The sequence below is a fragment of the Seriola aureovittata genome, chromosome 14 (assembly GCF_021018895.1).
Source record: "Seriola aureovittata isolate HTS-2021-v1 ecotype China chromosome 14, ASM2101889v1, whole genome shotgun sequence".
Classification (NCBI taxonomy): Eukaryota; Metazoa; Chordata; class Actinopteri; order Carangiformes; family Carangidae; genus Seriola; species Seriola aureovittata.
In genome coordinates, this window is record NC_079377.1 from 16,224,853 (window position 1) to 16,296,941 (window position 72,089).

Sequence of the window (72,089 nt, forward strand, 5' to 3'; positions counted from 1 at the left end):
TGGGAAAAAGGTAAGATTAAAATAAAAATAAAAAAACACAGCTTTTTTTATTTTTTAGCTAAACTGTGATGACATGGAGTATCACAAAAACAAAAGCTCTGTTGAAGGTATGCAGAGATTAATGTGCTGATGTGCAGTGTGTGTGTGTGTGTGTGTGTGTGTGTGTGTCTGTTCACTTTCAGTATATGTGTGTGCATTACTGCCCGTGTGCGAGGAGACAACACTGATGAATTAGAGATAAATAATGAAGTAGCTTGGGGACTGATTTGTGATAGCAAGAGAGCCCATCAACAGAGAACACTAATACTTTTGAATGCTATGCCGTTTGATGTTGATCAAGTTCAACTCGGTTGACAGGACTGAGAAGACTGTGGGGAGCACAGGGACCGTACTAGAGAACCTACTCAGACAGGTGAAAGAGGAGAGGGACAATACCACTCAGACACACTCACGTACGCAGCCACTCACACATATAAACACACACCAAACCACCTACACACACACACACACACACACACACACGCACGCGCCGAGGAACCCTTATCCAGTGCACCAGTGAGTTATTTAAACATTTTAGCATTAAACAAGAAAAGGTTAACACATCACTTGTATACTCAAAGGTATTTTATTCTATTTCAGAAGCCACTTTTTGATAATTAACTGAGTGAAATTCTTAAGAAACACACATTAAATGGCATAGCACCCTGCCAATTTGTGTCTATAGACATTCATGACATGCCACTGTCCCTCTATTGCTTGGGGCATGGGTCATTTTGAAAGTGTCACCATTTAACCGGGGGGAGGGTTGGGTCTCCATACCTCCAGCATTAGCCCATGTGGGCAGAGTTCGGGTGTGTGGAGAGCGTGGCCTCATTATGAAGGAGATAAAGACCGTTAAGGCTGTTTGGTCTTGGGCTGGCTCCAGCCCCTATGGTGAAACACACCTGCTCCCCTCTTTAAAAAGCCCTGCTCCAGTTTAGCTCTTGGCCACGGACGAGTAATGACCTATCCAGGGGGCCGTAACGCCCGCTTCGTTTAGCCTGTCGTTAAGACCCAGAGTCAGCAGCATACTGCGGCACAGTACCGTGCCAAAACTCAGTACAGGGTGTCCTTGCCAAAGATCTAACATCAAGCCTACTCCGTTAGAATATGGATAACTAACTAGCTAACCACATTAATGAAATGGCAGAATAAATTTGGCAGCATTACTCTCCACTTGAAGAATTTCTTTTAGACATATTGTCAGTTGGGTTTGATACTTTGATAATTCAACTGAATCATCAACATGAATATAAATCAAAAAATAAGCCCTTGTATCTCAGCCAATAGGAGCACACTCAAGAATACAGTATCCACTTAGTAATTAGAGAACATAAAGTTGCAGCTTGACACTGCTTGGTTTCCCATTGTTGTCCTGTCTTTGTTGTTACACACACGCACACACTCACAGACATGCACAAACACACTCAATGAAGACACACACACACACATGCATGAACGTGCCCACACGCAACATGCATGTGCACATACAGAGGCACACACATGCATGCACACTCACACACACACACACACACACACAAAAACGCACTCACACACACAAACGCACTCACACACATATAAAGATTTCCCAGTTTCCCAGTTATGTTTTCATCAAAGCTTTTCTTTGGCACTACAGAGCAGCGTCAGTATGGTAATGTGTTGTGCTGCCTGGAAAGCTGTCAAAAAGCTCCCACCTTGGATGAGAGACCACGGTAATTCAACTGGGCTCCTGTCTTCTGTGTGTTCAGGTCTCCTCATTATTCCGCTTTGCAGGGTAATGGCGTCTTGCACTGTTTTATCTGTCAGCTCACAGCAAACTATAGTTTTTTAGCCCTGTATATTAGATGCTAACATCAAAGGCAGCTGTCTTGACACAGGAGAGAAAGAAAAAAATTGTTGCGTAAAAAAATGGAAACACTCCCGGTAGGCGAAAATTGAATCTCTTTACGTCTGGGGTGATGTGTGTATTGAGAATAGATTTGCTGGTTGGCGTCTATGTGTTTGTTCTCGAGTAAACAGCAAGGCTTGTTTGGGTGTAACTGTCAGGTATATGTGTGTGCCCCGTGTGAAAATGGGTTTGTTCGCAAAGTGGGAGTTAGAAAAAAAACAGCAACACAAATTCACTCTAGCTGTCTGATCAATGGGGATTTAAGTTACCAGTGACAACTGCGTAGCAGATGTCAAGAGACATAGACCCCTCGCATACCGTAGCAATGCTAGCCGCATATTCTATCAGCAGGTTTTGTGACTTGTCTCTTTTTACCCAGCTGAACACTTCTGAGAAGTGATTTGTACATGCACCAGTTAGATCATTTGAGAACACATTTTTGTTTGGTTGGAGTTTTATTCAAGTTTCAAGAAAAGTGTGGCTCCAAAACTAAAGTCTGGCACCATCCTGCCCCCGCCTGCACTCACCTCTATTCGGGCATGTGGAGTTTTTGCCCCCTTAGGTAGTGGCAGATTTGTATACAGTGTGTGTGTTTATTGCAAGTGTGTGTATGGTGAAGTAAGATCTGTGTTTATAGGAGTAGATGAGTGTGTGTGTGTGTGTGTGTGTGAGTGTGTGTGTGTTGGGGGGGTAGGGTTCTTCAGAAGACGCGAGAGCAAATTAAAACTCACCGCAGGAAATGAGCGCCCTTGGCACTCCTCTTCCCAAGCAGCTGCACACACCCCAACCATCATCTGCCATTTTGACACATCCACGGGGCGTAGCAGGCAGCGACAAGGGGGGAGCGAGGGGTGCCAACGCGACACCCACGGCTGCGAGCATCGCCGGGCCGCAGCCTCCAGCCAAACAGGTGTGTGACATCATGCCGCTGGTTCCTCTTCGGGGGCCCGGGGAGCAGGCTGGGGGACCAGAGCAGAGAGGGGGGTGGAGGAGGAAACAAAGGGAGGTTAGGTCTCTACCTGACAAGCTCATTGATAACGTTTGGGACATGAGCCCTGAAGTCGATGGCAAATTGCCTCTAATGTCTCCCGGAGATCACGGGCCAAAGTCAGGTGCTGGGCGCTAAATGGGCTCATTAGTTATGATTTTTTTTCCTTCTTTTTTTGGACTTTGCAAGGAGTTTTACACACACACAAACACACACATGCACACCCACACCATGTCAGAGATAGTTGAAGCCAGAGGGCTTTTACAAACTTGGGACGTCATCATAACTCAAGACAGGGTTATAGTTGAGCCCAAGTGTTGAGACCTTTTCCACTCAGCTCTTGTAGCACATACAAAGCAGGACAGTTCTGGTTTGGTGTTTGACTATTTCAAAAACTGAGACTCGCAGAGTTATCTCGGGAATACACAAGTCAAATCGAAATGATCTGAAATCAATTCAATGCAGACAATGAACATTGTGATTTTTTTTTGTTTTTTTTATTATTATTCATCAAATCTCGTAACCAGAATAAAAACTTAATAAAGAGACAACCAATAAAATCAGCACGTACCTATTTAGAATCCGTGGCACGTCTCCCACATACACCCCTCTTCACACTTCAGTCGAATCCCCCAGCGACAGATCCTGTAACAGAGGAGAGGGAGGCTGTGAGTAGCCTGGGGGGTTCCTAAAGGCACCCGTCTGGGACCTGCTTCATAATCAGTGGACAGAGAGGATAGTGGTGGTACGGCTTCCCAGAGCCACTCTCTCCCCCTGGCTGCCCGAACTCTGGTAAGCACCCCAGGGCTACCTGTTAAGGTGTTCCCCCTGGTCCAGTCTCTCTTCCTGGGCAAAAAACTTACATGCAGTCTGCTGTCTCCAGACTACAGTGAACATGATCCGGTTGCTGATTGGATGAAGGGGACAGGAATTGTGTGTGTGTATTGTTTATGTGCATTTGTACGCAAATTGATGTTGATGTACACATACTTATGCATGCAAGGGGCCCATTATGTATGCGGGAGCACAGCCACGTGTGTATGTGTTTGCTAATGCACACACATGTTGGTGTTCTCTGCATGTACAAATGTTGTGCATGGCTCCTTGTGTTGCTAAGAGGAGGTATATTATTGTTAGTTGTCAAGGAGACATTGCAATGGAGCTGGAATTACTCACCCACACGGACATAACTGTATGCCAAGTAACAGCCTGGACAATATAAGTCTCTCTGCAGACCTCTTTGGCCCTTATCAACAATAATGCTTGTTAATAATGTGAAATGGCTCTAATTAGTCTGCAGTGAAATTAACTGCTGTTGCCTAATAAGAAATGATCTCCCTGATAATACAGTTTTTAAAAAGACAGCAGCTCAGAGATAATAGACACTAAAGTTGAAATATGGCCACTGATGTGTGTGCTGTTGGACTTTTTGGATTTTTAGAAAAAAGCATATTATGACATGTTGTCTGGGATCTGTTTTATCTGTCTGAGTTTTTATTGTAGTTACTGTAGGTATATGTAACATTGGCTGTGTTTCTGTTTCCATAGTCAGGAACCATATTCCCTTGACTGCGCCTCGGGGTATATCTCCTCCTTTCCGCTGTTCTACAGCAGACCTCAACATCACCGCTGCTGCTGTAGATGCAGAAAACACTGTACTGGTAAGCAACCAGGGAGGCAGGTCTGGGGCTGCAGCCGTGGACTTTCTAATTCAGGCGCTGGCCAAGGGATCTGGAGAGACATAGATTTTAACAAACACACTGGCCATTTCCAAATCTGCCGTGTGTGCTCAGCCGTCCATGGTTCTCCAAGATATCTGGAGAAGAGGGAGGGTGGGCGGGAGGCTTCGGGGAGGTGGGGTGTACAAGGCGGAGAGAGCCAGGACTGTGCCGTCTCTCCAGTTTGGTTTGGTCCGAGCACAGAGCCAGCTGGCCTCATTAGGACTTGATGGGAGGCGGGCTGGCATGAGACGTGCACATGCATGCACACATCAACAAATGTAGTGTGAAGCGTGGCCTGATGCCCGTGAAAGACCCACACGAAAGTTTTTTTTTCTTCTTTTTTTTTCTTTTTTTTTTTTTATTGAGTGCACTGTGGCTTATGGGCAGAGGGAATGTATGATGTGGGAAAACATGATCATTAGTTTATGTCTCTCTTTAAGGTGCTGTCTTTACCTGGCTCACCTGAGCTACCTCAGTGCGCTTGAGTGCTTGTTTGAGGGAAGTGCGAAGCATGAACAGGGGCAATGAGGGTTGGGGATGGATGGAGTGGAGTACGTATAAAGGGACGAGAGGATATGATTCATGGTAGGGTGGGTTCATCACGAGAGACGGCCACTGACCTACAGTCTGAGGGCCGTTGGACCGGAACCAAGGCCTTGTTCCGACAGAGCGAGTGTAGCGTGAGCTGTGACGGATGGCGCCGGTCTGTTTGAGAGCCCCTGAGCAGGTGTGTGTCTCGCTCACATCTGCAGGCAAGCACAGTGAACCGAGACCAAATGGCAGACGCACGGGGCCCATCGGGTACCTGTGCACTGAGACACACTAATGATTATGGATGCAGGCCTATTAACGGTCACATCTGTAAGGGAGAACAACAACCAGCGCGCTGGGAGTGAGTCAGCAGTTTTAACTCCCCTCTGGAACATAGACATGCTGGTGTCAATGTTGAGATAAAAAACTCAAGTCAAAATGCTGCTATTCCCCCAGTTCAGGTCCACGAATGGACCTCAGCTCTCACCCAAAAAATCACAAGGCTCTCCGGCCTCCTTGAGTGAAGACTTTAGGAAGTTTACTTGTTGAACTTGAAAACTGACACATGCTTGAGCTGGATTTCAGGACAGAAAGTGAAGGACATTCTGAGTGGATTAAAAAAAAAAAAGAAAGAAAAAAAAAAAGAACTTGCTGTTACAGCTCAACACTAAATTATCTAATGAATTCATCAACTTAAAAACAGCGTTAAATATTAATTCTAAGAGTATAGGTAATAAATTAAATATAACTCATTGACTCATTATTTAAAAATGCATAATATGATTTGCATAGTTTTATCCTGATAGGAAATAATAATGGGTAGTTGTCTTGTAGCGTCTTTCATGACGGATGAAGCTTGCGTCTTTTTGTTCCCTCATCATCCCTCTCTCCTACTTGCTTCTCATTAAAGTTTTAACGGAGGCTGTTTTAATTGTCAATCCTTTGACAGGTTGATAAAAGCAACTTGACAATTAAGTTCATTGGCTCTGCTATGCATATTAATTAGGTCTTATTTGGGTTTCTATTGTTATTGGAAGGAGCACTCATGGTGTAGCAAAATGTCATCCATTAACTTCCCTCTTCTCAGAACTTAATGTAATTAAGCTTGCTATTGTATGACTACGAGAGGAGACTCTAGAGAGAGGAACTTTTAGTATTCATTGTATAAATGAGTAATGCCATTCCTGTGACACAGCAACAACGCTATTTCTCCAAAAATCAGCCATTCACAACTTTATTATCTGTAACAAGTGCTGCCTGCTCTTGTTTGGTTAACGGACAAAGGAAGCTTGCTTTCATGTCATTGTGTGTGCATGCACATGTGCATGAAGCGTGTGTGTGTGCGCGTGCGTGCATCTGGTTTGTCTATGAATGTGTGAAGCAGAGATGAAGCGAGAGGGCGTGCGTGTCAGAGGGGAAAACGAAGCAGGACATAAAGGGTGCAGAGCGGCTCAGCACTGGGAGGGAGGGAAAGAAAAAACGAAGGAGTGGTGGGGATGGGGTGTGGGGGGGGGGTGTTTCTAGCAGATTACCCAGTGCACCTTGCTCAACTCTGCAGGCCCACACACTCACATCAAAGTGGTACCCCCTATCTGCCCGAGGCTTAGTCGGCCCCTGTCCACCCCCCATGTCACTCCATACATCCTCCTGTTCATGTTGAATAATTGACAGTTCTGTTTTACATGCTCAGCATTTGCCAGGACATGGAAGTGTGACTCCAAACAGGGCATGACTCCGAGAGGTGCTGTGCGTTGGGTTGACTTCATTAGAATGTGCCCTACTAATGCTCCGCGCGCACCCTGAGCTGAATACCATCAAGCATAATCCATGGAGGAATTGTCTGTTGAAACAGAGAGGCGGTTGCGGTAATAAATACGCATTTTTGCTGTGGTTTTATCGACACTTAATCGTCCACATAGCTGAAAGAGTTTCCCTTCCCACATGTGAGTTGACAGCAGGTTTCATTTCCTAGCCAGGTTTATGAAGGGAGCAACAACTCCCTTCATTACAATGAGACTGTTTCGGCCCCTTCTTTCAAGATACTATGCGCTGTCTGGTGTGCACTTACATTCTGAATCTGCTGAACTTGTTGGATGTCACTCAAGACTGCCAGAATGGCCGTGCATAGCAAAGGACAATGACTGCCATGGGTATGTGAAGGGGGCTAGAGTGTTTGTGCCAGGGTGATCTCTGAAGTCAAATAAGCCATTATCAGTCTGTCAAGCCAGGTCTCATTTGAGGTCTCTTAATAACAGTTAAGCAGTTTGGTGAAGTCTCTATCAATGCACTGGTAATAGCTTTTTTTACAACTACTGTAGAGAAATTGGACAAAGAGCTGAAGTGATAAAGTCAGGCTGCAACAGGGTGGTGAGTTTCTCTAGTTTTAATCCGCTCTTGCATATGCACTGAAATGAGAGAAAATGCCAAAGCACATCTGCTGTTCTGTCTTTGCATCACATAGGTTATGGAGATTGAATCTTTACTGTAGTGTAGTATGGTATAGTCCTTAAAGCAAGGGAGGGAAAGGCCTGGCTGTTCATTTGATAGTTTACCTTGACCCCTGAAGTGTGTCGCTCGCACCCTGAGGGCTTGGGCTGGCAAAACCTTTCTCAGTCCCCCCTGGGAATGATAATCTCAACGTGGGCGTTTACCACGGACACCAGACACAACACCATTAGCCACAGCTCCGCTGCTGCTCATTAGGACCCCCGATCGATACAGGCGGCCACAGAAATCGCCAGTGCTGCGGAACCAGCTATCACTCTTCAGAGTTATTATCGTAAACAGCACTGGCCAAGATTTAGGGCAGTATCCCACTTTTCCTGTTTCTATTGGAGAGAGAGGGTTGGAAGAGCAATAACTGACTGACTGAGGCCCTTCTTTGAACATTATATTGTATCACTTGTGCTGAAACTTTGTGCTGTGTGGAGTCATCGCCTTGCAATAAAATTAGAAGCAGTCAGGAAGCATTACTGTGTGCTCTGCTCTGTTCTCTAGGGTTTGGTGTTATGACATGGTCGGAGCAGAAAAACACTGACACAGAGGAAGTTCACTCATTGCTGCGAAGATATGTGAGTGCTGATGTCTCCCTTATTGAGTGTCAAAAACAAAGTATGAGCAGGTTTAAACACAACTTCAAAATTTGCTGAGTTTGCAAAGCAACTCTGTAGACGTCATAAAATGTGTTACAGGAAAGGTAGTGTACAAACGTATAGGGTCAAAATGGGAGCAACTAAATGCAGAATGACCACACTGTTTTTAAAATGCTGCAGTGCACCATGGGACCTGTGTTTGATATCACCACGACGAGATAATTTAATTATTTTCCAATTCTTTCCCTCCGAAACATGAGGTGTGGAGACATTAGTCACAGGAAATTGTAGATGAAAAGACAAAAAAAAAAAAAAGGATAGTCCATTGGTTTCTGGCAGAGAGAGAGAATAATATTGAGGCAAAATTGTGAAAATAAGAAAAAGGGGAGATGTATTGATTTTTGGTGGAGCCAGAGAAAGAAAAGAGAGGGAATAAAGAAGTGCTCTTTGGCCGATGTGTCCAAATGATGTCTCAGGGGAGGTTCTTAATGGTGGGGGGAGGGGTGGAGGGGGGTTAAGGGGGTGAGGTGGGGTTGACGGGGGCAGGTGCCTACCCTGACTAAGGCATGGAACTGCCCTTAGGCTAGGGCTAATGGTATTGGCTGAGCTTACTTTAAGCAGCTCTTTCCTAATGGCCAACTATGAGTGTGCCACAGGATAGACAGGTATTGATTGGTTCAAATGCTCTTGAGTTGACAAGAACTGAAAGTCCCTCAAGCATATACAATCTTGCAGCAAATTATGTCACACGGAAAGGTGATTAAAAACAGAAGCTTGGGGCAGGCACACTCATTAAAAGTGTATATGATATTTCTCTTGTTGTCCTTGTGTTGCTCTTCTCTTCTTTGTGTTTACTCCTTTTACTTGCCAAAGCCTTTGTCTCTCTGGTGTTTGTTTGTTTTTTACAGTTTTCCTGAGTGAGAAATGTCTGTTTATATATTGTGAAATTCCACCAGCAACACAGTCTTCAAACCGTATTTTCCATAATAGAGATCCAGTGCATTGACGGTTGAACCGCCATTGCGTCAGTCAAAGAGGTGCGCATACTGTAGTTATGCACTTCATCAGTGGTGCAGAATTTTCATTTGAATGAAGTCAAATGGTCTGACATTCTTTAAAAAATGAATACAGGTGTGATGGTTATATTCTCTTAAAAAAAAAAAAAAAAAAAGCTGCAGCATGCGGGTATAGTATACAGAGAACAATGCCATATATTTGCTTTGTTGTCATGCCCCCCTTCCTCATACACACATACAAAAAATGCTGTGTACAAGATTTTCTCTTATTCACAAGGGGCGCTTTCTAGACTGCTTGAGGCATCTGCTTTGATTGCATAATTCCCAAGAGACGAACAACACAAAACAAAAATACTGACTGAATTCAGACTTATAATATACCGAACAAATAACATACCAGCCCCACTCTTCAAAACCATAGTTCTCTAAAGAAAAGGAATTGGAGAGTAAATTCAAAGTTGAAAGCTTAGCTCTTTCGCAGTGAATGCAGGGATGAGGGTGAAAGATGAAACAAACTTTTTCCTGGCTGAAAATGTGCAGCATTACTAAAACAAATAGGCCATAGCATGCACATTTACGTACACTTTAACTTAAGTGGTACATTTCAGAGATACTATAAACCATTTTTTAAGCCCTAAATGCCTAGGATATTTCAGGAATGACTGGTGAGGAAATGTTTTATTATGCAGAGTTAATACAGCAGGTCCCCCACGTCATCTGGTGCTTTGCCAAGTGTAGCATGACAGTTTCAAGCAAAGTAAACAGTGTTGAACAAATGAAAGTTAAATGAAATGACGGGTCCTTTTTCCTCAGGAAAACAAAAAAAAAAAAAAAAAAAAAAGATTTTCTGCATCCAAATGATACGGCTGCACTCAAAGCTCACAGTTTTCTTCTCTTTCGATTAAATGCTCTTTCTCTGGCTGTTTGTGCTTTACAGTGGAGTGTGCTACATCGCTACTTTCTTCTCTACAGGGGCCCCTGGGCTCCCCAAGCAATAGGAGTAAATTAGAGTGCACCTGTTCCAGCTCCAAGATAAGCCATCTCCAGAGGATTTCCTCTGAGTAAAATGAAGTGAGTGAAGAATAAACAGAATATCACAGCATTACTCCGCCAAGGTGAAGTTGCTGCTGCTCTGGGGACACGGTTCGTTTTGCACAACACCCAGCAAAATATCCTCTATAAACCTCTGGATGTAAGACTGTAGGAATGGTCTCTGCTCACAGCGGAGAGAATAGGCGCTGCACTTTTGTGCTCCAACCAAGGCAGTGAGTCTGCTTCTCGACTGTATCTACTCACAACCTTGACTTGAAATGCTGTTATTTGTGGTCTGGGTTTTGTGGTTTGTTTCCAACATGTTTTGACTCTGTGTCAACACATCTGCGATAGTCAAACATCAAAACCGCATACTTCCCCCTTTTTCCATTCCTGTACTGCTGCCAAATATTTCTGAAAGTATCTAATTAAGTCAACTAAGAAAATTGTCAGTACATCACTCTCCTCTTCCCATCAGCTTAGCCACATGAGTAACTCCTTGTATGTTTCTTAGAGGAAATAAAAGATGTAACCCCAGTGTGATGCCCAAAGACCACTGACCGTAGATGTCTAGAATGCAAAATTCACTCAGTTGGTTCACACATAAAAGGCATGGATAATTAGAGGAATAATGTAATTCATCATACGTTTGATAATCAGTCTGATTTGGTCTCCTATCTGCACCAGGGCATTCAAATAACCCCCCTACTATTAGCACCCCACTCTCCCTCACACCAGTAGTCTGTTTTACCCTCTCTTTGTTCCCCTACAACACATTATCATTATTGTAGCTAATTGCATGGTTTGCCTTGAAGTCGTGCTGGAGACTCGTGATCTGGGGTTGAAACGTGGACGGGGATCCAGTCTTCTCCACAGCTTGCTTTACACTGCTAATTGCCGTTACCACAGGATAAGGCGCGCTCCTCGCTGTGGCCAGCCGGACGAGGCTGGAACAAGCATGGTGTGGGTAGGGTGGGGGGATACTATCACACAAGGGTGGTAAGACGTGGGAGGGAGAGCCAAGGGTGGCATAACTGAGGTGGGATGGGTACACCAGATTGGGGAGGGAAAGGGTAGTGGTTGGGGGTAAGCGGGGGGGATGAAACCGGCGTTAGATGTAGGTCAGCGGGAGTGGAGTACCCTAAAGATTACAGTTGGTTAGTGCGACCCCTCTCTGACAGGATCTGAGCCCTTACTCCCAGCAGAGGTGGACCCTGGCATTTGGGGAACCCAGCTATTAGTGAGGCTAATAAAGCCTGGGCAGCAAGTTTTGAACCTCCGGTAGTCCAGAGACACTGTCCTGCCACAGGTCCAAAGGCTGGATCTTAGTTAATGTGGTCCTAAATGACTGAAGAGAGTCTTTAAATGATTGTTAGCGAGACAGTGGCGCTGGGATGTGGTGTAAAAGGCATCTATAGATACCAATTTTCATTTTACAGTCTCCTAATAACTGTGTTTTTATGAGCATATCTTTTTATTATCTTTGTTTATTAAAGAAGTGTAATGTGAGAGATGAGTTCATCTAACTCTGAAAATCTGAGATTTGTGTGAGCTCTGATAGTTTCTTAATTCAGCTGGGAACGTTAGTTTTACACCACAGTATCAACTTCCAACTTCAAAATGAGTCACAGCTCCCCGATGGGGTTTTAGAAGAGGAAATGGAATCACAGACATAACTAGTGACAAAGCCTCCATCACCTCATATAAGATCTCATTCCATCTGTGAGAACTTTGGGTCTACCCTAGAAAAATAATAAATATCCTCTTCTCATTGCTGCCGCTCGTTTTGTTCAAAAGGTGGTTTCAAGACCAAACAAAGGAAATGGTGTCATTAATGATATATATTATGAACTAGGGCCTCTTAGAACAGTTTCCTACAAATTCATGGATAAGGGGTTGATCTCTTTCCTAACAAAGGATCTCTAAAATACGAAGTGAAAAGCTACCCAAGATGAAGCTGGTAAAGAAACAAGCGAGGAAGAGCCTATTTCCACAACACAAACAGATTTCCTGGCCTTTAGCAGTCTCTTACTGGGATACTTTGAGACATATCCATCAAAACACAGCTGTATTCATTCATATTTCATACCTCCTCCTTCTCCCAGTGCTTTAACACTGTTCTTTGATCAAAGCAGAGAAGTCGGCTCACAACAGGAAGGTTCCCTGCCAGCCAAGAAGGAGAAGGAAGGCCAATTCGCTACTATACTGTACATGCGACCGTATAGCTTGATGTACTTCAACTTCACTCACAAAAAAAAAAAAAGGAAAAAAAAAATTAGAATAAAATAAATTAACGCCTTGCAAATGCAAAACTAAGAAGATCTGAGAAATGCATGACTTTCCACAGATGAAATGCTTTTATATGAATTTCAACATTTTATAGTGAGCTTGGTTTCAGGCCATGTGCAGCTCTACTGCAAAACTGTACAAAATACTTTTTTTGTTACAAACTCAAACTCCATCAGTCAGCGTGAAGAAAAATTAACAATTTTCCTTTTTTTTCTCTTTTTTTTTTTTTTTGCAGAGTTTGAGATGACTGATTGAAGTCTTTGTTGGATTCAGAGGAATAACAGTTTCTGCAACTTAAGTGATGGAATTGCTGAAAGACCGACAGCCAGGACTCAAAACACACAGCTCAAGAGTGTCACCATGTGGAGACGTGTGGACATGACAGAAGAGTAACTGAGCAGCGCCGCTCTACCTCAGAATGCAGCTCAGGAAGAGCAGTCATATTTTCATTTCTTCTACGACCCCTTCCTTAGTTTTATTTTTATTTTTTTATATATATATATTTCTTTTCCAATTAAATTTCATGTCAACTGCTTTACATTAAGCCCTCAGCCTCCCTCTTTACCTCACCTCCACCATATCAATTCCAAGACGTAGCTCTTCCAAAGACCCTTTTCAGTAAGGCTCTGGGAAAAAGTGTTTGAAGACCTCCCTGACATTTAGACTCTCTCTGAAGATGACTTTGCCTTCTACTATAGCCTGCGGGAACATAGTAAGACCCACACTAAACTTCAATTGATATGCAGTACCAGATTCCTCTAGGGGAAATTATCATTCTGTTCATAATAAGAGCCACAACAAGCACCTGGAAAATGACTTTATTATACACTCCGCTTCAATAAAAGTTTCCTATGACCCATTGGAAACACACACATGGCGCGCGCGGAGCATAATCGTGATGAAATGAAAACTATATTATGCATATGATAGAATGCTTATTTGATGGTGGGCTGTGCAAGGAAGCACATCTGCTCGGATGTGCTTGATTGGCAGGTGTGTTAATGCAGCGCTGTAGCCTTGGATGGAGGTGCTCTGAGACCCCTTTTTCCTGAAGCCATTATCCAAATATGTTCTGTTTTTCAAACAAATGAATGGCACAAAAATCAAAGTATCAAAAATGTATTGCCCTTCATAATGGAATTCCCTCTGAGCAAGGACAAGTAACAATGGGCCATTCTCAGCTTCCTGTCCTTTCCCTCTCTATATGCCAATGGATGTGACCTCCACAGCTTTAACAATGGGGCATCCAGCAGCATAAGCACTTGGCTTCTCGCCACCAGCCACTATGTGCAGTAAGGTTGCTTTCATCCTTGTTGTTATATTTAAGGATGACATCCTAGCCTGTCGGCCTCTACCATTGTCTTCGCCGTGATTATTTTCTACCGTTGTTTAGCCCCAGTTGTGGCTCTTTGATGAAAAGGTCGCCACTCAATTGGAAAACAGTCATTAAAATGCGGTGGGTACTATTCACCAGTGTTCATGGGGGAACCAACTCAACTGAGCTGGTTAATCAAAAGTTAATTATATAATTTTCATGCAGATGAGGGAAACATTCAAATGAATCCCAACTCTACAATCATTACAAAAAATAAATAAAGAAATAATTCTAAAATGCTATAAAATGTTCAGGGACCAGGAGGCTGTAAACAATATGAAGTTTAATTTGAGGTAAACAAAGTGAATATCCACCAGGGGGTCTGGGAAGGAGAAAGTGAGGTTAAATCAAATTTGGAAACATAGATACCAGCAGGTTTTGTTGTCCTGATATACGTGCAATTAGGCAGGTCCTTGATGAGGACACTGGGAGAGAGAAAGTTGGCTTTCATAGCAAATGCTCTGGGATTATTTAAAGGGAATTTATGGGATTTTATACTTTATCTGTAAACATTAATTATTCTCACACAAGTATACCAAATTGAATTAAAACCATATTTTAGGAAATGTTATAAAAGCATAATTGTCTTATATGAGCATGTTGCAAAATTATTGGAAACTCCATAAAGATAAGTTTAAACCCCCAGTAAATCAATTCAAGGAAGTCTCATGGTGATTTTCAAAAGAAAATGCACCGGACAACATCTTCTTCAGTAACTTTATCAAAGAAGGTAAAGTAGTCTATAGCACTTTTCAAAAAATTCTTTCCTCATCAAAGGAGATGATTGTGTTATGCAAATTACAACCATGAATATTAAACCAACGACGTGAAGTATCACAAATGAACAAGCATTGTTCTGGAAGTGCAATGGAATGTGGTTTAATTTCTCTTTAAATCTATGTGCTTTTATAATGTTCACCTTTTCCCAGTTGTGCCAGCGGGTTTGGGTTCATTGGTGTGCATTACAACCACGCTCTAACAATGCGGGGCCTCCCCAGTGTCAGCACAGTTCATGAATCCTGGCCCCTTATGCACCAGGCGATTAGTATGGTGCTCCGTCTGTGGGGCTTTGCCAGAAAATGAGTTCTCTTTAAAACATATGCCCCCTGCTGATTCTTTTCCTTTCCTGATATGAAATTCCAATTTTTATAATGAACACCAATTTCCTGTACAGAGAGAGAGAGAGAGAGAAGGGAGGGGGGTCGGGGGGGGGGGGGGTGTAAAAAAAAGTTCTGCACTTTGTCTGTTTTGGATGACTGCAGTTATCCTAAATTAGCGGAAAGCTGCTGTGGACATCACAAGCAGAAAATATTTAGATGAGTGTCTTTCATTTTGGGGGGCTAATCAACATTCAGGTACGAGCACAAAAATCAGCTGGTGTAATTTTCCACATCGCATATGCACATGACTGGTGTGGCAGAAAATGGAATTACCAAAACTGTAACAAATTCAATTAAGTCATTGATTTCTAATAAATTGGCTTAATCACCAGCTGTTGTCATGCTAAGATTGTTGTGTCACAAGTTTGTCATGCTTGTCGGTCGTGGCTGCTTTACAAAGGCAATTTAATCGATTTAAAGTCTTTAAAACAGTATTTTACACTTAAAAAGCCTCATTTTAGTTCTAATGACCGGATCTGGAGGAGGAGATGCCGCTTTCTGAAAATCAGATTGAACAAAAGATTTGATAATTTCATCAGATTTCAAAAACTTTATTACAATTTTACATGAATTTAAATGTTACAGACATATAATTAATATCCGTGCAATAAATGTGATGATTTGTTGAAGGCAGCATGAATGCTGCTGATGATGATGATGATGATGTAAATACAGTCTGTGTTTATTTCCTTTTTTTTTTTCGTAGCTCTTCAATTATTAGGGAACCTTTTCTTTCGGCTGAAATGACTGGAATCGTCATTAATCTGAGGAAATTAAATCTCAGTTAGCAGTTTGATCTGCCGCTTGAATATTTAATCCAACAAGTATTTAAATTTTAATTTATATATATATGATATCAAACAAGTCTGAGCAAATTAGCAATACATCTGCCAACATTCAAGAAAGATAGAATTAAGCATGCACACATTCATAGTGCAAAATGGGAAAAATAAAAACAGTCATTGAGCAGTTTGTATATTGTCATTGCTGCTTTGGAGCACAGTTGCACACAGTGGTGTAGTGTACATTAATATTGTACAATTGAAGTAGACATTGGTGATAAATTATGTATAATAAGCACTTACTACATTGTATGGTCTAAGTCTCTCTTGGGTTTGGGCACTCGCCTCTTCAGGAAGAGACACCACTCCTCCTGTACCCATCATCTAAATACAATAAAAGACATTGTAGAAGACAAAACCATGACTGATGTGAAAACTGAACCCAACATAACATTTACAGCATTGTTAAAAAAAAAAAAAAAAAAGCAGTCAGGCTAAATTGGCCAGTTTTATAGAGGTATTTCTGTTAAATATCGTTTTAAATTTCATAAAAGACGCCACATTTCCTGAAACTGTAGACTCATCCACATTAAAAAAGTAAAAAAAAAAAAAAAGAAAATAGAAAAAAAGAAATCACTTACCCTGATGGTTGCCTCCAGCTCTCCCACACTTCTCTTTCCACCTGGTAGCCATCCATAGGACCAGTGCTGGGACAGGGTGACCTGAACCACCAACGCCAACAACAACACCTGCACCGTCACTCTGCTGCCTGCCTCCATTAGAGCTGCAGAGGAGGCCAAGTTTGTAATAAAAACAATAATGTCACAGTCTCCTCACTCACACGGCTCCACGGCTCGCAGACCGGGGGTTATAAAGCATCACCCAACATTAGGAAACAACATTTCAGACAGTAATTAATAAGAAGAGTAATTCTAACTTAATGAACATTGAACAAACTTCACTGAGGACTGACTCACCTCTGTGTTTGCCTTGTTAGCATGTGGTGCATTAGCCGGAGGGGGGTTTTATAGGTGCCGGACAAACGCTGTCAGGATTATAATCCCCACAATGCAGGTGTGACACATTTACTGACTAATGGGACACAAAATACTACTAATGGAGCTGGCTAAGTGCTCAGACATACTTACATCACCATGAGGGTTCAAGCAGCATGAGATATATATATATATATATATATATAAAAAATAAATTAATTAAAAAAAAAAAATTATATATATATATATATATATATATATATATATATCTAAATATATAAAAAAAGAATTGAACGCATCTGTGTGGCAGTAGACAAAAAACACAACATGAAGATGAAATGTGACATTTCTCTTCATCTATAATTTATTGGTTCAGCTTTTAGCAAACAAATAGTAGTTCAAATCCATACAGATTCGAAAAGCAGAAACATCATTGAAACAAGATGCTTGTGCATTTATGTTACATCAGCTGCAAGGCCTCACTGTCATAACCCCCCGTCTCTTATTCTTTCCGCATGACAATACATTAAAAAGAAGTCAACAATGCTTACTGCATTAGTGATGATTAATGACCACAACAAGAATTTATGTACACTAAATAAACTAATAAAATGACCAGTGTGTCATATAGAAACCCATCTTATGACAGTATAATTATGGCAGTACAAACACAGTAGAAAGCTATTCACCCAAGCTTAAGACTTCCACGCTTACTGTTCTACAAAGAAGTCAGCAAAAATATACGCTTTGGACTTTGCAGCAATGTTGGGTTTTCCTTGTTTAAATATGAAACTAAGACTAACTATCATGATCTGTGCATGCAAGTTTCTTATTTTTGGCTGAGCACTCGCTCTTGATCTCAATGCTTTTCACTGTCCAGGACATTTTTCATCTCAGTCTGTAGGGATGAACAAGGTTCAGCTGCATCAATGATCAGCTATTTCATTTAAACCCAAATTTCTACACAGTTTTTCTTCTCATTTGCACACTAAACTAAAATTATGATACATTTATTATCCTTATATTATTCTGAGAAGTGTTTGTATAAACAATGAAATGATGATCCATACATGAGACCAACATTCAAAAAACAATACACTTTTAAAAATGTATCTATTATATCTAAATTAAACAAACATCTGGCTTATCTTTATTAAAATGGTGTCACTTGGTGACAAGTTTTTCATGATTAGAACTGTTTTCTAATCAATATGGCACTGCATGAGTAAAACATGCAAGTGTAAAGTTTGCTTTTTTATTTCTAAGCAGGATGTGAAACTTGGCTGCAAAACATCTGTAAGAATGATACATTTGGATTCACGTAATAATACATTATTTTCTGCCTGTTCCAATGTGGGCTAATTGCATTTTGCAGCGTCAGGCGCCAATCCACTAAGTAATATTGCCACAGGCAAAAAGGAAAGTTGGTGAAGTTTAATAAAATTGCAACAGGCAGCAGCTGTTAAGTTATTCACAGAACAGAGGTGAGGTAATTTGCAGCGTCTTACAGAACGAAATGTATCTTGAGTTTTATGTTTTTGTTTGAGCCACTAAAAGCAAATCATAAATATTATTCACACATGTCAGACAGAACATCCTTTAGCAAAAGCATTAATCATTTTATCCTACTTATCAAACGCACAATTTATCCTCCTCATAGCAATCAGGCATGTTGAGTGGGGCAGCAGAAAATACATAAAATACAAGAGTAATAGGTAAACCAAAGGCATTGTGGTCAGTAACAAAATAAAACAGAAATAAAAGAATGTATATTATACTCTACAAAACATTAGTGATGAATTTCAGGTAGCGAGTAATACTACATACTATAGTGTGTGTGTGTGTGTGTGTGTGTGTGTGTGTGTGTGTGTGTATATATATATATATATATGCCATATATATATTTTTACACATACATACACACACACACACAATAGTATGTGACTGGAATACAATTTTTGAATTACTGATTCTAACAATGTTGCATTTACGCAACATAAAACTATTAATTTCTATATTTTACATTATGATCAAACATTCCTGAAAGAGACCCCACAGATGTTTTCAATTATTTTACAGTAATGTTAAAACAATTTTTCTATCTGTGCAAAATGTAAAAAGAGCTTGCTTTAGAAAACAACATTCAGAAAAAAATTGCATAAGTTAATTTGACCAAAGTATACAGAACAGTATCTGACAGGTATTATTTAAAATTGGCATAGTCTGAGAAAATGTCAACAAAATCCTGAACCACTCTGTAGCAGAAGTCGTATTGCTCCTGGAAGGAAAGGCAAAAAGGAAAAGCGTTATTGTGCATATATGTGCAAAAACGGTTCCAAATAACACAAACATGAATAAGCTGACAGTTTCTGCACAGCGGGTTTGATATTATCTTGTTTTCCACCTACCACAGTCTGAACCATGTGTGGTCTCTGCATGCGTAAACTCTTGACTGTCTGAAAAACGTCCAGGAGCCCTTCGGCTTTCACCCTCTCCAGAATGTTACTGAGGGCAATGAAGGTACCGGTCCGACCTGCACCAGCACTGAAACATGAGGGACATGGCAAATCAGCAACCACATCACATAATTCACACGCTGGAGGGCCTTTGAAAATGGCCCGATTTGTTGCAGTACTGTGGCTGTGGAGGAACTACAGACAATTTAGAAATACATCTCAGAAGGCAATCAAGAAATTATGAAATTCTAAATATATTTCTGAATAATAATGCTGCAATGAAACTCTTGTGATCTCAGCAGCAACATCCTTTTTTCCATTTAGAGGAAAAAGTTTGCGCGAGAAAAGGTGACCTTTGTGTAATAGTGCTAATAATCATCCTCACTTAAAGAGAGGCTAATCCAAACGCTAACACTAATCAGTTTGGAAGCTCAGTGTTTGACTGAGTCAATGTTTACAATGATGGCGGGATGGAGAGAGAAAGACAGAGAGAGACAGGGAGCGAGAGCGATGTGCGAGTCGGAAAGAGAAGTGTGGAGAGACGTTGGGGATTGCAACGGGTTAGCCCCATTCCCGGGGGGCCAAGAAAAAGCTTTAAAAAGCCCCTCTTAGACAAGTGGTGATGAAGGAATAGAAGAGAGTGATGACACCATTTCCTGTCGTTAGCTCATCTTATCAGATTAATCATAGTGGGAGTCAGAGGAGATTTCACTTTGAGAGGTTTTAATTGACTGTGAATCAGTGGATTGGATCAATCCCATAGGGGCATGCTGCTTTAGAATCACTTCACCTGAAGCTAGGTTCTGATCAAAGCTTTCACAGCTAAGTCTTTATAAGGGATCACATAAGTGGTTTAAGCATAGAACACCAGGTCTACTGAGGCAAAATGTAGCATTTATTGTAACAGACATTCACAGGAAAGAAATATGTATCCGTAAAACTGAAATCACTCCTCGAGATTCCAGTGATCAGGTAATAAAAGCACAGTGAGAATGAAAGGGGTTGTGTATTAAAAGCATGAGTGGGTAAATACATAATGTAATATACTGTATATAATATCCGTCTGAAGCTGCACATCGTGCTGCAGAATTGTCAAACTTGAAGTTCCTCACCTGCAGTGCACAATTATGGGACGGTTTCCAGACTGCTGCTGCTGCCTCTGCACAGCGGCAATAATGTCAATCATTCCTCTTCCCTCGGCTGGTATTCCGATCTCAGGCCATCCGTGGAAGTGGAAGTGTCGGACGTGTTGTGACTGCTTTTCCTGGCGAGACGGTTGGAGAACTGTTATTTTCGTGCAGCCAAAAAATTGTGGATACAATTAAATTTCATAAAGACAGCACAAAGGAAACGGGGAGGTACATCGTGTTAATTTGAAATCTATATCTTAAATTTTATTTTTAAAACATCACGCACTGGTCTGTAGGTGAGCACCATGTCTTTCAGAGTGAAGGTTTCACACAGTGTATCGCCAGTCAGCTCCACAGTGTAATCTCCAAATGTAACACTGCCCTCTGATGGCCAATACTGGAAACACTTTTCCTGGTTGGAAGAGTCAGATGGAAATACAATTAGGATACACTTGAAAGATTTATGCCCTATTTTTGTTTTTATATTTTCAGTGTGCACCACAAAAACAATATAAAACAATTAAATACATACACAGACTGTCAGGAAAAAAAATGAAATGATGGAACGAAAAAGACTTGTTTAAATGTGCAACTCCACTTTTCAGCCTGCACTTTTGCAAGAGCACCATACTGTACCTGCTCCCTCTCTTTGAGTTCGGTGAGCATAACGATTGAATGGCACCTCCACTCCCACACCATCCTCCAGAAGTCCTCCACTGTGTGAGACAGGGGGCCCTGGGTTGCTATAAAATAGTCCTTCTGCCTGTAGCCCTGGAGGGCAGATCATCCGGTAAACAACACTTGAGAGTGCAGCAAACATAATATTTTGCATTGTTTGTAAAGGAAACAATGAGCTTTATATATACTTCTATGGGAAATCTATACAGGAGGTCATGAGGGAGTGCTTACATCAATAAAGGAGGCATTGATGTAGTCGGTGAACTCCTGTCCTCTTTTCACTGAGAGTATTACTCGGTTGAAATCATCTGCAAAAAGAAAGAAAAAGGAAAAATGAAACTTTCCACAAGTGATTCCTAATAAAATATAAGTTTGAAGCGGCTGATGGAGAAAAAAAAACAAAAAAAAAAACAGCTAAGTAAAACTTTAGCTGTGTTATTAAGGCTGGAGCCTTTATAAGTTTTCACTGTAAAAAGTTGTACCCAGGCTTTCCTTTCCCACTCAACTCCCAACTTTAAGTCAAGATACAAGCCCTATTTAAATGTCACTGATCACACAGAGATGGACTTATTAGCCCGATATCTGTGTATGGCATCTATAAAACCACCAGTAGTGTGATACTTTGATGTTACTCGGATGTGATGTATTATGAAACTGTTCGGTGTGTCAGAGTAGTCCTTACACGGAATGATCTGAAGCACACGGTTCTTCTTCATGTTCGCAGGGAGGTTCCCAGTTCTCATGTTCTCCTTCATTATGCGAACGTTGGTCAGCTTCTGTTGGGGGAAAACATGAGTTGATTGACAGGATCAAAAAAAAGAAAAAAAAAAAAAAAGTGGACTTTCATCAACAGTGCAGCGGTAATAAACGTGGTGATATTTAAGGCTGGTGATGGCTGCTGAAGGTGAAGAAAGACAATATTTTTGGGGAAAATGCAACAAGTAAAAAGACAGATGCTGGACAAAAATATTTCTTATTACTAGAAAAGAAAAAGAAGAAGAAGAGGCAACAGGGAATAATTCCTCTCAGTGTGTAGGGAAAGTGTGAGCAGCAAAAATGAGAAATTTTCACCAAGCTACAATAAATTCTATGTGGCAGATGGTGGTGCCATATAAAGTTTTAGTTGATACAAAGCATTGTTATTTATGTTACTACTGCCAAGAGCGGCACCCTGGGCAAGTTTTCCAGGAAAATATACCCATGCAGGGCGCAGGGTGATGGGGACGATTCATTACTGACTGAAATGTTTAAGAGTGAGCTTCTTTCTTCGTACCCTGAACTCCTCCTCCAGGCCCAGCCTGTCGTGGGGAGCCCTGGTGTTGTGAAGCCTCTGCAGATGGCCCTCTAGAGAACACACATCTAGCTCGGTGTCTCCATACAGATAATACTCCAGCAGAGCCTGGTAGATGAAGGAGTACTGCATCTGAGGAGGAAGACAGAGGAAGTGAAGGAGAGGAAGAAGCAGAAGAAGTTGCTTTAGTGCCAAAGTCTTTCCTACTATTTTCGAATCACAGACACGGTTGTTTTTTTTCCATGTCCTCGCTTGTTTATGCCACGACTAGAGCAAGTGAGTTGAGCTGTCAGCCCAAGGCACAACAGGTCGGAAGGGGTCAACACTTACATCTGTCTGGATGAGTTGACAGCGCTGTTCTCGTATTCTGCTCACAAAGCCGAAGACATCCACCCTCTGGTCCATGTGCATCATGTCGATCATGCTGTCAATGACAATGAACGTCCCAGTCCTCCCAACCCCAGCGCTGCGGAAGCACAGACAAGAAGAAGGCACAAGGTCTTTTCTCTGTAGCAAGCAGCCAAAGTGTCGCGTCAAAACAAAACGCGTCGAATAACAACTCTGTCAGATGTTGTGTTTACGAAGCGCAGAGAGCCTCCACAGCGAAAGAAGAACACCGTAGCAGACGGATTTTTTCTCACACAATAAAGAATAATGGACATGATATAATGATAGGAAAATGTTTTTGCAGCCTGGTTATGTATTGCCGTACTATCCCTAAATTCCGAACATAGACATCAATTGTGGACAGCCCCGAGCATGTGTAAAAGTGCTTCACCTCTGAAGCCCAAACAAACTCCTAATAGATTTACAAGAGTCGTTTGAGCGGACGGCTCCTCAGGGAGCACAGAGCTGGGATTCCACAGCGGGGTGTTGAACCCTCTTCAATGGGCCCCATTCAAGAACAACAGTCCCTCTCCCTGAGCACCTGTTGCAGCAGTTGCTACAATTGGCTGCAGATTTCTTTGGTGAGACTTTACACTGACTGGCCAGACTAACATACGCACATACCAGGAAAGCCATTACAGTTGTTAAAATATATTTGTTGATATATTTGCTGATGGTTTTATTCGTCTGCAATGAGCTCCACTCTGGTTTTTATACATTTTGCCTATAAAATTTAAAGTTAAACTGTTTACATATCATATTTTAGTTTACTCCCAAACTGGATATTTATAATCTGAAAGATGTCGTCTCCTCCTCAATAATGAATGGAAGCCAGTTTGCCCAGGAAAAGATTTTGCTGTCCGGCTCCTCTGCAGCATGTGTAGCATTTCTGAAATGAACTCAGGCTGGATTTATGGCTTCTTCTGGCATTATGTATTTATATTTTATACTATACTATTTTACCTGCAGTGCACAACAATGGGTCCAGCATAGGATGGATTAACAGCCTTGACCTTCTTGAGGAATTTCAGCATGCCTATGGGTGAGAATGGCACCCCGAAGTCTGGCCAGCTGGTGAAGTGGAGCTGGGTGACCAGTCGGGGAGCCCGAGGACCATCGCTGCCCTGCTGTGAAGCACAGACACGAAGTTTAGACATGTGCGTGCAATAATAAAATAGTCACTAAACTGACTGATCGTTTTAATGAAGCCAGTCTGGGAAAGTAGCTGAAAATTATCTGGAAAATGTGTATTTTTCTGTCATTTAGTTATTTTGTGAAAGAATCTAATCATTAAACATGTGTACTGCTTTGCCTCTGCCTCACTTCTCATATCTCAGGAATTGCTCTCTCAGGAGAACGTAATTTCATTCTCTTGAACACTTGGTTGCTCTGTGTTCAGAGAGCTGAATGTAAAAAAAAAAAAAAAAAAAAAAAAAAAAAAAAGCACCCAGTCCGTCGGCTTGTACTGCAGTGCTACAGCACAGTCACACTTTTTCAGAGAGGATATCTGCACTTCTCCGGCTTCAAATGGAGCGGGAACAAAGTGAATTTTGCTATCTGAAGGCTCCGCAGTACACTGAGATGGCACCCAACTCAGCAGTCAAAGAAAAGAAATACAGATACTGTATGTGTGTAAACTTCTAAAGATGAATTGATGTGAAGCACAGTACATTTGTACAGTGTTTACTGTATGTTAAATATACTAACATACTGATAATTTTATGTTGTTTATTACACATATCCTTTAATATTCTGCTTTCCATTTATTTATTTTTATTTTGTATCCTTTTACAATTTACTAAAATGTTCTAATTTCCCTATGGGGAACATTACTTTTTACACGATCTCTATGCAGCTTCGTTTCATGTTTAATTTTTAATAACACTATAGCCATTATCATTACAGATGTTTATAGCAATTAAGAGCTTTATTGAAAAAGCACACAATGATTTTCACAGCAGGTGTATGTCTAAATAAAAGCAGCATTTGCCATAATTTTTAGATTTATTTTAATTTTACTTACATACTGAACACAGAATTTTCTGATGGTGTAGTCCACCAGCACAGTGAAGTCCTCCATTGCCACCCTGACATTCCCGTACATCCAGCAGCCTTTTTCTGGCCAATACTGGTAACATTTGTCCTGGGGAGACAATCACAGCCATGAAAAGGTTATCCTTGTTAGTCTATCTGTGCCTGTAAAAATAAAAAACATCCAATTATTATTATTATTATTATTATTATTATTATTATTATTGTAACTTATATGTGAAATAGTTGTAAAGCTGTATCTGCTGTGTGTGTATTACATGTGTAGCGTATAGAAAAGTGTATCTGATGTGTGTATTTCACAGTCCAATTCAAAGGCAATCACAGGGACTTTGTGCGACTCTGTCAGTCAATAAGATCTTCACAGCGACGTTTCAACTCATTAACTAGATTCTCAGACTAATTATCATGAAGCCTCTTAGGATCTTATCAACAATTATTCCGTCATTGATCCCCAATGCCTCTATTCTGCCCTATCAAACATGCTGTTGAGCTCTCAATTGATCATCCCTTTGAGGCTGAATTTAATGCGTTGCTACGTAATCTGCTGGGTGACACTTTGTATAGATTCTCAGTTGGGGAAGGGGTCAAATAAATTATGCCCATGACTTTGGGTCATGAGAATACTAAAGGGTTTCACTAATGGTGCATTGGAACCATATAGATTGTACAGGTTCATTCTATAACACGCCCGACTCGGTAGCATTAGAAGAATGCAGTGCGGAGGGAGAATACTCTTAAACACACCTCTTTCCTTTCTTTGAGATTGGTCAGCATTACTATAGTTGCCGTTTTCTGTTCCCAAATCATCCGCCAGAAGTCAGTCACCGTCTCCAGCTTCGGGCCTGAAACAGAATAAAGAAAAATAATAAAAATGTTGCGCAAATGGTCATAATCTTGAATATTCGCATGTGCAAATATAACTAAAATGTACATTTACCTTGAGCTGCAATGAATTTGTTCTTCTCTTTATAACCCTGTGTGACCACACACTGTGTTAATGATCATTTGTGAAGAACCCAAACATCTGCATTTAAAGCTTAATCCTTATTCAGACTCACGTCTATGTAAGATGCGTTTATGTAGTCGGAACACAGATGTCCATCCAGATGACTCAACATCACTCTTGAATGATCATCTGTTGAAGAGAGAAGAGATAAAAAAAAAAAGAAAAGAAAAAGAAGATCAACAGACTGTTCATAAAAAGTTGGTTCTTATTTTTCATTTCGGCACACATCACCTTTCCTTTAGATTTAGAGATCAATAAAACTTCATGTCTAAAGGTTACATTAATATTGTCTGCTGCAGAATATAGATCCTCACTCACATGGTAAAATGTTTGGGTATCTGTTTTTCTCTCTGTTGTGCTCTCTGCTCGCCTCCTCAAAGGACCCATGGTGGTAGTAACACGGCAGCGACTATAAACACAGAACCCAATTCTCGTGAGATAAAAATAAAAACCATGGGTACACAGCCTACTAACATAACATTTTATGACTATTTTCTTATTCTATGCTTGCAGGACTAAGATCTTAGTCAGATACAGAATGTACCGCACAGTCCACCAAACAAACTCAGGCTTACATTGAACTCTTCTCTGAAGAGCTTGCCGTCGTCTGCGGAGCGTATCCGGTACTCCTCCTCCAGCGAGTCCAGGGGGATGGGGAAGTACCTCTTGGATGGTGAGGGAGATCTGGGGAGAAGGACCACTGTCTGCTCTCCTGTGTTTAAAGGGATATATGGCGGTCAGACTGCTAACGTTTCCCAATAGAGAACATTACAAGCTCTCATAGCACCTGCAAAAACAAGCCTGATGGCCATTAAGATTTCCTACTTCTGTGGGTACATGACAGGAATGATTTCTTGAGTCATAAACATAGTGCTGCTGCTGCTGCACGAAACTGTCTTAACTCAGAATTTGGCCTTTCCGTTTATTTATTTATTTTTTACTTGAAGTCAAAGTTTATATGGCTCCCTACGTGCTAGGAAAGCTGAGAGGCTTTCGAAAACCTTGCCAGCCACCTTGGACTCCAGATCATGAAACTTTCCTACACCATAAAAAGCGTAAATCTACAAATCAAATAAAAATGAAATAAAAAGTAAAAGACTGCATTACATTTTCATGCACTGGCGGTTATATTGAGCACAGCACAACAGTACCTTGTTCCTCCAAGAAGCCATTCGGAATCTTCTTATCCACCGAGGTAACTAGAGCTTTCCTGTGGTTTTTGAACCTAGAGAAGTAAAGAAGACGAAACCGTCAGAGAAGATAAAGGGCAGATATCTCTATTGAAAAATCAAAAAATGAGCTGAACCCGATCCCTATAACAGAGCTGTTAAGCACATACAGCAGGGCAAAGAACAAATACCAAAACCAATATCAACCATCTGAGAGAGCCAAAGCTGTTCCTCCTCATGTCGTTGCCAGAGAGAGGTCTGAGCTGGTTGGTCAGTGAATGACTGTTTGTGGCCTGACCTGACCTCGCTGTTTTTGCTTGCTGTCTTACTTGAGGTGCAGCTGTTTACCCATAAGCCACTGCTCACCGCCTGTTTCCAAACCACCCGCACCTCCTCCCCAATGCCCTAACCCGACACACACACACACACACACACGCTTAAGGGGAATGAGAGAGAGAAGGAGAAAAGAGAAAGCAGAGAGTCACTCAGGCAAGCGAGTAGAGTAAGTGGCTGTGTATGTTCATTCACCTCAGACAGTAGATCGTCAGCAGGACAATGACGATAAGGAGCAGGGATATGACCAGTGTTGAGGGCAGCACATGAGCACCCTGATGGGTGGGGTTTTCTGGACGAAAGACACATAGGATCATATTAGTTTTATTCAAGCATACATTCAAACAAACACATTTTAAGAATTGGGAAATGTACTCGTTAGCTTTCTCTGTGAGAGTTAGATGAGACGATTGATACCACTCTCATATCTGTCTGTTAAAGATGCAGCTACGACGATAACAACAAGAAGACATTTTGCTTTGCATAAAGACTTGAAGCACATGGAAACACAGCTTGGTCAACTGTGTTCAAAGGTTAAGAATCTATGTTTAACCTTTAAAGATTATTATTTCATAAGTTATTTCTCATTTGTTTAATCCATACAAAAACCTAAGTGTAAAAATGGCAGCTATAGTTTTAAAACCAAATACTGTGATGACTATAATAACATATTTCCCAAAATGTCTAAATATTCCTTCAAAGCAAGACCATAATTTTACTGAATGATGGACAATGTAGCCACATGTGACTGTTATATGATGTTAATAGTAGAATGTAGTGTACCGTAGCACAACTAGAGTCGTAAAGTAACAGATTTAGATTCAGAAAAAGCAATATCTGCCGAAAGTTTGTTTACATTAGCTATGATTAACTACTGTGACTGTGGTGACACCAGACAAAGTAAGGCTGTAGCAGCAAATCAACTGAGTGTGGTGAAATGTTTAAGAGTGTGATTTAACGCCAACACATTCTGCTTTTCATTTGTACAATCTGTTATTTCATCTTTCAGAAGTAACACAGTCTTGCTTTTACATCTGATCTGCTCATGCACAGTACAGTTGCTCAAGTCCTTGCAACAATTACCTGCAGTTTGGTTCTCATGAGATGAATTATTCACGGCAATAGAGATCCCAATCAGAAACAACACCATTGTCACTGTGAATAAAAAAGAAACAAAAAAAAACATGTCACTTCAACAGATGAAATGAAAAAGATGTAATTCTTCAAAAATTCCACTGGAAGGCGCCAAACCAATACAAAATGTATCTGCAGCCTGGTGGAGCGCACAGAGGCCAGAGAGGAGAGCCCAGCTTTGATGGGCCTTGTGTGATGTCTGTATGTCTCTCTGCTGAGCAGTTAAAGTCCTTATGGGATATCTGCTTGCAGCCTTGTCCTGTCAGGCTGACTTGAAAGAGTGGCAGCGTATCACATAACCTAATATTCAGACATCAAACCGGAGAGGAGGCTTTAACCCACAGGTGACACTAACCATATCCCCCTGCGGACCCTGTGGATTTGACAATAGAGTTGAGCTCAAGTAGTATTTGTTAGAAGCCATCTCATTTTGCTGTGATGCCTTTGATGTACAGCACTGACAGCGCCGCCTGCCAAAGACACGCACACTGATCCTCAATGGTGGTACCTGTTTTTAAACACAGTGTGGGCAATATACTTTTTTTTCTAGGGTAATAGCGATACTGATAAACAAGCTTAAAAAGAGTGTTGTGTAAAAATTAGCATATGTATATAGGTTATACTGTTGGCTTTATGAAGAAGACCAGATGGTGTTGTTTTCCGCACCTTCTTCCCTCCTCTCCCTCCAACACGCCGCCGTCTCTCTCTCTCTCTCTCTTTCTTTTTCCCTCCCTCTGCAGTGAACCATCATTTTTACTCTAAACCACATTCTCACTCTTCCCTTTTACTTCATTGCTGGGAGCTATTAGTGATTTATTTGGGGCAGAGCTCTGCAAGCGTCTTTCCAAAAGGAAAAGAATATGACAACTTCCTCTCAACTGTACCGGAATTAAATCGATTCTGACACATTATCCTTGTGTCTTATTATCTCCAAAATGTAGCAGCCAATTTCTCCAAACTCACATCCTTTTTCTCCCCCCGTCCTCCAAATGAGAGGGTAAGAAATCATAGAATAAATTGGGGAAACGGGGCAGATCTGCCTAAATGGCTTTGATGGAATAAATGAGAGAATCAAGAATTGAGTGTCCTAATTTATCCTCTGTTCTAAGTCCCCTTCTCATTATAGAGGCCACAAGACTGGATGGAATAATTCATTGTGTCAATTTAGTTCTTCTAGAAATGGGTCATCTAGGGGCCTAATTTGTGATGTTTGAGAGAATTCCTTGCACATAACCCTAGGGGGTTTCACATAACTACATCTCCCAAAGCTTTGTAGAAAATAGAGCTACATAATAATGCTCTAACAATGGGCTCAAAACAAAATTTATGTCAAAACTTATAAAGTACTATAAAGACAACAAATTAGGGGCTCTGTGTTTTGCACATTACACAGCCTGTCGCTGCAGTTATACACAGGACAATGAATTTGCACAATCAAATGCTCCTTTTATTTCATGTTTACAGTCCAATCTAACGCCTATTTTTCACCCAAATCATCATTAGACACACAAATCAACTAACTCCTTACACCCATTAAATCTCTGAGAATCATAGCAGCATGATAAATACACAACACACACACACACACTGCCTTTTCTCACTTAACACATATGCATAGTTACACATACATCCCACAGCCAAAGGCTATGTGTTGCATATGTGTCGCACTCTGTTGGAGGAGCCAATTCTCTCCCCAGTGTTAACAAGCTGACAGTGTCAGCACCTGTTCCCCACTCTACCCCACTGGGCAAGTCACATTCACTCACACAAGCCCATCCTTACAGCTCTATGCTGCAAGGCATGCTGTGCGTACGGGTCACTGCATATCTGTCATCTCCTGGCAGCTACAGTATATACAGTATACATCCAGGAGATGAAAAACAGAACTGAAATGTAAAAATGTCAGATGAGCAATCACTCCATGACTGCATTGAATAAAAAAAAAAAAGAAAGATAACTCAGATCTAGATTGAATGTTTCCCTGCGTTGCTAAAAAAAAAAAAAAGGAGGAGCAGGTAAAATGAAAAGTGTAATAGAATTGATTCCTATCTGTTGGTAAAGTCTTGCAGTGTGGCCCTCTGACCAACAGAGGGAATTGATGTGTACACTGAAAACAAGCAATAGGAGACATATTATTGTCTTGGAAGGCAGGACACTATACTACTGTATATACTTGAACCATTACCACTGTGGTCACTTATTATTTTTTTTTTTAACCTTTATTTATTCAGGGTAGTTTCACTGAGAAGCAAGCTCTCTTTTTCATGAACACCCTGATCATACATTTATTTATGGAGGTTGGATTTTATGCAATCAGTCAAAAGTGACAAAAAGGGCCACAGGCAACAGAGTTGTTGTGTTTCTGACAAAAGCATTTGTTAACAAATCCTTGGTGGTATTTGGCCCTGAAAATGTCTTTAGTGTCATCGTATATACAAGGCATCAAAAGGCCTTTAAAATAAACAAGATCTTTATATCTTCAGTTCAGCCTTCGAGGCCTTACAGAGAGATAAATCTGCCAAGTCCTGAACTGTTGTTTCTTCTTAAAATGTTGATTTCTATGATGATTTTGGTCTTTTTTTTTTTCTCAAGAGTCTGCATTTTCTACTTCATGAAACTTGTCATGATTCATTATGACACATTACTCATGCCGCTTACTATACACTATTTATATATCTTAATTAGCATATGACATCATCTGACCCTCATATGCTAGGGATTTGCAGAGACCTATTTTAAACAAGGAAAAGATGCTTTGGTATAATTGGTCTTGCCACCGCCACCAGCTATTGCATCATTCATTCCAGATCCCTGCTTTTCTGTGTGTTTAATGAAATACAAACAACAGCGTGCTCACTTCAACCTCCAGCACCTGCTTGACATAAATGTTCCCAGTGAATTAAATTATACTGCATCACTTGAGTTGGGAGGGCAGAAGCAAATCATCCCACCCATGAATGATGCAATGCTAACATTCAGAAGGCATAACATGCTGGTTGTACCTTGAGGGGAATGTTAATATTTTGGGCTCTAATATGTATTATTCAACATCGATCAGCTTTGCTTTTGTGTGTTGTGAACAGATTGATTTAATTGTGAATTAAATGTGAGACAACTATCAGAAACGGTCAGTGAAAAAAAAAAAAAAAACTCAATGAGATATACTATACAGCTCTAAAATCCCAAGACTCACAGCACACTAAAATGAATCTGTTCTGCTTCACTGTAACATCTCCCCTCACCTTGGCTCACATGTGAGCACCTGAAAACGAGCCTCAAAGAAAACTGACATCAAAGAAAAACCAACCACAGAAATGTGTCTTTACCTTGTGGCAAACCTGCACCCAGTTCACTCTACTTTATCATTAATTCAAACCAAAGGGTGGGGTGATGTATCATCCATTTCCAACCACAAACATAAAAATGTGGCAAGATGGTAGATGGAGGTAGATTTTCCGTTGGAAGAACCTAAACATCAGTTGTATTAAACAACACAAACACGTTTCCTATGCAAACATTGGTACACATTTTTAAATATTTAAAATAAAGCATAGGCCTCAGAACTCCCTGCTGACCTCCTTGACCTTAGTTAAACATCTCATAAATAATGAATTACGTGCAAAATTTGCTGAGTATGACATAATTGCAAGTAAAGCTTTAAAGCAAATTTCAGAGCTCTTAAAAGTCTTATTTGATGTTAATAGAGTTGCAGTTACCTCAAATTGATTCGTGTCATATTTTATCTCTGTTGATCTGCTCAAACATGTAATGTGCATCATTCATAAGACAGCATACTGGGATTTGAAAACTTCAATGGATCCATCTCTGTTACCACAATATGATACTGTGGATGGAGGATGCTGCTCACGATTATTAAGATGACGCTTCCATTTTTAACCTTGTAAACTAGGTATCTATATTTAACCCTTAAATACGATAATGAGGCAGCATCCGTTACTAATTGTACTAATTTGTCACAATTATGAGGTTTGTTGTGTGTGTCATGTTGGGAAATCAAGGAGCTAATCAGCTGTTTCTGTAATAAATATATTCAGCCTTAATTTCGTGCTCTTTGCTGCATTTTTCCTAACAGATTAAGCACTTGATTTGGAAAAGGCAGGCCAAGTACTCCACTGTAGAGCAGAGACACTGATGGACTCAAAATATTGGAGTAAATTTCACGCCTGTATCAGTGGACAATCCATTTCGTAGCCAGGAACCTGAATGTGGAAATGCACAGCAGTCCTTTTTTATAAATCTTTTTCTCAAAAAGACAGATGGAGAAAACATGGAAAAAGCAATGACAACATTTTAACACCTTTACAGACGCACTGCAATGAGGTGCTTATGAGAAGCAGCTGGCAACCATTACGGTTTTTATAGGTAGGACTTAAAATCTGTAAATTAGAGAAAAAAAAAAAAAAAAAAATCTCAAGAAGTTGAAAACAGCTAATCAAAGCTCATATGTATGCAGCATATTCCAGTATGCATTGGGCTGCATGAGGCTGGGTATACACCGTTAGCAGGTATAAATGTTGACCATGTTCACCATTTTAGTTCGGCATGTCTGGAATCAGCTCAATGGTTATATTAGATATGTAAGTCTCTCCCATGAACACTTTACTGAGTGATGCACAGTTTCACCACGATTCTCCCATTACATAGCCACCGGGATGTGACGTGTAGCATGTAAACAAATAGGAGCTTGGCTGACCTGACCCTGCTAAAAGCTTACTAGCAGCAATGGAAATCACCACTGATTTGAAAAATGCATGATTTATATGAATTATTCAGCATGTTGCCTAGGTGACAATGTATTTTCAAGCCTTCATGGATATTTGCCACATATAATGCTTATTGAAGTATGATCTGGAACAACAGGAGTAATGATGTTAAGTATGTGTGACTACAAATTTCTAAACATCAGTGAGACACAAAGATTACTGTGGATAGCACTCATACTGCAGGATAGCATTTTGTTTTATAATAAAGATGAAGAATTTCCTGTTTACAGGGGTACCTCAAACAATATAAATAGATATCAAATACAAATGTATCAAAAAGACAGTGAGATCCAATCATGTCTGTTTCTACACAGATCAATAAAACCTCAAAGACAGATCCACATTTTGTGCTTGGCACAGAATAGATGGCATGTCTTGTACACAGAAAGATAAAAAGCTTTTTTTTATTTTTTGCAAGGAGAGAAGGAACAAAGACAGAGCGAAAAAAAAAAAAAAAAAAAGAACACCAGAAACAGCCACCGCTTCCATTGTCAAATGCCAAGGAAAAAGGATGGAACGAGAGCACAAACACATGTCAGTAAAGTGTGGCAGCAGAGAGGAGAGGAGAGATGAGAGAGGAGATGAGATGAGAGGAGAGAGGAGGGGAGCTGGAGGAGATAAATGTCTAGATTCTGGGTTCAGAGATAACAGCTATAATGGAAGACATCCTTAGTACACAGAGGCAGTAAAAAGGATGAAGCTGTACTCTCTGGTAAGTCACTGCCATATCTTCAAATGCAGCTTGCTGTATTTCACATATGAGAGAGGCTTTGCAACAAGGCTGTCAGAGATTCTTTACAAAAACATTGTATTGCAACACTTCCTATCAAAAAAGGCATTATACCTAACGCTGGGAATGCTACTGTATCTGTGTCTCATCTTCTCAGCCGGGTTTACGCATCTCTGTTCATTGTCTGCTGCGGAGTTAAGGTCAGAAGAATCAAACTGAAGAAATAGTTTGAAATCCAATTAGTCTCATCTAGAAAGGAGACACTAATTATTGGATTATTCCCATTAATGGATTGAATTTCAATTGATTCCCTAAAGCAGAATGACCCTGGTCTGTGGTCAGATGGATTAATAGAGACTTACACTTCCAAGCAAAACCAGTTCGATCTGGTATCAGTTGACCCGTCAGTCCATAGCCTCCATGTGATCCCACTTCCGTTCTTAGTTGGATTTATTGGGGTTTTCTACCCTCGGTCTGTCTTCTCCTATTCACATCCTCCCTGAGGTATGGATGATAGCACTGGATGCAGAGATGGCTGAGGTTGGTGGCAGTGATTAAGGTGGTCTTGAGGTCTGTCAGAGCTTCAGATTGGGATGAAGGCACACGGGATCATACCAACCTGCAAAAATAAAGCAAAAAAACAATAGTTTAACCAAACCCAAAATCTCTTCTTTTATATTGTTAAGCACAAACAGAGGCAGATTTTTCCCTGACTCACTGTTTGAGAAAAAAAGAATGCATGAATAGACAACAAAAGACAAGTGGAACGAGTGGGTGTTTGCATCTGTTCACAGTATGTCTGAGAGAATGACACTGTATTTAATCAACTGGGTGAGTGCGTGTGTGGCTGCGCAGCCCAAAGTGTACAGTACATGCCCAATGTTTGTTTACTGCTTGGTTCGCTCCTCCGCAGCAACCTCTGTTGTAACTTACAGAAGCCAGTGTTGCAAAGCAAAAACATTAACAAGCTATTCATCTCCGACCATGCAAGACTAATTCGCCCCAAATTAGTCTTCCCGAACAGTGTTTGTAGTACACACGAGGAGTTTGCACACATTCGCTTCTTGCTTTCAACAAAATAATTAGAGGTAAGAATCACCTTCAAATCTAACGGCAGCATTCACGCGAGCGGTGTTCACAAGCATTGTTCCAATTAAAGTTACCACCACACACGGCCCTAAATCTGTCCATAAATGTGACTTTACAACAAACAGCCATCACATAAAACTACACTGGAATTAATTCCTCGCTATTTACACAAAGACATTACTGTGATGTTATTCTATCGCCTCGCTCGAGTCTGAGAGAAGAAAGCATGCCCCTTTCGCCCACTCACTCCCACTCTCCCAGAGTCCCACTGCCCACAGGTGTGAGCCACAAAGCCATATTGTTAACACTTGGCCGCTGCGACGCTGCTGAGCAGAGAGCAGAGGAGAGGAGGTGAGTTAGTCACTGGACCCAGCTGGATGAGCCCACTCAGACCGAGCTGGAAAATGAATGAAAACAAGGTACGGAAAACACCTCTTCTCAGGCTCTTACTGTAAGAGCAGGGCTCAACTTTTCCAAGTGTTGCAAAGTCTTTGGCATTTGAACATAAACATGTTTGCAACTGAAGGCAGCCCCTTTAATCTGAGAACTGTAAACGTGGTGAAAAGATCCTTTTATGACATCCTCCAGTGGTTTAGCATTGCACTTTTGAGAGACAAGTTTTATTTGTCTTTCAGTTGTTAGAAACCAAAGCCAGGGAAGGGTCAGACAAGATTTCGGTTTCACTTAAGGCAGCAAAATCGAGTTTCCTATTTCTGAAAAAGCTCATATCTATAGTTGATATCATGCCTGCTTTGTCACTGTAATCAGCTGATGTAGTTACCCACACACCACAATAAACCGGGATTTTAATACTGGTGAGTATCCTCCATTAGGCTTGATTGTGTAAGTCGTTGGGTGACGTCCAGTTGTGAATCTGTACGATAAATAACAGAGTACATCTGAGCTTTTCAGAGCATCATTGATGAAATGTGATGTTTGTATAAGCACTGCAACAACTAAGAAGATCACAGACCCAATAATAGAATGCAATTTTCATGAAATGTATTATTTACCCGCATTATCCATTTGTATAGAGTGATTTTGGTTCTTCAATAAGATGAATCTCAAATCTCTATTTTACAGGCTTTGCCTTCTAGTGGCCAGTCCAAGCCTGCAGTCATTCAGTTTACTGTTCACATGGCTTCAAGCAGCAGATTTTTTTAAGTTATTCTCCAGTGCATTTATTCTATGGATGTGGTAAATGTACAGATAATACAAGAAGGTCAAGCTAAAAATACATGCTGAGAAAAAACTGCCGCTATACTGCTCATGTGACCTTTGACCTGGCCTGCAAACAGAAATCTTGTTACTAAATCTGTCAATCAAAGATGAATCACAGTAACAAGGCAGAAACGGTGACATTAGCGGCGTTCTCTCGATCTGAGCGCGTCAGTTCCCAGGTGCACGCGCTGTGGCTCTTATTTAAAAGAGCAAAGTCGTGATGGGTTTAAGGAAAGTTTAGTTACCACGCAGTGGTAAAGATATAAATAAAAGATAAAATAGGTAATGTGCTATACAGAAGCAATAATACACATAGTAGGCTGGGCTTTTTGCAGTGATCATATATTATTATTGATGTTAAAAAGCTTGAGCTAAATGATAATGGGTATAAAAAATGTATAAAATATGTTAAGTTATTTATACTGTATTTCACTTGTCTAAAAGTCCTGTGGGAGACTTATGAAACCATCTTCATCTTTTCACACAAAGTATTGTTCTCCTTTCAGCCCTGCACATTCAGTCTGAAGAGGAAGGAGGCATGCTCACGGCATACGATTACTGCAGGCACAAGCACTTCCTTTCTGTGCCACTCTGCCCATTGACTAAGAGGGGAAACATGCAGATCATTAAAGTTTTATGGGAGTGCAGTCATCACCCAGCACTCTGTGGTTCAATCATTAATTCATACCAAAACAGGCAACACTGAGCAGCTACGCCCGGCTATGAAGTAACGTTATTACAGTAAAGAACTGAATATCACTTAAACATACTGTTACTGTTATCATTATTTTAACAGGGGTTTGCATTGTCAAAATATTTGAAATCTATGCGCAAATCTGGTGGCTGCTATTCACAAACCCCACATATTCAGTGAGTTCAATGAATCTAAAGATAGCTATTCATGCTATTCACATGCTGCCTTCCTGATACATAAATCCAATATTGATGGCTTCTACCCCAGAGGCTCACGTGGTTTCCTGAGAGGATGAATCCACAGTTTCCTATATAATGGGCTAAACAGGTCTTCAGAGAGCACAGATGCATGCAGTAGCCATTCACGAGGCTCGACGCAGACAGCAAGCTGAGACTGTACTCTGTCAGTCATGCTGGAAAGTTTTGTTTCACACTTGCGCACAAGTTGAGACTTTAGTGAGTGTCTGTATGTTTGTAAATCTGATTTAGTCTGTGAGGTTGCCTGCAGAGGTAACAAGAATTAACAAAAAAAAAACTGCTGTCTACAGCACAAGATAAAGACATACCAGGCTGAAAAGGTAAGACTGTTGTGTCTTTTAGTAAATATACTAAGGGACGTTTCTACCTCAGTGCTCACGTAAAGATCCGCCAGTTTGAGACTTTGTATAGATTCCTACTCACAGGAATCCTGAACCTTAACTGAATGGTCTGCTGAGCATGTCGGGGGCCTGAGCCTCAAACATCAATGCTTTCAAATGAGTGGCCAGTGCTGAGGGAAATAGCTGAGGAACATTTTTACGCCTTCATATCAGAGGATTGGAATAGTAATCTCCAGCCTCAAGCTTGAGGACTCTGAAAATGACACTTCTGGGGCACAGTATAGGTGAAACCAGGGACAAGAGATAATAAGCACTGCAATTACAGCTCCACCACCAGTTCTACTGGAGCTCAACCAAGGGTAAAAAGTTTGCTCCTTTCACCCAGAGCCCAGGATAAACTGTGAAAACACGCAAACAGAGCCAGTCAGAACCATTAAGCCTGACCCAACAAACTGCTGCTCTAGTTAATATGGTTCTGTTCAGTCTTGCTTTCTGCAGCTGCACCATGAGTGTCTCCTGAAACAGCCCTTTGTGTTTAAGTGCAGTAGCTCTCATTAAAACGAGCACTCACTTTCTTCCCTCATTAGCAGACAGAGTGATAATAACACGAGCACTTCCTCTTCAAGTCATGGTTTACTTATGAAGCACTGGCCTGGCAGAGCAGATTCTGTGTATTAATGAAATATGACACACAAGAGCCAGGCTGGAGTCGGAGGTTAAACGCAAGCAAGAAACTTATTTATTTTTTTTTTTTTTAAATATATAAACGGGGTCGTGACGGTGCAGTGGATGGTTCTTTATTAAAACATGTACATGTACTGCCTGAAGATTGAAATGAGCAGAGCACACTGGCCTATTTCCAGTTGCATATATAAGGAACCGTCATTTTCATCTTACACACTTTATTATAATCATGACTGCAGGGACAGTCAGAGTGCAGTCCAATCAAAAAAAAAAAAAAAAAAAAAAAATTGCAGTGCTTCATGATGTCAAGAGGTCTTTCTCATCTATTTGTTTCACCAAACAATTCACACCAGTGTGTGCACGCATGCAGACAGCCCACAGATGTGAATATAATCTGTATCTTTCGGCTCATACCTTCTCTTTCAATGACGATCAGTAGAAACGGTGACAAAAGTAAGACAGCTCAGATCAGCCCTAATGAAAATTTTATATGGCCAAATTAACCTCTGATTAGCCCACATAACTGAATGTACCAGCCATAATTAAAGTGTAATCGAGATAATAAAATGTTCAAATATAAATTAGATAGGATAAAAGACTTAAATATCTATGCATGAAGCATAAGCACTTTCAAAACAATGTCTATAAAACTCTTACTCCTATAATAATGATAATAATGATAATAATAATAATAATAATAATAATAATAATAATAATAATAGGGAGAAGTGTCATTAAGTTTTTTTAAATACAAAACTCAGATGGAAAAATGGATTCCAGTCCCCTCTCATGAAAACCTAGAAATTAAGATATTGCAGTTGAGAGAGCTTTATTGGCTTCACACTGACCTATACATGAAATGTCACACAGACCCGGATCTTAGTTGTAGGTTTTCTTCCACCTCCCCCACCACCTTTGCTCTTTCCCCTATTCTTCTTTCAGCCCAAGTGTTCAACACCAATTTCGTACCTGCAGTAGTGAATTAGGTTTTATGACCCGTCACCTGATAAAAGCCTCTGAATTATCCCTCCAGCAGATGGACATCCCTTTAAGCAAACAATATCAGAGAAGTCATGTTGACTCAACAGTGACTCGTGTCTTTCGACACAGGCTGTTGTCATATCAATGCCCAGATTTCACATTTCAAAGTTTATAGTTTCGCCATTCCTGTAACACTTAGTGACCAGTACTCGCAGTGATGCTAGAAGCGGTTAAAAACAGGCCACTGTGCCTAAATTTAAAATAATCAGCATCATTCACACCTTAGGATATTGAAAAGTCATCATCAGGAAATTAATCTTTGTATTAGCATGTGTCTAACTATAGCTCATGTATTCCCAAAGTGAAAAAGATGTGGGGCTGTGTCGCCCAATATTCAGACCACAGACGAGGAATCTGAGGTAACTCTAAAATTAACATCAGCCTTTTATTAGGCCATTTAATCAGGGAGGGAACTGAAGGTTACTTTATTGTGAATGAGGTTATAGTGAATGAGAGACATTTATAATTCATGTATGAACACATAACAGTTCCAGCAGTTTCCCACACTGCAACAATTATGACAGATTATCTCATCTCACGTCACGTTATTGTCACACGTTATTATCACACTAATGTCAGAGTCTGCACCGACCAATTACAGCAGTGAAAAATACATTTCTTTACATCTTCCTGTCTGTCTTTTTTATTCATTTGCTACAGATTGATTGCCACAATGAAAATGGTGCAAATATGTGAAACTGTGTGGAAAAGTCAACATTTTATTTTGAAAGCAAAATTAAACATGCCCTTCTACTAAAATAAAACAAACTGACACATCATCGTCATCTCAGGTGATGTCAGAAAACCTGGGTGCTAAACTTGGTTAGAGCATCCAGCATGGTTGTTGACTAGCAGCCTACAGGCCTGTCTACTACATGTATACTACGTGTACTCGCCCCCTTGCGTTTTCTGTCTAGACCATTGAGGATGCTGCAAACCCAAAGCCCCTCATCCCGATAACATCTGATCCGGATTAAAAAACCATCAATATCTCTGACTGAAAGCATTTACTGATGAAAAAGGAAATCACATGCGGCATCCTGGTGGTCGCAGGGCGTGTGGAATTGCTCCACTAACCCATATTTACTGTGGTCCATGTTGTCAGGAGTGGCAGCGTGGATGGAATACAAATGTCACGTCCAAATCCCTGTGGCCTGCATTCCCTCTCTTGAGATTTGTTGTAAGTAAAAAGCATTTTCTGCTTTTAGCGAAACGCACTGTGGGCTAATATTATAAGAGAGATGCATGAAGCCTAATGCATCACAGCTACACTGAGAGGTTTCAGACATGAGGCTGGAGCAAATGACCGACACAAACCAGTCGGTGTTTACACAAAAATACGCGGATGAAAAAAAAAAGTGGCCCGGCTGCTTTTTCGCTGCCGTTTTCATGAATCTTACCGTGGCAGACTCTGCGATGACCTCGCCTCACACGGCGCAGCGGCGGCTGATGATGTCGGCGTGTGTCTTTCCTGCGCGGCCCGACGCCTGCGTCGTCTTCTCCTATGTCCTGTGGAGGATAACGCAAAACACATGAAGTTGTCGAATCATCCGACCCGAGCAGAGGAATGCGTTTAGGTTCCCCTGATGCTCATGTTTCCGGCAGATCTCTCTGAGGATGCGCTTTCCCCTGCTGCCTGCTGCCTGCCCGCCTGCCTGAGCAGAGCCGTGTTATGGCAGCCAGAGAGGAGACTGGAGAACCCTCCCCCGGGCGCAGAGCGGTGTATCAGGTGGACACTCAGCATCCTTCACATTCCTGCATCACTGGACAGTAAAGGGCAAGCCTGTGCATTAAAGGGCTGAGTTAGTTCTTTTTTTTTTTTCTCCCCAATGATACTTTTTACGGTTGACATTTAAGCATGTGACGTTTGCTCAATACATTAAGAAAGGCTTTAAGCTGCAACATTCCTCTAGTGTTCCTCTGGAGGTTTACATTACGTATCCACATCGACCTTATCAAACTCTATTTTTCATGTTATATGCCACATACAAACTCGCATATATCTGACAAACACACTTGTTTCTGTTTTTCAGTTTTTTTTTCCTATCAGGCCCAGTCTGCTCACAGCTCTAGAGTAGGTAGATCATTTCATTTTAATTTGTAAAAAAAGACAGAAGAGGACACGAGATGCAGTTCAGAGTGATTTAGGTCAGTACATCATAAAATCAATGGGGACAACCTTTACACTTCAATAAGAACAGGCTAAAGGTTTTTAATATCTCTAAGTAGAGCCATCTGCTGGCAATGATGAACCTGTCGTGCTGCCTTCATGTGCTCACAAAAAATTGTAAATATGAGCAAACAGTGAAGAAAAGTTATTTCATGTTAGGACAAAAGAAATATAATGTTGGTAATTCAAAGAACAATTTATGTATTATGAAGCTCACTTGTAAGTGTCATGATATAGCCTATAAAATATATATATATATATATATATTAGTATTTTAATCATGAGTGAATATTATGAGTTATCCCCAATGTGCATATTGTACATGTCATTGTCCTGCGGCTGCTGCTCATTGCATTGTGTACAATCATGTTTTGTTAACATTAAATACTTGTGCACAGCAAGTGGCATTTGCATGTCTCAGTCATGAACCAGCAATATGAGCTCCCAGGGCATTTGTGTAAAAATCTCCTGTTCCCAGGAAGTGCAGCCACACAGGCAAAGGTCAACTCCGCACAGGCTGTTGAATATCACAAAACTATTTTTTTGTTTCCTTGGCCTTATTTATCAAAGTTAGAAAACATGATAAACACATGTACTGCTTTGTACAGTGTATGTGATTATCCTCTGTGGCTTTTATTGACTTTTCAAAGACATGAAAACAAATCATTTAGTATAAAACGGGCTGGTTTTGCTGACGTCTTGTGGAAGCTACACTGAGTTAATGGACCAATTTAAATCAGACAAAATAAATAGCCAATTAAATACATTCAAGAGGCGGCACCGATAATTTACAAATGGTAATATATCTATGTAATGTTTGAGTTGAGAGATCCATTCATTTAAGTTTGAAGTTATACAATTAATGAAAATAGATGTTTCAGACTGATGCACAAATTTGATGAAAGTCATGGGAGTAGGTGCTCATGAAATCATTCATGACATTTTTGATGAAATATTTTAAGAATTTCCTGACAACATTTGAAATAAACTAAAGTGCACAAAAGAGTGAATGAAATTCCTCCAGCATGTCATCCTTTGTAAACGGTTTGGTTGTCCATTTCCTTTACTGAAATTTTAAAATATGACACAAGTCAGTCATGATTTATAGTGTGATTAGTCAACTATGGTATGACATTATTTTTCACATTTTTTTTGTTTATCTAACTGGACTGCAGTCTGCTTTTAAATCAGGAGCAATCATGAGTCACAAATCAATGACAACGCTTATCCTACCAACACCTTTCACTGAAAAAATTTAATTCTGACTATTACATATATTATGCTCACATTACAACAACTTTCTAAAGTGGAAAAAGCCTCAGTGAAGGAGTTTGAATTTTCTTTTAAAGATGTTATTTGTACATTTCCTGTACCAGCAAAAAAGCAGTTTCTCACCAGGAGCAGGTGGTGGTGTTCGTCACTTGATAAGAGCTTCAGCCATTGTTGCACTGACAGGAAAGGGGGTTATAATACGGCTTCTGAGCAGCGCTACGTCTTCATGTCAGAGTGGAGGGTACAGTGAGTCGCTAGTGGAAAGTGACGAGACAGACCAGTGTTAGCTGATTAGCTGATTAGTGCTGACTTCAGTTGAAGAAAAGAGAGTCAAGAGTCAACATTTGCGTTGTTTTACACCACTAGAGAACTGTTGGCGAGTAAAGGAATGAAATTTGACCGTGAACTTGCAACGTTTCTTCTAGACTGGTTATGTAGCTATAGCAAAACTTACAAATAGCTCCTTTACGGTAGCCCACAGCCTGGCCCCAGTGTACTGACGTATTTTGTGGAGGACGATTGGCACAGACAAAAAGGCCCTATATAAAATTGAAAGCACAGCAGAGCCTTTCAAATGAAAGAGGCAATCATAACAACATGTTTGAGATTCTTTTGGGTACTGAGAGCACAGAATGAACAGAGCACTTCAAATGTGTCAGTTGAACAGAGTTATCATGGAAATCACTGTCATTCAGTGTGTGAATATTAGGATCTGGCACAGCACTCAGATGCCTTTGTATGAGTTAGCCAATATTTTGGGGTTATTGAACATATGATTCTAAAAGACACAACCTCACCATCACTGTCACAGACAGCTAGATTCCCTTATATGCAATGAAACAATCACATGCTTGTACAGTCAAAGATAATTAAGTATTTGCATTAGAACTGAAAGTACACTGCAGCCATAACATATAGTATGTCAGGTGGATGGAAAAAGTCTGAACATAACATCTGTTTAACAGCCTGCAAATGATTATAGCAGAATTTATAGTCCGTTTATTGCATCACTTCACCATTGGTTGTGAGCTACCAGCCAACACTAAGCCACATGTACCGGCATGTTTTCAGTAGAGTCCACTCATCTGTACTGTACCTGTGAAATCATTTAAAGTGAACATTTCTAGGACCTTGTTTTTGCGGGATGTTTCTGGTTTGCTACATATGCACAATTTGCTTTTGTGTTCCCCTCTCCTTTTGCAGCATGTATGCCACTGAAGCACACACCACGTTTCAGCTGGGGGCAGTGTTGCTCTATAAATAGTTCATAAACCTCTCTTCTGATGCTGAACCCTGCTTAGTGATTCATAAAGTTTCATGTGTGCATGTGCAACAATGACCCAATCACTTACCTAAATTACCTCATCATATAATTGAATTATTTTAGTTTCACTGCGTATTGAAGTCAACAGAGATCCGACCATCATGCGCCGTTCCAATTAACCAAACTGCGTTGTGAGTGAATCATGTGGATCGCTCGCCCAGCTGAAGTTAATTGCCACAGAAGAAACACTTAAGCCTGCCTCTTAAATACAGCGTCTTTGTTTGAGCATCTTTGTCCTTAGTGTAGCAGCAATCATTGTATTGTCATTGTTTGGAGGTTTGAATCATCATCATCAGTGCTTTGTGCAACATACAAACAACCAATTCCAAGTTAACAGGCACTGGTTTATCAATACGGCACCTGATTGCTTTGGCCCTCTGCCACTTGATGCATGTTTTTCATCCATCATCATCATCATAATAATATGACAACTTGCTGGTTTCACAATGAAAAAGCACAGAGGCTTTTAGTGAGGGGCATCATTTAGATGGACGATAAGGCAGTATATTGTAGGTACATTCACTTCCTCAAAGCTCAGGAGACCTTTAGGGAGGAAATGTTTTCCAGCTGCGTGTCAAATAGACTTGCCGTCTGTCCTGAAAAACAAACCAATCTGACCTTCATCACTTCGTTTTATCACATCTGAGAGAGGCGATTCTTCAAGTGCACTTTAGAATTTAATAAAGGCGTTTTCCTCTCATATTACATTACATACAATACGTTGCTTAATTACTTTGATTTGATTTATTGATGCTTGGCACAGAGGAGAAATATCCTGCCTGCGACCAATGACAAACCCACACTACACATCTTAAGCTGTGCCCTTGTACTCGAAGCATCTACAGCTTGGCACTAGCGGGTATATTGTTCCGAAATAGGCCATGATGACAAGTTGTTCACTAGTGACCGCTGACAGTGATATAAATTTTTCTTTCTGTCCTGCCTGTTGGCTCTAATGCCAGACCAAGAGAAAAGGCGCTGTTGTGAGCTTTATGACAAAATGCTTTATCCCCCATTAACCTTCACAGAGCGGGTATCAGGAGGGGATTTCAGGTGGAATAAAGCACCGGTGTCAATAGGCAGGTGTCACTGAGCTCAAAGGAGGCGACGGGGCTAGCATGAGCCGCCCTCTGTCCTTCATTTCTCCTCTTTCTTTTGGGGTCATTCCTTAGCCGGGCTCTGACAGCAACCACTGATAAGAAAATGATTAAGTATGGTGGACTCGACCACAATCCAATTCACGTTCTTGGTTGCTCTGCAGACTACAAAAAAGTTCAAAAGCTTTTTGATTACTCTTCATATAAGCCATACATGCGTAAGCTTGCCTGACTTGGAGCTTGAAATCCATTTACAGTACATTGTGTCACTGAATGTGCAACATGGAGGAGTGTGAATACTCACCCTGAATCAAAGTACTCAATGACACAATTCAGGCCAAACTCTTCACTGTATCTGGAATGGATCAGTGAGTTCCACCAATGCACATGTACACATACTGTATGTACAACGGCTGATATAATCCACAGGGATCAGCAATCAGCCTTGAAATTCCTCCCATGATGCATCTGGGCACCCATGAAAATGGAAATGGCAGTCGATGGGGACCAATCTGCCTCCTCATCAGGGCTCTTCATTAAAGTCAAGCACTGTCCATTAGCGCCTGTAATCCTCCTCACCCAGTGCCACACACGACCTTGAGGTGTAACAGTACACACTGTTTTAACAGCTCCTGAGTTCTCACAGAGGTATTGTAAATGTCAGAGGCACTTTTGTTGCTGGCTTTCATGGGGTGAAAAAGTTGTTTGGGAAACGGCATTTAAAGAGTTCTCTTAATGCCACAATTCCTCACAGAGTCGTCAGTTACATTACAGCCAATCATAACCAGTCATTTAACTTATCCCCAGGATGCTGTCACCGCACAGTGTGACTTTTTTTTTTTTTGCCGTCTACCACAGAATGTGATCATTCCTTGCTCACCATAGTAGCTGCTTAATTGAGCTGGATGCGCGTCAATGATTTCACTTAGAGGGGATCATCAAGATTCAGACAAGCACCTGGTCTTTTATGTGCCCGTAGAAGGCTGGCAGGAAAAACGATTACCGGCCTCATTTGTTCTCTATAGACAGTTGTGACCTTTCCAATTGGCACATCCTCTTACGAATATGACAGCTTTTCTTTCCCGAAACCAGGAGTGATCTTGCATTTAATATGCACATAAATTGCATTTTCACCTATTGGGGAGCTTGGAGCTAGAACATACTGTACAATCAGTGTGGCGGTGCTTTTTGACACGGGATGTGTCTGTTGTCAGTGGAAGTTTATGGTGGTCCCATTGTGCTCGCCTTCAAACTCCATTCTCACAGTTCAAAAGATTCCTTCTTATAAATGATTTCTATAGATTGCTGTGCATATGCTGAAACATGACCTAATTTAATGTCCAAATAAGTCATGTAATATTAACACTAGATTGAGTTTTTTTCATGAACAAAGATGCATGTAGAAGAATGAATAAACTGGACTTGCAAAGAGCTGTAATATTATGGATGACCAACATATTCGCCTTTATATGGCATTAAATATGTAATACGCCATGGAAACAGTGTGCAGAAGGAAAAATCTCTCTCTAAAGCCTCTAGAGACTTTCCACTTTAAAACCCAATGAGAACTATTGACCTGGAAGATATGATAGCTGGATGTTTAAACCGCAACATCAAGACCTGATCATAATCACATACTGTAAGAAATACAAGATATCAAGAAAAAACTACACACATCGGAAATACACAGCAAAACACAGCTTTTACAGTCCAGTAGAATCCCCAGTCTCTGTTCAATGTGGGTCGATTGTATCATAAAATGTTGTTTACATGAATGGATTACCTTTCAGTGGAACTGTTACAATCACCCATGTGAGACCAGCCTCATCCATACGGTTCATCAGGAAAGGGGAGAAGCCACCCTCCTCCAAGAAGACCAAGAAGCTGGCACAATCGTAGGAGATCCATCCTTGAGGCCTGACAGTCATATGGTCCAAGGATATCATCCTCATTGAACTGACTGTCTCGTGGGAGGATGGATGTGAAGAGGCCTTGAAGAGGAAAGCCACCAAGTACCAGGACCTGGTCCAACAATGCAGGAACAAAGGGTGGCAGGCCTGGCTATTTCCAGTCGAGGTTGGCTGCTGGGGTTTCTCTGCACAATATGTGTGGAAGATGCTCACAGCTCCGGGAATAGCAGGAAGTGAGAAGAAGACAGCCGCCTGCAGGTTGGGGGAGGTAGCGGAAGGAGCCTCTTGTTGGCTCTGGAACAGGTGAGAGGAGGTTGAGCAGGAAGCCAGGAGAAGATGAGCGGTGACTGCCGACCTGCCAGCTAGAGATTGTTGTGGTTCATTGTGGTAAAAAAAAAAAAAAAAAAGTGACTGAAGGTGTTAGTGTCTAGATGTATCCAATTTAAATGAATGTGGCTTGTGTAAACAATGTAAATAGTAGTTTGTCTTAAGGGTTCCAAACATTGTGGTTTGTGTATGCCATTGTGTTACTATAGTCATGTGTGCAAGTGTAAATGTCAGCAGTTCAGTAGCCTGATGGCTTGCAGGTAAAAGCTGTCTCCTGTACCGCATGGCAGATGGTAGGAGCGTGAAAAGTCTGTGGCTGGGATGGGTGGGGTCAGAGAGGATCTGCTGTGCCTTCCTCCTGCAGCGCTGGCTGTAGAGGTCCTGGATGGCTGGCAGTTCAGTCCTGGTGATGCATTGTGCTGATCTGACCACCCTCTTCAGAGCTTTACGGTCAAAGGCACAGCAGCTGCCGTACCAGCCCGTGATGCTTCCAGTCAGGGCGCTCTTGATGGTACACCTGTTGAAATTAAAGAGAGTCATGGAGTTCATGCCAAGCCTCCTCAGCTATCAGAGGAAGAAGAGCTGCTGTTTCAATACCTTCACCACCACACCCGTGAGGTGTGACCAGCTCAGATCTTCACCGATATTAATCACCAGAAATCTGAGGCAGTCTGTAGTACACCATAAGCTCCTTGCTCTTGATAACGTTGAGAAGGTGAGAGGATGTTCTCATGACACCACGACACCAGCGCTCTCACCTCTGCTTGATAGGCAGACTTGTTTCCGTCTGTGACGTGGCCAATGATGATGGTGTCATCAGCAAACTTGATGACAACGTTGGAGCTGTGTGAGGCTGTGCAGCGGTGGGTGAACAGGGAGGACAGCAGTGGGGTAAGCACCCATCCCTTGGGGGATGAGTGTCAAACCAATGCTCATGTGCACTCTCTGGGAAAGATCAGTGCAAAATGAACTGGCAGGACTATCAAAACAAAAGCTCAAATATCGAGTGGATTTGTAGCTGGTCTTCTCTACAGGAGCCACAGGATTTTAGGTAAAGGCTGTTTTTGTACTTCATAAGTGCTGCTTTTAATCCATTTTCTAGCGCATGTTGTCACACAATTCCTCTAAATTACACTCCTTTCATTTGTTCAAGCTTGTAGTCTTGATTTGTATTTAAAAAAAACTAATTTGAGAAACTGAAGAAATCGTGCAATAAAATTCAAATATTGTTAGGCTTTAATTAAAAATGTACAATTTTTCAAACCTCAATATTTGTCTTAACATAGTGAAAGGGGGAAAAGAAGGAAAAAAAAACAAACAAAAAAACAAAAACTATGAATGACAGTGCTACAGCCAGGAAAGTGTGATGTGATGTTGACCTACGGCACACGGCTGACAACTTGAATTACAAGCATGATGCAAAAGCAAAGAATGGGTGAATGCCTTCTCATTTTTGCACGACAAACAGGAAGAATTCATTTTGAGTGGGTTATATAGAGAGGGATTCATCTTCAGACTGCAAAGAGACCGAGAGAAAAGGCTGCAAGGAATACATTCCAGGTAATTCTCCCTCTCTCCCTATGGTAGTGTTAATGGTTTTTGTTGTTGCCTGTTTGTTGTTCAGCGCAGGTCGATCGGTGTCTGCTGCCTCACTGTCTGTGGAGGCCATCTCTTGTGATCAGATCGTACAGACTGTGTCTCAAATGCCCCCACACCCACCCACCCACACACACACACACACTCGTACACAAATACAGGAATGCCCACATATACACAGTACAAACAGAAAAGGGATTTCATGGACACACACGAGGACACCCACAAAAACATGCACACTATGTAAGCACACCCCTCTCTCGCCTTCTACATCGCTCACGCTTGTGCACCACTGCTTCTGGACCACTGCTTCTAGTTCAAGCCAAAGGCCTTTTAAGTCATTTTTATCCAGGGGCTCCTCTGCCCATCACTGCTTTCATATCTCCAACAGGACTGGAGCCCAGTCTAAACCTGGGTCTTAGTAATGATGACCACAGGCACAACAACCATCAGTAATGTGTCCGCTCCTCCCTTCAGGGAGCTGGAGAAGGATCTGCTGTCACTCTAGCAGGGGAAACATCTGTTCCCATTAAATTACTGTGGCCCTGCCATGCAAGTTATCTCTACTCCACTCCATTTTACCGCCTGAGTCCTGCGCCTGTCGACAAGGGGATAAAACAAGATTAGTTAAATGACTGGGAACTGGGGAAGTAGTAAGGGAGGGACAGAGGGGTAGAGGATGGAAAGAGAGGGAGACGTCTCTTCCCTTGTCGTCTGCTCTCTTACCAATTAGGAACTGGGGACTGTCCTCGAGTGAAGCGAAAGAGGGATATAATCACCTCATCCATCAGCTAGCTTGTCACCGCACGGCTTAAACCCATTACATGAGGAACACTGAGTGGCCCGCGAGAAGAAGCTCGTCCATACCGAAGATCTCTCTGCTTTTGAGATATCGCGATGACCCGGTGTATAGACGATGTTCGGACATTTTATTTACAAAGGCTGCGATATAGTTTGGGGTCACAACTTTGTGATTTACTTTCAAGCATGAATCTGTTTGGAGCATCAGCTAGACTGCAGATGCTGGTGTACTGTGGTGGGATTGGTGTTGAATGAATTCATCATGCGGTAGAAAAGATAATAAAAAATAAATAAATAAATAAATACTCGCAGCAGAACATATGGCACATAACCACAACCTGCAACATCTGGTGTTATGTGCTTGTAGATGAAAGAGCTGTGACTGTTTCACATCCAGTTTTGTTCTTTTTTTCTTTCAAAGGACACATAAATAAACAAAGTTCAGTATTTCATTTGGACAGTTTGTTAGGTCAGCATGAATTAAATATAGCAGAGAAAGGTTTGTGTGTGTGTGTGTGTGTGTGTGTGTGTGTATGGGGGTAAGTGCTCTCTTGACTCAAACCTTTGTGTCACATTTCACTTTAGTTTTGACTTTCTTCTCTGACGAGTAGGAAAAAAAAGCTGAAAAAGCTTGATGGTAATGCCTCTCAAACAAATGCTGCTTGAGGTGAAGCAGAGCAGATTCTTTTTTTTTTTTTTTTTTTATCTGCTTTTGTTATGTAAACCTCCATCCTGTTTCTTCACACAATATGCATTCATTTGGTATTCAACAAATACAGTTGTGAGTTAAATTAAAGGCTGCTGTAGGCTACTTATGTGACACAGCAGCTCAAAGCCCAAACATTTATACAGTCATAAAAGATCACCATGCTTTTCGCCACAGGAAAAGTGCCACTGTGTTTTAACACATTCTTAACAGGATGAAGCATGAGCATATGTGCAACTATCACCGAGCTTTATTTATATTTTAAAAGACGCATGAGATTTCTTCCTCATGCGGCTGGAAAAGTAAAGCACTTTTTTCTTTTTTTCCCCCCAATGTTATGCCGCAATAGTGAACCAGCCCAGTATTATACAAAATGACATGTTATTTAAATTATGACTTATGATGCTTTGACTTTTGATTTGCAGTGAGCTTCAGCTGTGTGTGTGCGCAGTTATTCCGGTGTAGCTTGGAGTGCAGGTGAGAGTTGTGTGTGTGGGGAGTGGATGGGGTGAGGAATTACAGGGGAAGCCATGTAAGGGATGGGGGTGGGGGTGGGATATCTGGAGGGTAAAAGCAGCAGGGGGAGAAGAGAAGTAATGAAGAATATTGGCTGAGAGAAAACCCTGCTGAGTGTCATGACAAAGTGAGGCAGCAAAGACATGGCTAAAAATAGAGATCCTCAAATAGAGGGACACAAACAAAATGAAAGCAATCAAGTGACTTTTGCAACGCCCCCCCCCACCAAACACACACACACACACACACACACAAGATGACATGTGTCCTTGATGAAGGAGAGGGAAACAGCACAGTCTGCAGCGAGTCAGAGCTTTGCACAAAGATCTGGAGTAAACTGATAAAAGGACAAGAGACAACAAATAGTCTTTACAGCATACTAATGAGTCATTATAGAATAACAATTAAGCTTTATAGAATACTAATAAGTCTTTATGTAATACTACACAGTGTAAAGGTAAGTGCAATGGTTTAAAGTTCTACATTTTGGGGAAATACTCTTACTTGATTTCTGCCAAAGAGTTGGATGAGGAAAGGGATGGCACTCTTATATCTGTCTGTAAATATAAAGTTACAGCCAGGAGCTACTTAGCTTAGCACAAAGAGTGGAGATAGGGGGATTTTGTAACTGCTGGACAGAGATAAGCTAGCTGTTTCCCCCCCTACCAGCACGTCTTAAGCTGACTAATTGAAACGTCTCACTGTTTTTAATCCATACAAAAACTGAAGTGTAAAATTGATAATTGCTACTTTTAAATATTGCTTGATATTTAATGTAGGTATCAATTCACTCATTGAACTCTAAGCGAGAAAGCAGATAAGCTATTTCCAAAAATGTTAAGGTATTTCTTTAAAGCTGCTGCTGTATCTACATTTTGACTTTCCTCTATCACCTGCTCACTTGTGCATGTAGAAAGACGAGCATCATACAGGTAAAATCTTTCCGGGTGAGCTGGAATTAACCTTTTCACTATAATAAATGTACCTTTTAATTATTCAGCAGGGCTCAGCGGGTGTCATGAAGCTCATGGTTAAAAAAAAAAAAAAAAAAGCAAGCAGCAGTGGCTATCATCTCTCACCCGGATAGTTTAATTCTTAGCGCTGCCTAAGTCTGATTAAAGCTCCGCAGCTCATTGCTATGCTTTTCAATACAATGACTGGGAGCTGTGATAAACAACTTTTTAATTGCAAATGCCTGAAGTGTGACCAGTGTCAGAAGTTTGCATTTTACATCAGCGCGCTGTTTTCATTGCAGCGCCGCTCACCTCGTTTAACAGATGGTGAAATGCATACCCAGGCTATTCGAAACACTAAATGCTGCTTTATTCATTCACTTACAAGATTCTCTTTGATTTATTTTTCATTTCTTTCACGTTTCTCCTCTTTCTTGTTTGACTACTTTATTTACTCCATGGATAACTTCGGGCAAACACTACATGGTTAAGAAATTTCCTATGTGGGCACCTTTTGGTGAATGTGAACGTAAGAATTAATCACTGAATATTCATTATGAAATCATTATTAGCATCTCCAACATGTAATACATCACAAACCATCTTTCTTCTGATAAGGACATAATTGTTTTTCAGGGTGTGTGCAGACACTAGTGGGCTTCAAGAGACGCTTCCTGTTCTCTCACAAAGTAACGATTGGTCCGTAGCGTTGGACGTGGATAATCAATGTGTAATTATTCTTTCAATGTGAAACAAAATGAATATGCAAAGAAAGACAAGGGGCTCAATCTTTCTATTGAGTTTTAATCACTCTGATGAAATACTATTTTGCACCCATTTCCGGGTGTTAATAAATCAATGTAATAAAAAGAGATAACAGAATCTCTCTCTCTCTGTCTTTCCTCACCCTGTCTCTGCCTCTCTCTTATAAATCTGCTGGCTGATGACTCCCTCCATCATTCACATCTGCTTTACAGTAAACTTTTACAAGCGAGATATCTTTGCTTGTAATGAGACAAATATAGATTTTACAGGTTTGCAGTGTGCATCTGGCAGAGCTTCTCTCCCTGCTGTGGTGAACAACTTTTTTTATTTTAATAATATGAATTTCACCTTGAAAAATGTTTTTGCTGCATCATCACTGCATCATAAACAACGATTACCCAGTTTGATGCAGTCTTATCATTCCACTTCATAAAAAATACAGAAAAAGTGAAGATGAAACATTGGGTGTCTTCATAACAAAGTAGCACCGGGGCTTTCAGCTCTCATCAATATTTATTCACAAACAAAACACTGCATCACTGTTGTGTAATACAGGCACATTATGGAATTGCCTTCACAGCAAACTAACAAATACCCCACAATGCAGTGTAAGAGATTTATCTCGCACACATGCATATGTAAGCATATACTTTAAAACACATGCAGACACAATAATACAGGAGCGGTCATGCACTTCCTCCACCTCAGTCGCTCTCATATTACAGGGATGCCACTGAGGAACACGGAGCGAGAGCATCCTAACCTATGCTGTGGCTAGTCTTTGTAAATTGTTCCCTTTAAATTATTCACCACTAACATATTTGTCAGCCAGATCCCCGGTATGCTGTAGAGGGTTTTAAAAAATTGAATAGAATTCATATCTAATTACACCGGAGTATGTGCTAAACTCCATAAAGTAACAATGAGGCAATGGCAAAGCATGACTCATATACAGGAAGTGTCAGCGGAGCTCTAACAGCAGAAGAGAATCCCGCTGCACATGTCAGCATCAGTCCCAGTCAGACACTGTGCTGTATGAAGAATGGTAAACAGTATGAGAGCATCCCATTGAATCTGCCTCCCACTCATATTCTCTCTGACACTCTACTGGTGGGAAAAAAGGGGGCGGGGGTCAGAGGCACACTGCCCTGGGTACTCAAGAGACCCCAGAGTTCAGGACTAACTCTAATGGTAGTTCTGGAGAGGAGGAGACTTTGACCTTTACTGATTTGTTTACACACAAACATGTCTATCATGATAAATGCTGCTGGTCATCTACCCTGTGAGAATTCCTTGGATCCAGCTCCAGATGTACCTCGAATAAATAAAAGGTCTCTTTTATAAGACGAGACACAAACACAAGCAGTCAGACATGTACATTTATATTTGCCCTGGCATGCACATGTAAACACACACACTATCACTGGAACAGAAACTGCGCAAATTCATTTGATATTTGTACAGGGCAGAGTTAAGATGAATGAATTAAACCAACTTGGAGTTAGGCTACATTTAAATTTTCCTCAAGGGACATTTTCCTCAGGACTTTAAATTTAAATGAAATGTTACTAAAGATGACATTGTTTCAGTTATAAGCCCCAGTGAATATTCAAGGTTGTAGAGCAGTCATTAAGTAACATTCAGTGTCTCTTGGTCTGATATAATCCCCAAATTAAAAACTTCAGTTCTTTGAGTTTGGGCCTTTTTTGTTTTTTCTTCACATTACAGCAACAAATTGTCAACACTTGCTTTGTTTACTACTTTCTTGTTACAGTGAAAAGCAATATACGTTGTTATTTCCCCGGTTGCTGAGGTCAACATTTTCAACCTGAGACACATTACATGATGGATTGGTCGCAGCCTTTAACTGGAACACAACAGTAATCAATGCAAATAATCAAACCAGCCTCCAAATAATCAACCAGCTCCATACAGCGCAAGGTAAAATCTTCATCACAAAACACATACAAATTTACAGAATTATGCAGAAATATGCAGATTTCTAAAGTCTTTTAACATGCCAAAAATAGTCATCAGCAATGCAAAATATAACACAAACTCCAACATGCTTAACAAAATTCTTCCATTACACAGTCTCATGGGAGCTTGGACCATTTATACTTCTCTATATACTTTTAAGAAGCACAAATCTGAAACTCAAAATACTCAAGTATTTGCTATTGCTTCATAGCCAACTTTAGCATTAACAGCTTATCCTCTGGGAAGCGCTACTTCTTGGGATGGGACAGGGCTGGTTAACTGGTTAGTATGCTAACTTCAGTAGATATAAATTCAATGTTTGAGAAATTAATATTTTAGAGGTATTGTAATTGTCCCCTATTTAGTTGCTGAATCATCATTAAGGATTGTGCGCCTTATTTAAAAGTTGAGTAAGACATGTCAGGATGAAAAATTGAATACTGGTCATGCAAAGAACAATGTAATTGGATCAGGCAGATATGTTGCAAAAATGATTAATTCATGAAATTACAGCCTATAATGAGATACAAAGAAACACCATCTCATGCAGATAAATGCCTGTAAAAGTCTAATTACACAAACATAACAATCAGGCTCAGAACATTAACTGTGTCTGTCATCTCAAACTATTTGCCATCACTGAAATGAATATTTAATCTTTGGAGATGTGACTTGCAAAATATTAATTTGGGATCCCAGAAATTAAGTCAGTTTATTAAAGAAGGACAGAAATTGTCATAGATGCAAAGACCCGACACAGTGTCGCAAGACAAGAATAATTGTGATGTGTCAGCGTGTCACCTGTAGTAACCCTCAAAATTATGTTTTGTATGTGTCTATGCTGTAAAATTGTATTTGAATTCATAAAAGTAATTTTGTTTACCCATTTATATTTTGCTGGAAAGTGTAATACTCTAGCTACGTAGATTATGTTCACAGACACTTTTTTTTTTAAAGCAAAGAAAGTGCTTTATTTTTGTATTATGTCTTTTTGTTTTAAGAATTACTTTATGGCATTTGCCTTTATTGGAAGGCTAATTCTCGGTTTTACAGGGTTTGGTTTGCATTCCCTAGTGCGGTTAGACTTCAGCAGCAGAAGCACTATGGTTAAAGAAAAGATTATCATTTTAGTCCTGTCTTGTTTTTAAGGCAGTGTTGAGCAGGTATTGTAGGGAATAACAAAATACTGTTGTCAGATGACATTTTACTGAATAGCATCAACATTTTGCAACTTTCCAGATTTATTAAATTTTCTTCACAGTAAAAAGTAGGCAAATTAATAGTAACGTAATTTCCTGTCATACCTAAATATCTGTACAAGGTTAGTAGTTTAACCATGAATAAATGAATGTCTTTCACAGGGTATAAAATATCAACTAGGAGACTTCATCAAGTGTTTGGTTATTATTTAACTCGATTTTAAAATCATGACTATGAAAATATGTTCTTGATAACTGGCTCTCTATCCCAATGAGACCTAACCTGAGCAGATCAAATTAACAGGCAATACACCGAGGATTTCTCTAGCGTTGCTCACCCACCGTGCGTGGAGCGGCCACAGGGGACAAAGTGAACAGCAATAAAAGAAGATGAGTGAGGGATTTGGATAAGTCACCCAGGACCACCCCATTATATGAGCAATTCCTTTTTAAACCCTCATCAGCATAGCAGGGATTTCCAGTGCAGCTTTACCACAGCTCAGACAAGACTACAGTCTCCTAAGAGAAAAAAAAAAAAGCCCCTCTTCTTTACTGCTGTTTGATGCAGCTGTCACTTATAAGCCCATGAAAATAAAGGCCTCTTCATTTATGAGATTTAACAAATTCCTGAGGCAACACCTAACATTAAGGTGATATATACAAAAACTTCCTGTCGAAGAGGGAACACACAATTCTTTTTATGAGCCATCTGTGCAGTTAGGTTGGTTTTTTTTTTATTTTTTTTTATTTTAAGTAATCCACAGGCAACTGTCTACAAAGGAAATTCAACAGGTCATCCTCGAACTGTGTCAAATAGCTTTCTGTGACAGTGTATCTCAACTAGGAAACACAAGCGAAAGGGCAAGTGTCAAGTGCTTGTGTCAAGACGGTGTCAGGCGAACAAGCTTTGAGGTCAGAAGGTCACAAAGCTGGAAGCGTTAGGAACATGGGAGCACTCAGACAAAACGGCATAATGCTGCTTGAGTGCTCTGATGAGGGAGAAAAAGATTCTGCTCAGATTCACTGCAGAGATTCGACCGTACATCCCATTCTGTGTTCTCCTTGTAAGCCAATACATTTTTCAAAACATGTGGCCATTAAAGCGAAAGTGGTTCCCCCGCCCTCCTCACTTTACCCGTTCCCCTTCTGCTACAATATGTGCTTTATTGATCACAAGGCTGTTACTTGGATTGCTAGTTGTAGCTAGAAGTCATTGCTTTCGTCAACCACAGCAGCCTCACAAACAGCACAGGAGACTTCTTTAGAAGCCTGTTCCCTTTCATCCTAAACGTTGTCCAAAAATGCAGCATTCAGGTAGGATTGCGAGCAAATATTTTAAACTTGTTTTTGTTGTTTAATATCTCTTTTTGTGTCCACTTGTGTGTGCATTATCATAACTGACTGTTCTACTTAATTATTTAAGGCCCTCACTTCAGAGCGAGGAGAGCTGATGTCCAGACAAAAGTCTTTGCCATGTACTTGAGGTGAACTTACAACATCTTGCACAAAAGAGAGAGGCAATTAAATATTGATTGGGCTTCTTTGAGAGGTAATGAATGTGGCTGGTCAGCTGCAGTCAGCAGAACAAAACCCACAGATAAATGTTGCATGTTTCCTTTAATCAAGTCAAAAATAATTAAATAAAGCTGACCATGAATGGAGGTGATGTCTTCAGGTTTAATTTCCTATAAATAACCTATCTGGTCCGTTGCCAAGTCTGCAAGGTAGACAGTGTCTCTCTGCTGTCTGGAATTGCACTTAAAAGTCCATGACAAGTGCTGATATTGAGCAATGCATGTTTTGTCTACTGGCCAATGACACGTCCAAGTAAACGTGATTTGTGCCGTCATGTTTTATTTTATCCAAACGCCAAGCGGCCACTGTCAGTATGCATAAAAGTTTGAAGTCCGCAGACAGAGGTGCGACAGAGGAACTAAAACTGTTCTCATTATCTTCTGACTATTATCTTTTGTTTGCTTAGCCCGGCCCCCAGTGGTTACTGTTGCTATGCCTCCCAAGCTTTCAATTCCAGCACTGGACACGTCGCTGTTTCCAATGATAACAGTGGCGTGGCAAAGCTACCACTTCAAATCCATGGTCATTTTTGAAACTGTACAGCTCCCAAAAAGTGAAGCCAAAACATCTTGAACGCCCCTTGGTGGCCGGCTGCAGTACAGCTCATAAACCCCGCCCCCTCCATGCTAGCGAATGGAACATGGGCCAAACTAAAAACAATAAATTAAGTACACATCAAATTACTTTTCCCAGAGATGGTTTCTGTCATTCTATGTCGTTCTTATCATACTGATGTATGTTTAAATGGTAATTTAAGTTTGATTTCAATTCGTTATTTGATGCTATAAAACGAGAGTGTGACATTATAAATGACAGCTACTGTGTACGGGTGGCGGGCCGATCGCTCCACTGTAAATGTGTTAAGTGAAAAACACACGAGGGGTAATTCAAGCAGAGCAGACTCAACCACAGACTTTCAGAGCAGGTGTGAAAATACAGTGGAGAGGTTTTATTAAGTCAGTGCCAGGTAAACACACTGCAGCAGAGTGAACCAGCAGCAGAGGTATGTGTCAGTCTGACAGGCAGTGCGGAGAGGAACAGGAGTAGCGGTGCCTGGATCAAGAAGCACCTTCTGCTCCCTCAAGAGCTCTTCAGTAGCATGGAAATGCTGAGAAGGAAACAATGAACACTTCGCTATGCAGTGAACAAACAATTCTGGCTAAGCGTTTTGAGTAGAGAGCCTAATAATGGCATGAGATGTGTTTCCAATTCCATCTCTGCTGAGACTGTAATCACATTATGCATAACATTTTTGCATCTGAATACCACTGGCAGTTTTACCTGCACAGTGGGACATCACAATGTGTGGGACTCAATTTGCAAATACCAATCCTGCTCTTCTCTCTCAAGGCAGGGGGGCATACAAAAAAAAAGACATCAAAACATTACACGTTTATGTACTGTACACATTCATGTGCTTTTTTAGTTACTTTCAAGGCTGCTAATGGCGAGGGCATGTGATACTGCAAAGTCAGACTTCTTCTATGCCAGTCACACACATATATATAATGTTCAAAATTAAACAATGTTAGATCAGTGTTAATTAAGAAACCACACAGCAGTGATATATGGCTGCAAAGCTGAACTTAAACAGAGGTCAGCAGTGAAATGATGACTGACGGAGGCAATCAGGGCTCCGGCTTGTGTGACTACACCACATCACTGTACATGTTCATTATGTATCCCGGGCACATCACTTAAGTGGGCTAACTCCAATCGATTTCTCAGCCTCACCACCCGCAACCACTTCTTTTAAAACTCAGCCGGTGATGTTGGCTCATGCATCACAGCTACTGCACAAATCAAAGGGGAATGACTACAGGACTCATGTGGAATCCTTAAATGTTACATTAGCACTTCTATCAACCCTGCCTCTCTAAAGAAAGAATGTAAGAAAATAAAAGGGTAAGAAACCAAAAGGAAAGAAAGGGTGATAACTGTCCAGGTTGCATGGTAAGTCATACTTGTGTTTTTTAAATGCCAGTGTAATGTAATGATACTTCACAATAAAGATCTTCTTATATAAAAGTATTTTTAGCACATTTTAATCAGCACTTTTCAGATGCTCAGCTTAGACACTTAAAATGTTTAGTTAAGTTTCTGTAAACAATTCCCTGTCCATCTCCAGTCATCTTTATGATATTTTAGTTAATTTTTTTCATGACACCTGTAGTAGGTAATTGATTGTTAACTACAAGAGGATTGAATACCTTTATTAGTGATGATATGATTTATTGTATCATTGATTACAACGTCTTAATTCAAAGGTTAGAGAAGTGAGTTCATATGGTACAGTATATATATATATATATATATATATAAATCATCAGAGGAGCAGAGATTGAAAAACAGGAGAGATCCAACATCTACCTCAGATGTGGTAGGACAAAGCAATGCAGTATTTGAAAACTGGGTCTTTGACATCGCACTGAGAATAGTGGCAATCGGAATTATATTCATGTTGGATTATTCTGTACCTCATGATTTACAGCCAATGCCAATGTGCAGTGCCATTGTAGAAAGCAATGAGCCCCAGATTTCATGCAGAAGACCAGAGACTGCATACTGTCACAGAACTGAATTTGAGGTTCCCTGAACCACAATCTTTCCCTAATCTCATACATGTCATTGCTCAAATGCAAAGAGATTGTAGAAAAGAAGAATTTTGAAAATGTTCGCTCATCATCGAATGTATGGAGGTTTCATGTAATCATACATCTTTACACTTTATTTACATTTATATGAGCTATGATTTTTTTTCTTTTAAATATCTGTTTCTAATTGTATATAATAATTTTCTTCTCGGGTTAATTTTCCATTATTTCTTGAAGAGAGGAGAAAAAAAAAAAAAAAAAAAAAAAAGATTTCCCTGCAACTGCTGTTTTAACACATGTATTAAACCAGTACATCATTCTAATGAGTTGGTCTTCAGATCTTCATTAGGTCACGAGTTTCTCATAAACTTAAAGATTAAAACATGACAATTAAGTGTCAAATACATTTGAGTGCAGTATTTTAAGAAGGATTTAATTCAATCCTAATCTTAAAACCGGATAGTCAGTGTATCCTCTGTAAGGCCTTCCATCATCAAAGCAGCAAATGATCATTTATAACAGAACCATTTTGGGATGAAGTCAACAACTTATCTACATTACACCATAAACAACCTACAAAAAAAAAATCCAATAAAACTTATGTTATAGGTTAGTTTAACAAAGAGCCATGATGCTGAGAAACGTGCCAAACATCTCCAAACATTTAATGCATATATGACACGTCATTCTTAAAATCAATATGGAGGACCAAACCAGATATTCTTGATAGTGTTTTTATACTCAGTAATTCTATGTTTCTGGTGTTCTGCTTTTCCAAACCATAATGGTATTTTATTTTTACCATATCAAAGGACAAGGTCAATATTTGTTGATGGGGTAACAATTGCCACTGTGAGAACAACTGGTAAAATTCATCATTAGAAGAAAAATCACAAGTTTATAGCATCTCTCTCTTTCTCAGCCTCTCTTTGTACTTATAGGATATAATGTGAATCAACTGCAGGAGATCATGTTAAAAACATATAGGGGAGCCCGAATAACATCGACAACAAAAGGAGGCAAAACAGATTTGATTATAATGAGCTGACTTTTACCTCAATATACTGCTTCATATTGCCATTTTGAGAGCAGAAGTGCAGAGGACATTCAATATGCAATGCGTGGTGTAAAATGCCTGTGTGGCATGCTATAGAACTACAGTAAAATATAAATGTTGAATTCGGACCGAATTTCAATGAAAAAATATTAAGCTTACACATTAGAAAACGAACCAAAACTAAGTAGAGATATGGAAGGGGGTAGAAATCTATTATGAAATATCAAATAACATTAAAAGGCTTCATTGTTATTAGTGTGAGTTCAGCGAACACAGTGAGGAGAACCATAAGACAAAATGAGGGTCTGAAATGCACCATGAACCTGCAGATAATGGACTCTCATACTCCATGAATGATTGTCTGTGATAGTGGAGAACACCATTACACATGTCCTCCGTTTCCATTCTTCATCATGAAGAGCAAGGGAAAAGCGAAGCCGCTTGAGTGTTAAAAGTCAATGATTCTTCCTTCAACACTACTATATTTATTCCACTGCTTTTAAAATGAAAGTTATGCTCCACTGAGATACTCCTGTTTCAATGGAATTCATTTTACTATATTTGGCTCATGTGCCATTTAGCCTCTTCGTAATGAATCGAGTACTTTTACTGGCAGGTAATGTTTTCTACTGTAGCTGCCGTATGCATTTTTCCAAGTTGTTTTGTGCGTCTTTGTATTGCAGCAGAGGGAAAACACAAAAGCGTGATTTCAAAGAGCAACCAATGGACATGGTCGAAAAAACTAAATCAACAACCATTGCCTGCTATTCCCCCTATCTGTATTCAGACCCAATCGTCCTCATCCAGCACGGATCATCTTGAATCAATGGACAGTAATGCACCAACAATGCCCCTGTCAGACACACCTCCCCCTACAAAGCCAACTGCACGATTGAAGAGGGCTTGGCTCAGTGCTGGAATTGCCAGGTGTGACACCACACACACACACACACACACACACACACACACACACACACACACAGAGGATTTGGTCGACTATGCAAAGCAGTAAACATTATTCATGCACTGGGTCACATCAGGCAGCATCTGAATTCAGGGCCTGATTACGGTACAGTACGTGAGTTAGCCGTGTAGCAAAAAAGGAGATGGATACTTATAGGACTGCTGTATAAACAGCTGCAGGCTTTATATTTCTTGGTTGTTTGGCAAGATACTTTAACATTAAACCTGAAAATGATTTTACTGAGAGAAAAAGAAGGGGAGAAAATGCAGACAGAAACCATGCTCAGAGACTGAAGCTCTAAAAAGGCCAAATTGGAACGGATTATGATGCTCACTGTCATTTCACGTCTGCACTCTGAAGACATTTTTCATTCTCGAGTGGGTGACTGAGTTATTAATATAATGACATGTCCTGGATGATGGAAAAAAAATCTCCCTGTATTTAGATTTACAGAGGATTGGGTAAGTTGTAAAGGGATTATTCTTCATTAGCAAGTGCTGCCAGGTATTGAAACTTCAAATAAACATCTTTCAACCTCAGCTTAGCTGACAGGGCTTAACGGTGGAAATGCTGCTTACATGCTTGCACTGCGATAGCTGCAAGTGTAGGAAGTGCTACATTTACGCACCATGGGCTACACATGGGGAGCTGGTCTGAGTGGATGACAGGTGCACAAAGGAAAATATCCCATTCTGCAGTACGATATCCACCTGCAGTGAGATTTATTAAACCTTTTTATGGTCATGTTTAGGCACTAACAGCACTGGGAGGAGGTTAGGGAAAGATCATGGTCTGGTTTAATACAGAAAAAGTTCACACTGACCTCAGATACAGCGTGTTTAGTTACATTCAACCGAAATCACCATCCTTCCTCCAACTTTAACTTCCTAAACACAAAGGAAACTGTGCATCCATCGCAGCCACTTTCTGGAGACTCTGCTGCCGTTTTTATACACACACACACACAGCTATATATATGCGATGGATGCACACTTTCCTTTCCTGTGTATGTATGTGTGTGTATGTATATGTGTGTGTGTGTGTGTGTGTGTGTATGAAAATAGCAACAGAGTCACCAGAAAGTGGCTGCAATGGATGCACAGCTTCATTTCCTATATGTGTGTGTATGTATTTATATGGATGGCTTCATTCATTTAAATAAAAAAAAAATAAAAAAAATGCTTCTGTACATAAACCAGCCAACGATTATGTTGCCAACACAACATAACTGGAAAAACAGTTTGGAGTCTGGTGGTATATGAATGTAATTTCTACCAGACAGGGTTGTGCGAGTGCCTCAACATAACAATAAAAAACATCAGTCATGCTTTAGTTGCTATTAGTGGATATTGTATTGCTATGAGCAGATATATACAATGGAATATGTTGTCAACATTTTGCTCCTTGATAGATATGTTACTTAACAATGTTTCCTTATTATGTTGATAGAAAATGTAATCAGGGCGGTGTTAGGCTTCTGGATAAATCCATTTGCTGTGGCAAATTAGTCATATATACACACTTTCTAGGAGAATGGCTTGGCAGCAGAATACAGCAGCATTTTTCTGTTTACTGTACATGCCCTGTTATCCCCCGATAAAGCTGACCTATCACTGCCAATTCATAAATATTTGACATTATATATACTGTAGATTATGTTTGTGGAGTAACAATAGTCAAAACATCCTATTACATTTTTAATTCTTTCCTAAGGTATCCCTGGGCATCACAATAAATCTGGCTACATACTGTACTATCAATCTATGCAATTCTTGTCACTTTTCTTGTTTGACTTTAAAACCAAAACAAAAACTTTTTAATTTTTAATTTTTTTTTTTTACAAAAGTTATAGATCCCCCTCAACTTCATCCACAGGAAAATTGTGAGTTTGGACATTAGGGAAGTTCAGCCCAGATATCGGCAATTCATAATTGATGTGAATAAACATAATCTCCATATCAATGACATTCAAATGACTTTCACATTAGCTTCAATCTATTAATTCACTGCAGTCACCAAAGGCTTGTGGAGTGTTTGTCATATGTGGCAGCTCTCCAAATCGTCCCTGTGCAACAATGGCATGAGGGACTGGTGGTTATAATGAAGTGAGTGCTTTGATGGCAGTTTAAAGATGTCACTGACACAGGCGAGCCAGCGGTTGAGACACTTAACACTGCTCACATGTCGTTTGAATGACAGTTAATTCCACTCTGGGATCCCTGGCTGGTTAATGAGAAGCCTGCTGTGGGTTGGACTAGTAAATTATAAAGAGAGCTGAGCCTGGAATAGTAATAACAGTAAAAAATGATATTCATAGTTGAAGGAAAATGTCTGAACCTGATCATAAAGAGTTTGCAACAGCATACAATTCATATTACACTCAGTTTAGGGGGATGAGTAAGTTAAACAGAATAGAGCCTCAGGTTACATTTGTAATTGATGTTAATCATCGATGCCTCGTCAATAAAATACATTAAGTCATTGAATTGATGAAGTAACTCATTTCATCTGGGATGTTGATGAGTTACAAGTGCTTCAACAAGCCATTAGCATACCTGCAGTATGTGGGTATATGAAATGGTATTTAATTATAATGGCCGACTGTTTATGCAGGGATGTGCTCCTCTTCTCCTCCACACTCAGAAAGAAGGCTCAAGATGATTTTTAAACACAGATGCCGTCTTAAATATTAATGTTTAGCTATTCACTCAGTTACAATTCTCATTATGAGCTGCAATTTGAAATGAATGAAACGGCTTCTGAATGTGAGGATTCAGCAGTCCTGTGTTTCATGGCAATACGGTTTCCCCAAAAAAAGGAAAAATAAACAGAATAACTTGTTAAGATTAGACGCCAAACGACTGCATTTCGGCTAGACTGGCTAAATGTTGTAGAATGCTCAGCCAGCACATTAAAAGATAAAGGGTGACGATACAGCAGAGACTTGCCTGGCCCTGGTTTTTAATAAGGGCTGACTATGAGCTGCTGAGATCTGTAGCTCTGTGCATTTCCACTGGGACTGTGCTGTGTATCGACCCCACACACAGTCACGGATGTACTCAGAGCCAGACACTTGCTTTCTTGTTTCCCTCACTAACCATTAAAGCACTCCATGCTCGGTTGCATCCCACTTCACAGGATGTAGCAAATTATTTACTGAAATTACAGAATGAAACCAGATCTCTTCATCTACCATCGTTGAAAGAAATTCTCAACTGACCCCCTGTATGGTTTGCTTCATAAAAAATGATTTTGTTGTATTATTTGCCATTGTAATGCTCTTCTAGTTCAGTATCTCTACTTGTATGATTATACTGGTACCATTTTCATATTAATTTAGATCTGGATTTTTATCATTATTCTGGTGAACTCCTGAGTGATTCCACTGATTATTAAGGGCAGTGGAGTTTGCACTGAGTGGACTGCGCAGTCTCCCCTGAAATCCGATTGTTTGCTTCTCTTGTCAAATGTTAATTTTAACTCACTTGAAAACCTATGTGGACATTATGTGGTTTACTTTATCACTGTGAGATGCTTAAACCACCTCAGGGACTGACTCCTCTCTGTGTTCTCGTTGCATAATGTCCAACACATTCTGTCTGTGCCAAGATATAATAGGTCTTACTGAGCGCCTCATATCTGAATCCATATTTGTCTGAAAATAACCTCATGATTCTAAATGACCTTGTGTATTCGTACTTGTGTTATGTGTGTGGTTTTGTGTACCTATTCAAGCAACAGTTGGCCATATGCCACTGGACTTCAAAGAAAAACAGCCTGACTACTGAACAAGAGCTGCTTCTGGTTGTAAACTATAAGGCAATGTTCGGAAAAGTGTTCTTTTTTTCGCGTTCACGGCATTCCTCAATCAAATCAGCTTTCCAAAATAATTAAAAACACTTGTCTGTTACCCAGGCAAAACATGGTGTTTGAAAAGAGAGGCAGTTAAATATACGTCACATTTGGCTTGTCCAGATTTTAAGTGTATTAAAGACCGATGCCAGCTCTTCCTCTTGGCTTCTTTCAGACCACATTGGAAAATGCTGCACAAGTAAAAGGCATAGGAGGAATTGGTAGCTATTTCTGATCCTCTTGAAGTATCCAAAGTTAAACTGGATTAAATAAATAAATAAATAAATAAATAAATAAATAGAAAAAAAAGAGTCCCAAAAGTTTTTTCTCATCCAGCATCCAAACTTTGCAGCCGTGCGTAACTATGGTTCTTGTGCCCTTTCACAGAACTAATTGTTTTCTGTATTTTTATTATTTAGAAAGGATCTTTAAACTAGTAATTTACTTCACCATGGCTTCTGCAAGGATGATACAAACATTTAGGAAATACAAGAAGCATACTGAACTGCAGGGCATGTTTAAGTACGAAGGTACCGCTCAAATCTCAAAAAATATTGGATTTCTCATCTAGGGTTGTACGATCTTAACCATAGTCCGATTGTCTTCACCCTGTGAAATTGCCGATAGCCAATGACAAACTATGGTGGGGCAAATTGAATTTAATATCAATACTCCAAATGTACTACATTAATGGGATACAAGTCAAATAATGTCTTGACATTTGCAAAGGCAATCATTCTGATGATCACCCATCAGCACAACCCTAATATCATCTATAAAAATGTTTAAGTAGCCAGTGAGATCATTTGTGTTGCTCTGCCTTCTGTGTAAAAAATGTCAGTTCCAAACGCTCAGATAATAATTGTGGAGTGGCCTTGCCATTCCCTACGTGCAGAGTTTGAGCTTCTCCCATTGGATGAAGATTTTGAGGATCATATTTCAAGGTTTTGATTTAAGGGAAAGATAAAAGATTAAAAAATATATATATACTGGACTTCTATTCCTATTTGCAAACTTCAGAAAAAAAATGCTGTTTTATCAAACTTGATACATCTCAAGAGCCATTAAATTTATTTTCATGTTTCAAGGGTGTCTGTCCCCTGTGTGAGCATCCCCATAGGTCATCTGTGCACGCAGCTTATTACGACCCACAGTTACATTTTATTGTCAGGTGACCTCTAGCAGCTGTAGTTATGGTGACTGGGGCACAGGAGGAAGTCAGGTGATGTAGTATATAGAGTAATAAAGGAGAAGGGAAGGTTGGGGTGCTTCCATAAAGGAGACAACTCTTTGTTTCTTGTGTGAATCCAATAGTCCACAACCTTAACCATGTGTTTATCATTGTAACCATGACAACAAATGTTCTCTAAGGAAGTATAAAGGAAGTTATTCTTACACCACAATATTTTACTGAACCAATCAAGTAGTTTTTATGCTTAATAATATACACAAGGTTAAGGTCAGGGTTTAGTTAAGGTTGTTACAATGTCAGCGAAGGCATGGTACACCTCTCCAAGTCGCATTCAAAGGTATGGACAACCTATATGGTTGTTTAAGCAGGAGGATTTGTCTTTCTTCATTCCTACGAGCCTAGGTCTAACTAACAGAGTGAGGAAATTCATTATCTCTCATGCCATCAAAGTGTTAAATGCTCATGTTATCTAATAAATAGATATTGGATGATTAATGATCATGAGGTGTTTGTAGTGATGATGTTTTAAGCATTAATGAGTGGGTTGGAGGGTAATGTTATGCCATTTTGAGATACACTGCATTGTATGTGGGCTTGTAGGTTTTAGCATATGTTTTACACATTCATAATATGTAATGTATTATGTTTTTTTAAAATATGACGTGCTCTTCATAACACCTAGCTGGAAGACATATTCCCTTCAGGTATAAGTATAATCTCAGCTGTAAGTATAGTTTGGTGCAGGGCTTTAGTGAAATCAACAACCGTAACAACCAGATTAATTTCCCCTGGAAGAAACCTACAAAGTACTGGCATCTGTCTCTTATTGTCTCTTTTAAACTACTGTCCATGCTCCCTTTGACCCCGCACCCCAGCTGGAATTTTGTGACTCTCTGCAGAATCAATAAAAGGTGCGATGAGAGCTGCACTTTTTAGCAGTTGTGAGGTACAGGCCTGCTGAGAGAAGTGTAGGCAAAGGAAGTGGCAAGTCTAAGTGGAAAGTAATGGAGTTAGAATGGGAAAAAGCACAGATGACCTTTTTATTTTTTCAAACCCCAGGCTCTGACTTCAGCAACCTCCCCCCTCTCTCTCTCTGTCTCTCTCATCTCGGTCATCTTTGGTCTGTGTGACCTGAGCCCCAGTCTGCTGCCTCTTCACCATTCATTATCTCTGTCGCTCGCTATCCGTTTCACTCTCAGTTTTGAACTGCCCTCTCTGTTAACATCACCTCATAGCCTCTAAAATCTCTCATTTCAAGATTAATTTTCTCCATTCATCTTCATTTAAGCACTTAACATACTGTAAGAAAGCAATGGAAATGATGAATGGCTTGAATGGCGGATGAGAAAGCTCAAATTAATTTTGAACATGTTTAAACAAGAACATTACCTGATGACATAATTCACGATGACTGGCAGTGTTTCTCAAAGTGGGGGCGTTATGCCCCTATGGCCGGCATAACGCCACTGCATGGGGGGAGGTGGATGACCAGGGGAAAAATATGGAGTAAAACTAAGTTGTATGAATGATTTATGGAGGGAAAATAAACAAACAGACATGTATATCTTCTCATCAGTGGTGATTTTAAAAACAGTGTCGCTGACATGGTTTAAACATCAGAAAGCTATAGATAATTACATGTCTGGATATAACCAACATCAATCAGTTTATATAACTGTATATTTCAATTCTAGGAGTAAGGTGTTAACTTGAAACCTCACTAAATCTAATTCAGTTATTGAGCGATTCATAATAAAATGGCTGGATATAGGTAAATTGGGGAGATTTTAGGATGTTTTAAATATGGGCTGAAGCATAACTTTTTTCAGCTGCAGGAAACTGTGTGGCTGCATAGCCAAATCAACAAACAGGGAGACAACAAAGCCAGATGAAGTTGGTTGACAGCTGGTTCAAACAGAATAGCACATTACCTACTGGGTATTTTGTATTCATTTTCTTGTACATTTATTTTGAAAAATGTATCATACAAGTTTTAAATATTAATTTTAGTCTCAGATTCACAGTATGCTTATAAACCAAAATGGGAAATATATGTTGAAAATCAGAGTACATGTAATATTATAGAAGTCCTGTTTTTGGGAAATTAATTTATTTATATAGTCAAATATATTGTATAAAGTAAATGTTTTGCAGAGTCTAGCTCTTTTTCTGTTCATGCGTGAGCATGTGAAATAAAAAATAAATAAATAAATAAAAAGATAAACCTAGGGCATGAAGCTAAATGTATTCCCCTGCATTATCCATGTGATAATGCATGGCATTGTATCCCGATGAAGAAAAAAAAAGCAAAGAACACTCTGGTGCATCTTCACTAAGTCCACCTTCTTCTAAATCAACATACCTTGAGGCACTGATTCGATTCCTCGGCCAAACATTCCCAGGATAACAAAAACAGGAAAACTGATATTCCTCCCCAATTTGTTAAACCTCCGTAAGCTGACAAGGTGACTATTTTTGGTTTAATTGTGAGATAGTTTAATCATTAACGTTGCATAAACCATTGCTACTGTTGCTACGATACTATATACAATACCTATAGCCTGACACAGGCTTAACATTGCTTTAAAAAAATCCAGGTCAAGAAATTAAGACTTTATTGGCTGCTCTGGCCCACATTTGTGATTACGTATTATATGTGATCATTTCAAACCCTAGGTCTATATGCCACAGCTTAAATTAAAAACTACCAGGTATCCATGCAGAAGTTCTCATCACAAAAGATCAACGTGAGGAGATACACAGGATTTTTTAATAATTTTATTAATGAGACACTTGTTTAACATTTCCTGGCTTCAGGTGTTGACAGATTACTTTATTGTGGAGCATCACATTTCCTCTGTGTCAACCAGTGCCTGGAGCTTTCCCAACTGACTCTTTCAAAACCCCTCATGCATTTACACAGGAACACACTGTATAATTCATCAGATGTTTTCTTGATGGGGAGGCATTTTAAGTTACAGGGCATGATTTGGTGAACTGTAATACTATCTCTGGGTCTTGTCTAATGCTTTAAAGTAATACTTGGCTTTTGATTCACTAAGAACTGTTTACATGTAATTAGAACTCTTCTGATCCTTCCTTTAGTGTGATTCAAGTAATTAAATTACCTGAAATATTATTTAGCTGTGTTTATTACAATGTCTAGAACATTTAGATGTTTAGTTGTTGTGGAAAACATTCATCAAATTTGAGCTTGTTGAATCTATGTTGCAATTTTACAACACTTGGTCATTGTGCTAGTTACAATGGCCTGTGCACCTGACATTACATGGAGACATTGTACTTCTCACTTGTTCAAATATGGAAGAAAATACCATTAGAAATATAATATATGCATTGATTCACTGTAACTAAGTTCTATATGTGTTTTCTCTGTTATTTTTTTCTAGTTTAGACCAGAATTGAATAAATTAATTTATTGTTTTTGGTATTTTAAACTATCTGCATCTAAATCAGTTCAAAAAAAAAAAAAAAAAATGTTTTACTGATCCTGGGCTTATTTGAACTTTGAGTGTTGAATGTGATGAGTTTATTTGAATGTTCGGGAAAGGGCACGCATATGTTAGGGGTAGTGATGAGCTGTCAGCTACCTAGAAAACCTATAGAAAGTCTATGTCCCATGACACGTATACAGGTAAGGGGTAAATGAGAAAATAATTTTTCAAATGTCACAATGAATTGAAAGGGCAAACATGATCACCTCATGTATGAACTGAGAGAAAGGCCTGGCATTTTTCTGTTTTGAAAATTTTGGGAATATTTGCACAATGTATAGCACAAATTAAAGATTTGACCTGATGATGGTAGCGGACATCACTGGCCTGGCATCTGGTCACAAGGTATTAGCGAGGTTCACAGTAAGGACATGTATAGTAATGGATCAACTAAATGAGCACAAGGCAAGATGGGAGTAAACAACCAAAATCTAAATTTTTTTAACAGTAAGACTTTATCTCTGCATTGGTATTTGATTGTTACTTATGAAAAGTAACACCAGAAGGACTGTGATTATCACTAAGGTGTGAGTCTGTCTCTCTCACACACACACACACACACACACACACACACACACACACACACACACTCTAAGAATTCCCGCTCTCTGTCTTTAGATCACAAAACCATAAATAGCAAGCCACATTCCAATCCTGACTAGGAACCAGGAATTTACTCTTTTCAGACATAAAGTCCTTATTTCTGAAATAATATAATACTAACTATCCAACTATTGGAGCCAGATGCCCGTGGCTACAAGTCGTCTCAAGGGAAACCACCCCAGAGTCGGTCGTGAAGAAGCTCCCGACTTCCAACATCAACTATCTCTCCAGCTACAGCGCAACACGCAGTAGGCAATATCTTAATATTCTGCTCATGACTGGGTTGATGTCGAGATAAAATATCATTCTAACCATCCAATTTCACTGGTAGACATCATAGTCAGTTAATAAATTTCTTTACTTAAACTCAGCCGTTGTCCAGTTGTGTTCCTCTGATGTAGAGATCAGAGATGCATCGAATTGAGAAGTCACAGTTTCTTCTTTTTATGCTACACACTAAATTAAAAGTTAAGGAATCTTCAAAGTGATTACAGTTCATCAGGGGGGCATGTCTCTACCACATTTCATGGGAATAAAGTTGTCAAGACATTCCACAGTAAATCAACAAAGGTCAGTCTCATGATGGTGCTAGAGGAAAAGCCAGGGCTTCAAAGTCATTAGGGAATGATAAATGCCTGGACAAAATTTAGTCTCAATCCAGCAAGTAAACGTTGACATATTTCCTTGGATAAGTGAAAAGTTTGACCTATTGTTGGCGCTAGAAAAAAGTCTGTAG

The 72,089-nt window shown here is 40.1% G+C and overlaps 2 protein-coding genes and 1 long non-coding RNA gene across 3 annotated transcripts in view; all 3 read right to left on the minus strand.

Annotated features, from left to right (window-relative positions):
- Positions 1–3,561, minus strand: part of LOC130181780 (uncharacterized) — a 7,115-nt gene extending 3,554 nt beyond the window's left edge. The window contains exons 1-2 of the long non-coding RNA XR_008829631.1: positions 3,487–3,561; positions 2,659–2,886 (exon numbers count right to left, since the gene is read on the minus strand). This is a non-coding gene — a long non-coding RNA (uncharacterized LOC130181780). The remainder of the gene's footprint in view (positions 1–2,658; positions 2,887–3,486) is intronic.
- An 11,658-nt stretch (positions 3,562–15,219) lies between these two features.
- On the minus strand, positions 15,220–17,113 carry gnrh3 (gonadotropin-releasing hormone 3). The gene is made up of 3 exons (XM_056396081.1): positions 16,555–17,113; positions 16,217–16,297; positions 15,220–15,895 (listed from the first exon to the last, which is right to left on the minus strand). Exons 1-3 carry the CDS (start codon positions 16,690–16,692, stop codon positions 15,842–15,844), a joined length of 273 nt encoding a protein of 90 aa, XP_056252056.1. The 5' UTR covers positions 16,693–17,113; the 3' UTR covers positions 15,220–15,841.
- Positions 17,114–17,242: 129 nt separating this feature from the next.
- LOC130181707 (receptor-type tyrosine-protein phosphatase epsilon-like) lies at positions 17,243–41,847 on the minus strand. The gene is made up of 21 exons (XM_056396080.1): positions 40,786–41,847; positions 34,421–34,677; positions 28,494–28,565; positions 27,606–27,702; positions 27,060–27,133; positions 26,484–26,620; positions 26,227–26,317; positions 25,961–26,037; positions 25,840–25,876; positions 25,647–25,744; positions 24,874–24,993; positions 23,814–23,977; positions 22,794–22,929; positions 22,446–22,595; positions 21,855–21,948; positions 21,404–21,480; positions 21,131–21,265; positions 20,781–20,906; positions 20,477–20,628; positions 19,317–19,452; positions 17,243–19,186 (listed from the first exon to the last, which is right to left on the minus strand). Exons 3-21 carry the CDS (start codon positions 28,558–28,560, stop codon positions 19,112–19,114), a joined length of 2,043 nt encoding a protein of 680 aa, XP_056252055.1. The 5' UTR covers positions 28,561–28,565; positions 34,421–34,677; positions 40,786–41,847; the 3' UTR covers positions 17,243–19,111.
- Positions 41,848–72,089: the final 30,242 nt, after the last annotated feature.

What these genes read in the sequence shown, in the direction of transcription:
- LOC130181707 (XM_056396080.1), bottom strand. Translation starts at nt 28,560, where the DNA reads ATGGTGTTGTTTCTGATTGGGATCTCTATTGCCGTGAATAATTCATCT. An exon ending in TCATGAGAACCAAACTGCAG is followed by an intron (nt 27,703 to 28,493) that starts GTAATTGTTGCA and finishes TCTTTCGTCCAG; the next exon opens with AAAACCCCACCCATCAGGGT. An exon ending in CAAATTCATTGCAGCTCAAG is followed by an intron (nt 25,745 to 25,839) that starts GTAAATGTACAT and finishes ATTCTGTTTCAG; the next exon opens with GCCCGAAGCTGGAGACGGTG.
- gnrh3 (XM_056396081.1), bottom strand. Translation starts at nt 16,692, where the DNA reads ATGGAGGCAGGCAGCAGAGTGACGGTGCAGGTGTTGTTGTTGGCGTTG. An exon ending in AGCTGGAGGCAACCATCAGG is followed by an intron (nt 16,298 to 16,554) that starts GTAAGTGATTTC and finishes TATTGTATTTAG; the next exon opens with ATGATGGGTACAGGAGGAGT. An exon ending in GACTTAGACCATACAATGTA is followed by an intron (nt 15,896 to 16,216) that starts GTAAGTGCTTAT and finishes TAATTTCCTCAG; the next exon opens with ATTAATGACGATTCCAGTCA.